Genomic DNA, 72,089 nt, shown 5'->3' on the forward strand with positions numbered 1-72,089 from the left:
CAATAGACTTTGTTTGGCAAACCTTAGGAGAGATAAATGTAGTTGATTGAACATGATTAGAATAATATACCATCCAAATCTATTTTCGGTTGAGGAACCACATATGTTACATTTATGCATTCAAATCTACCAATTGTGATGCTTTAACAGCACCTTCTTGATTATGTAAATAGTTTTCTAATTTTTTTATGCTTTGAGGGATAATTTCTAAAAGTTAGTTTTTTTAAGAGTAAAATGTCCTTTTCTTTTTTTTTTTTTTTGAAATAGAAATTCTAGCCATATAGATATGTGAGTTTGCTTTAGTAATATAGCGATTTAGATATCTTTCGTTAGAATACACTGACAATGATTTTCAATGATTTTCTTATAATCCCATTCATGAATGGACTTCTAATTACTCTTTGGGCTATTTACATAATACTAACATTGAGTTATTCTTGCAATATTGCACATAAGAGGGACAAAGTCAATACGACTCTCTAGTTTGTAAGTTAATTTGTGATAAAAGATAAAAGTATTGTGATAAGTATATAGGTCTGTATTTGGGGCTTACAATGTTTTTGCAAATGCTGGGTAATCCCTTTACTAATCAAATTCGATGATCAATTACTAATTGATTTTCTAGATAAAGTCACCGTATCCTTTAGTTAAGCATTAAGAGATGAGGCAAACCTATAAATGGAGAAGACCTTAGAATAGTTGGTGAGGTGGGTAAGGAGCTTTTCCTAATTTTTCCTTAGTAAGATTTTTATTCCTCTCTTTTCTCAAAATAAACTTTTTAGCTTTGGTAGCCTCGCTATTTGAAACATTTGCAAGTGAAGTTCCATGAAGACTGCGTTAGAATATGCTTATTCGAGATAAGGCAAGTGAAAATCCCGAGCAACTTCCAGTGCAAAAGCATTCAACTTTTGCCAACGAAGCATTGCACTTCTACACGGATTGAGGGCTCACAATTGGTCACACCATTATCCTTTTTTTGTCATGAGAACATAATACTAGAAATATGCATATGAAATATTTCACTTATTATGGCAATTATACACCTTCAATGCAACGCATGTAGAATTTAAACATTAGTTTATGTTGTAATGAATATGTAAATAAGAGTTACATTATGGCTAATCTTTGCCATAGAGCATCTCAAGCAAACAGGCCTAATAATTGTTAAGGCACTTTTTATCTATTCAATGAGATTGAAACAAATGCACCGTTCAAGTTATTCTTTGTCAAAAGTCGCTAGTCAGGCACTTCAGCAAAAAACAAGAGAGGTGTAATTGTTCACGCCCCGTTCTTGATAAGATGGAAGCAAATGCATCATTCAAAGTTATTCTTGGCCAAAATTCATTCATCATTTTTAAAAGGCTCCATGAAAGTGAGCTCAACGTTCTTGGTCGTGTGTAAGTTTAAAAGTACTTCATATGTCAAGATACTATTGATTCTTATTTTCTCTTTCAAAAATAAAAGTTCAAGTAATTTGACATCACAAGCCTGATTATTGAGACCCAAAGGCAAGTATAAGTGTTTTACATGTTTTTCAAATTAAGAATATGTTATATATCCCCCAAAAAATCTAAAAGAAATAAAAAACTTCCTTTCTTGCGTGAAAAATTGCATTGTAATGCGTTCTATTGTTGGGCATTAAGCCTCATGAACGAGATACGGAGGTCATTGTCCACGAGTAAATTTCTAAATCCGGCTGCCTTTTGAAGCTAGTTCGTAGAACGTGAAAATTTTTAAACAAAGAACGCATTCACTATATCCAATGTTTGAAAATTTAGAAAAAAAATTTAGTTTTACTCCTTATTGTTTAGTTTCTGTGCAGTTTTAGATCTTAAAGTTTCGGCAAAAGTAAATCTAGTCGTCAATGTATAGTATATGTATAGTTTTAGTCCCTAAAGTTTTGGCAAGAGCAATCCGATTTTCAATGTCACCAATTTGAACCATTTTGAGGACCATTGATGAATTTTTCTAATGTTAATCAAATCAGTCACGTGCAATCACATATTTGTTGAAAAACTTCTTAAAAGAGAATCAAAATAATGAGTAATCTTTAACAATAAGAATAACTTGCATGCTTACACATTAGTAACTAATTACTCAAGAAAAGAGAAAGAAAATTTGTTAATCTATTCTAAAAATTAGGAATCACATTTTTTTTTTTACTTGGAAGCTCTAGAGATAGTTAGTGAAAATGAATTCTAGATCGAAGAACTTGGTATATTGAAGTTTTAGTTTAAAATTTTTCCATTTTTTTACTGGTTAAATAGTTAACAAATGAGTTATTAGTTGTTGTTTAAACTTAGCTACTATTTTGCTTCTTTATTTTAAATTTTAATTTAATAGGCACATGATTAGACATGACTAAATTTTGTTAGTAATTGAGATAAAATTCTTCAAATGTCCTAAATCAGCTTTAAATTGAAGATAAAGGGGACCGGATTTACTCTTGCTATAACTTTATGGACTAAAATTGCACATGTACTAAATATTGAGGATCAAGATTGCTTTTGTTAAAACTTTAAGGACTAAAACTGCATATGGACTAAAGATTAAGAATTAAAACCACATTTTTTTTCCAAAAATGGAAAATTTATACCTACAAAAAACATGAAAAGTGGCATTCAGCAAATGCAGCTTTTCAATAATTAGGATTCGTTTAATGGCTAAAAGAGGCCTCTTAGAGTTTTACTCGCTATCAAATTTAGGATTTGAATCCTGACCTAATAATTGCGAGTAGGAAAGGTGTGGAAATGGGTGGGAGAATTAAAAAAAAAAAACTGCAACTTTTGAAGTTGTAAATGTTGCATTTGATGAATACGATTTTTACCATTTGGGAAGAAGTTTGAAAAACTTTTTAGGATTTTTTTTTCTTTTAAGTAGCCCTCTTTGGGGATTTACTCCATCATCCACTAGATAGTTCTGTGTACAAAAGTAGCCAACTAGCAAAGTAGGTATTACATTCACAATAATGGAGAACTTTTTGGTCTCTGGTTTCTAACGAGATGATGTAACACCTCCAGCGCTGTCATTTGTAAAACCAAGAAAATGAGGAGTATATTTTGAAATGTCTAATTCCCATGGATTAGTAATTAAGACTTGATAATGCTTTCAGTTTTCTTTACTAATGAATTGCTATTTAACTTTTTCTAGTAAATGATTGCGATTAAAGTTTCTTGTCCGTCTCTGGTGGAATATGATCGCGACTAAAGTGGTGGAACAACAATGATGAAGGAAGCTCAGGTGAAAATGCCAAGCAACTTCCATTGCAAAAGCATCCAAATTTCCCACTGAATTGAAGCACTGCGCTGCACTGCACTGATCGAGGGATCCCTGACGTCTTTCAAGTGTTCTACCGAAACAACTAATGGCCGCCTTCATTGACCAAACTTTAGAATTGTCGTGGCCGACAAAATTTAGTCTAGGCTTTCATGCAGCTATCCTTCATCAAATCATGCAACATATATTTATTTGTAAACCAAAACTTGTAACAAATATTTGGAATTTTTTTTTTGAAAAATATTGTGACATTTTTTTAATCTGATATATGTAAGATAAAATAATAATTAAAAAATATATTAATAATGTAAATAAATAAATTTTAACAAATAATTTACAGTCACAAACAAATCCATTACAATCAGATGACAGATTACTATGAACAGAGACTGCTCATAGACACGTTAGATAACTATGAACAGAGAGTCTTTTAGAAGTTTGCATCCGGAGAGCAAAAAATTCCTTTGCTAACTTAAATATATGCATATACCACTACATGTACTGAGAAATAAGTACGACATTGGCAATAATTCATACAGTAATTCAGATATTTTCAGTAACAGCCCCAGCATTGAATCATAAAAAGATGAAGGCCCCAGCAACAACAATAATGATTAAGAAAGCTCAGGCGAAAATGCCAAGCATCCAATTTCCTACTGAATTTTGAAGCCCAGCACTAGACTTATTGAGGACTCCTTATTTGTTACATAATTATCATTATTTATTTCTTGTACCAAACCATAGTAGTCGAAGTTGACTTGGACCACAGGGTTGTTAATGTGAGCATAAATATCTCATGTGATTAGGGTGTAATTTGGAATAAAAACTAGAAGGGAAGGGAAAAAAATGAAGAAAATATCAGCATAGTAGAGGGATTTTTTTCCCTCTTAGGGGGTTAAGTGTTACAAAATAGAAATTAGTGGATAAATTGTAATTAACCCGTATTATTAATTAAATAAATCTTATATACACTGACAGTGTATACACTCTCACCGTTAGATTCATGACATGTGTGCAAAAATTAACTTTCAAATTTAAATTTTATATAGTTATCATTCATCTAATGCTGATAATGTATACATTTTGTCAGTAGGAAAGATTAATTCTTATTAATTTATTATGTGATCTTAACTTCGAAGTTGAAACTAACAATATGGACCATTCATGAGCCATTAATTAAGAACATCTTTAGCTTAAACTCTGACAGCCACTAAGTTTTTAAATTCCAAACTTATACCCCTGAAGCAAATGTTTTGAGTTTATCTCTAAAAGGACTAACAGATTAGATGAATGACCATTTTCCTTTTTCCCATGTCTTTGCCATCACACTTTATTGTCCCTATAGGCCGGAACGGACTAGTGAATATGCCAAGCATTCAGATCTTTTCAGATTAAAGGGCTCCGGCATTTACTCGATAAAGATGAAGGCCCCAGCAACAAAGAATGATTAAAAAAACTCAGGTGAAAATGCCAAGCAACTTCCAATGCAGAAGCATCCAATTCCAAGCTCGCCGACAAAGCATTGCAGTTCTACACGACCGGAGGACTCATTTGGTCACATCATGAACTCTTTTTTTTTCTCCTTGTAAATAGAACATAATACCAGAAGTTGAGATGGAGCCTAGGGTTGCTAAGGTATATGCAATATGAAATATCTCCTTGATTATGGTAATTGTACACCTTCAATGCAATGACTGTACAATTTAAACACGAGTTTGTGTTGTAATGAATATGCCAAAAAAAAAAGGGTTACATTATGGTTAAAATTTTTGCCATAAATTGTCTCAAGCAATTACGCCCAATAATTGTTAAGGCACTTTTTTTATCTATTCAATGAGATTGACAGAAATGCACCGTTTAAGATATTCTCTGTCAAAATTCATTGGCCAAACATTTTAGCAAAAACAAGAAATTTGGATGTGTTGAGGCTTTTTTTTTTTTTTTTGATAACATTGAAGCAAATGCATCATTGTTATTCTTTGCCAAATTTCGTCCACCAATTTTTTTTTTCTCTATTAAAAGATAGTGTGACAATGGCACATCAATCTCGCAACGGATCTTCTGTACCACACCCTGTCTCACACCCTTGTGAGGTTAGGAGTAAAGCATCCCAAGGTTGGCGCATCTCTAATAGCGTGGAGAAACATTGGAACCCCAATTTCGTGGTCATTCTTCGGAGCCCTTTCTTCAGATTGGCAAGCAATATCCTTGGTGGCGTAAAACAAGTGGTTGAACTTTAGGGCTTGTTTGGCAAGCAAGTTTTTGGTCAAATTTGTCTGCTATAAATTTTTTTAACAACTTTAAGCTACAGTAATCTCAAAAAATTTCTCAAAATTTTTAAACTATACACTTCAAAATATCCAAAAATTTACACACTTCAAAAATTTTTTCTACAACTTCTACAGTAAGTTACAGTAAAGTTTTAGACAAACACATAAAAAACTTTACTTGACAAACGGGGTCTTAATTTTCAAAACCAATACAACATGAACCACACAAGTACACTGTGTACTTTTACTATTGACATGAGTATCAAGGTTGGTTATTGTAACATTTGATATATGTATATATGTGCGTGTATATATAAAGTTGCATTTAATAAAACTGAAGTTTGAAAACTGGAAACTGAAATTTGAAATTTGAAATCTAAAGTTTGAATCTATTAAATTAAACACATTTAAGTGTATATCACATTCAGTGATAAGTGAATAACTTATCACTTATTTTTGGGAGCAAGTTTTGCTAGGAAATTTAGCACCATTTAAATAATTCAGATATTTAATTTTTGATTATCAAAAGCGTTTGAATATATTAAAATCTAAATTCATTAAATTTAAGTGCCAAATTAGATTATTAAACAAGGCTTAAGTATGTGTGTGTAATGCTACATAAACGAGGAAACTTTTGATCAAGTGGTTAATGTTGAAAAGTCAAAAATTAGAGATTCAGGGTTCAATTCTCCTCTTTGCTTGCTCCACTTCTTAAATCTCCTTTTTCCTTACTACGCTTCTTAAATCCTAGAAAGCCTTGCTTTGGTCGTTAATGTTGAAACTTATTAAATCTTCTCTTTCCTTACCTTACTCCACTTCTTAAATCCTATGAAGTTTTGGCATAGCAGTTAAGTTTGATAAATAATTTAGGGAAAATTGCAGAAACCTCTCCTAAAATTTTTGACGGTAGCACTCATCTTCCCTCTGGTTTAAGAAATTGCATTGACCACCCTTGAAATTAAGGAATCTATTGCATATTCGGTCCAACCTAGAAAGAGTCCCATTAAAAATTGTTTCACTAAGTTGGAATTATTTTGCTAAACTAGCTGGATTCGGTCATTATTGTAGAAGCAGATGAAACGTTACTGGCTCACTCTTGTTTCGACTTTTGCAAGAGCATATAGCTTTGATTGTTACGTTCTTTTGACATGGACAATTTCTGCAAATTCCATTGCCTTTTGCTGCCATTGTTTTCCTCTTTTGTTGTTTATGCTCTGTGCTTCTTCCCTTTATCTTTGGTTCATCTAGTAATTTTTTAAAACACTCTTCTTTCCATCACTAATTGCGCTCAGAGTTTTTTGCTCACTGTCAAAAACTTTAGTGAAATGTCAATATCAACATTGTAAACAGAGTGCCTCGTAGGCTATCTCGGAACATACAAGTAGCAGTAGTTTCTGAACTGAGTGGAAAATTGTTCCGTTAAAGAGTGAAAAGTCTAAACAAGAATCAATAAGATTCTGAAACCTAGAGTGCACTCAAAGGGACAAGGTGTAAAACCCAAACAACACAGCATATGTTTAAATTTGATAATCTCTCTATCTATCCATCTATTATATCTATATCTGTATCTATATCTATCTATCTATCTATATCTATGCTCTATATAAAAGTACAATGAGTCTTGGTATTTTGGAGTGTGGGTGTAAGCATTGTCATCATCTTATTTTGTGTTATTTGAATTATGCCCTTCTTAATTTGTGGTAAAAGTTTCATATAATCTTCAGTATGGGTTAAAGTTTCATTATGAATTTCTAATGATCAAAATGCATTGTATCATATGTACTGGTTGGTTAATTATTACAATCACTATATTGCATCATACCATAGTGATTTAGAAAGAAAAATCTCCTTAAAGTTATAAATAGTGAAATGGTTTGAGAAATATTTGTCAAATGAATTATATGAGTTGTACACATCCAATTTAAAAGGGGAAGAACTTTTTATGTTGCACACAAAGGACTTTCAATATACAAAAAATTAGACACCTTCATATAACTGAAATAACATTATTAAACTGAAAAAAAAAAAAGAAATCTGAAATAGCCCATACAATCCATCATTATTATTAATAGCAACCCTTCATAATAAGAAAAACTGAAAAAAAAAATGAAAATTATTCATAAAATGACATAAAGCGAATAGAAGTGAATCAAAAAGCTAAAAATACAACTCAAATAATACCACAAATAACTTTCAAATCACTTAAAATTCTAATTCAGGTGAGTCAAATCTGAGGGAAGACAAAAATTTGTTATTGATGGCAATAGAGTAGTGCTTCGTTTATATTGTTTCGAGCAAATCGAGTTAATCCAGCAAGCCATCTGTCCAAGGAAAAGGAGAAGAAGAAAAGGTTACCATATATAATACTCTAATTTGTTAACTGCAGTTCCTATCTTATGTCTAGAAACTAATAATTGTACTCGAAGAAAAGGTAGTCTGCAGTGTTGGTTGGTCTGATACTTTTAGCTCTTTGTGGAAATATAAATAGTATTCAAGTTACACTGGAGAATTCAAAAGGAACCAAATCAAAATACTAATTACTAAACACACAAAAGAAGCACTCTTTTGACTCTTTAAAACTTTAGTTTCTAAACTACCTACACTTAAAAACATTGACAATTTCCCAATTAACACGGATCGTACCGAATAAATTGCTTTGCTTTTCTACTTTAATCCAACAAACTTATCTTAGTCTATCAAGTCTAGTGATTTTGTTTCTCAATTAGTCTAATGTAACCAAGAAGTTGCTTGATGAAATGATGAAGACCTGATCCCTTCACACATATTTTTTATTCTTTTTACCTTCCCAACCCCAAAGTCCTAATCCCTTCTCTCTTTTTTTTTTTTTTTGTTACTTGTCCTAATAATTTGCGTAATAAAGATTTTTTGTATTTTAAACGACAGGTTAACAATAAGAAAAAAAAAAGCATATTAAGGAGATCCATCTTCAGGAACTAGCCACCAGGCATCCAATTAATTGACCCACAGAGATGAAAAAGAATAAATTGATTAATTACACTTTTACATATTTTCCAGACCAGGCAACATCTAAAACATGTATTCCTTTCATTTTTTTTTTTTTACAATTTATTACTTGCTTTTGTTTTTTCAGTTCTGACGAAGATTTCATAAACAAATATAAAGTGCATTACTTGGTTGCCTTTTTGTTTCAGGTAATTTACTAATTAGTGACTATATTTTTCTTAATAATTAGCAAATATCAATTAATTATATTCTAATTAATTTCATCCACTGCAAATATGTTTAGCAAGATGACTTTTGATTTAAACAAGTTTTTATTTATTTTACTGATAGTACCACTGAAAATTACTACTAAATAGGATTTCCTTTAGTGCAGTTTCAAAGTCAATTCGTCCAAATTTTGAGAAGAAGCGCTGCCCTGTCTTTAATTACTTTAATTTCAGTTTCATCAAATCACTTTTTCCGTTTTCAATTTGAACAAATAGAAGAAACTGGTTTAAAAAAAGGTACGTGACCACATGAATAATTGCCTAAAAAATTGATGTGAAGAAGTCATAGACCATTTTCACTTCTTTATTTCTTTTCTTAATTATTGTTTATTGATGGAATCAAGAAGTGATTTCTGGTGTAAATAATAACAAATTGAAAAATAAGAAATAAAAAGAGAAGCAAATGATGCATTTTCGAGGAACATGTGAAGAATTCCTCACTTTTTTTTTCTTTTTTTGGCCTTGGGAAAATGATCAAGGAGACAACCACTTTCATTTCTTTATTTCTTAATTACTCGAGAAGATGCCTCAAGCAAAGAAGAAGCAATATTTATTTATTTTTGAATGGCAAATGGACTCCAGCATTAATCCAAGAAAGTTAAGAGTGAAAATTTTGAAAAAAAAAAAAGAACCAAATGAAAAATGTTAAACACATGAAAATCACTCTGATGACTATTTGGAATTTTTGCTTTTTGAAACTACCAAGCAGGCAAGCACTGAAAACATTGACAATTCAGTATTTTCTTTTCTTTCTCTTTAAATTAATTATGTTAACTTTTTCTTCTCCATTCCAACGATATCATCTTACACCATTAGACTTGTTGAACCGAATTTTATGATTCTAATACTATCAACATGCAAGGTTGTAGGATTGAAAGGATAAAGTAATCACTCAATATACATATACATATACAAATATAAATACATATACTTACATATATATATATATACACATGTGAGTGTGTGAGTGTGTGTGTGTGCGTGTGTGTGTTTGTGTTCGTGGGAGATAATTAACAAATCAATAGAGCAATCTTATTGCAAATATATTAGCAAGTTGATTAATTAAATTAATCTAGATAGATAAAATAGAGTAATCTGATTAGTCAGACTTTTATTTATTTTACTAATCGACATCTAAAACAGTTCATACTTAGTACATTCTGTATAGTACTAGAAAACATAACTTCTTAAATAAATAAAGGCCGCCAGCATCACAAGCCATTGACCAAAGCTCGTAACATGGCCTCATCTTAATATACTACTAGTAAATAGAATTTCTTAAAGAAGAAATCACAAGCCATTGACCAAGCCAAGAATGATGGCCTCATCTTAGTGTAGCCTTAAAACTTTCTCTCCTTCTTTAATATTACCCCTTGTTTGGTACATGGAAATGCACAGAATAGAAAGGGTTTCGACCAGAATATGTATCCACCAGGATGATAGGAGATTCAAAAAAATTCTTGAACAATTGTTCAAAAGTCAAAGAATAAAGTCTTAAAACATTTGTTTCCTAGTATAAAAGAAAAATTAATTATTATACAAATTACATTCAAATATTAATTGAGCTATAAATAGCTTAAGATATGGGGATGCATTAGACTTGTGACGATAAATTTGACATCCTACTATTTAGGCATTCTAGGATGAAGATGAAACGAGCGTTCCTTTGATTTTTTTGAGGAATGGAATTCTAGAAAAAGAGAGAATGAGCATTCTAAGAAAAATGAGCTTTCCCACTTAAATGAATTATATCAAACAATATCAAACACTGGAATGAAATGGACAAATTGGGAAGGCATTTCTTTCTAGGTGTTTTTGTGAGGTACATTTATGAGGAAGAAGATAATGAGCTTCTACATCCTATGTCGGATCACAAATACATGACAATTTAATGGTGTAAACTAGTGAAGAAGAATCTTAGCACTGCCCATAATTTTTTTCATCGTTCCTCAAGAACGTAAAAAAGATGTCCTACCAGCCAGATAACACTTTCTTATGATCCAATCAACTCATTTGGTTGAGCAAAGAAACTGAGGTTTCAATTCTAAAATGAAAAAGATATTACGTAGATCAGCCAACTCTTTTAGATTTATTTTAAATGAACAAAAGGGCTCCAAAAATTTAAAAATGACTCGAATCAAAGGACACATAGAATGCTTTCTTTTTTTTAATCGAATTCATCAATATCTTTCCTTATATTTAAATTAATTTTGTTAAGTTTTCTTCTCCACTAATCCGACAAGTTATCTTCAGTCTACTAAATTTAAATAATTCCATTTCTCAATTTGATTCATAATTACATAAGCAATCAAGAAGCTGGTTGATGAAAGGAAGAAGTCCTCATTGATAGGTTGCAATTTTATTATTTATTTTATTATTTATTTTCCCTATTACCTAACCTAATGTGGATTAATTGCTAGATTCTACTCACTTTTGATATTTTGCATTTATTTCAGGGAGTAGAACGAAAATATAATAACAGGTGCTAATTTGGCAAGAAAAGAGTTTAGATGATAGAGTTTGTCCTAGGGGCATTTTGGGAACACAAAAAAGACGTGAGCCCTTTGTAATTTGGGCTGAAGTCTTCCTTTCTCCTGTGGGCCGCCGCACATCTGAGGAAGGCAGAGGATAAAAACCAAACAAATAGCAGAGAAAGAGGACGGCTGGCTTCCTGAGCTTTTCGTCCTGTAGGTTGTAGCTTAGCTTTTCACTTTGACTTTTTCATGGCCGTTTTTGAGTAGTGGCTCCCTGCGGATGGCAGGGACCATTAGAATGAAACAATCACTTTTGTAGTTTAGCTTTTCATTTGATGATTCAAACGAATTGGGTCCACTAAATCGGAGACCATGGCCGCAGCTTTTGCGTCAGTTTTGTATGGGTTTTTCTCATCAACAATGAGCTAAACTCTTTTATCTAGTCAAGGGACAACGGATGCTTTGGGTCATCTAAAATTGTGAGATCGATTTAATTTTATCTTTTTCGTTTATTTATTGGTATTCGCATATTTCTTGATTACTATGCTTATGATTATTTAATTAATTAATTGTCTTGGATCCAGATAATTAGTTGATTGGGTAGTCTATTGTCAATTAGGGCATTAAATCCGTAATTGTTTAATTGCTCTAAAATGGTGACAACTGGCATGATTAGGTTTGTGTCAGGGGAATACGCGGGCTAATCTAAAATAACCCTGGTAGTGCGTTATTTGGTTAGAATAGGGCTCCTCTAATACGTAAGGTAATTGGGGAATTAAATTCTACGGGCGGACCTAGGATTATTTCTCAATTAGAGCAGTGATTAACGGGCGTACCTTGATCACCGACACAGTAAGGAGGGGTTGACTGCAATCGCTTGTTTGGTAGTTATAACCTATTTATTGATGAATAATTGGAATTGGCTTTGCATTGATGATCAATTAGGTGAACCATTGCTGAAGTTTTTCCTTGGCTAGATCCTTAATTATCACTCGTTTGATTTTAGTAATTTGTTATTTAATTTTTAGTAGTTTCTTAGATTTTATTTGAATTTATTTGATTGTCACTTCTTGCATAAAAACACCCCCTTGTCACTGTGAATTTGAAAAGAAACAATTACTCTCAATCCCTGTGGATTCGACCCTACTCACCACTATCTACAGAAATTACTTTTAGTTTGAGCAGGTGTTTATTATTGCACAGGCTGACAACCTGTCAATTTTTGGCGCCGTTGCCGGGGACTGGTGCCAGATTAATTTGTTTCTTTTTGAATTTATCTTGTTTTCATTTTTTTTAAAATTTATTTTTCTCTTATTATTTTTTTTTTATGGCTGCTAACATTCCATATTTTGATGATAGACTGGATTTTGTTCCTGAATGGGGTTATGAGACTCATGTTTTTCCTAATGATCAATGGGCTGTTGCAAATTGTGGAACTTATTTTGACTCAGATTATTCAACTGACACATACCCCGCATTTCAAGATAATCTAAGCGCTCCAATTGATACTTTTGGAGATTTTTCACCCCAATATCAAACGCAGTATGACCCTTATTCAAACGGGTATGATCAAGGATGGTGGGATAATTTCAATTTTGATTATGCGACCGGGCTAATGGATTTTCAACAGCAAGAGTCTCAGCAATCATCCTCCGTGTCAGGTATGTCTCTTGAAGAAATGATGGGATTACTAATTGCTAATACAAATCGATTTCATCAGGAGACACAAGCGAGCCTAAATCAATTTCATCAGAAGACACAAGCGAGCCTTCGCGACCTGGCGGATCAAATGCGTCAATTGACATCCAGGATAGAGCGATTAGCTCCTCAAATGGAAGAATTGCCCGCACAAACCAATATCAATCTTGAGGAAGATGAGAGTGCAATTGTCCGGCCAAATGACATGGAACTGCAAGAGTTTCAAGAAAACGGATTTAAAGATGCAGTTGAAAAGGAAGCTGAAGTGCAAGAAATGAGACTCCAAGATCAACTCGTTCAAGTGAATGAATCCAGTGAACAATCTCCAAATGCGGTGACATCTTCTCCACTCCTTAATCAATATTTTCCTGACTCCTATTCTTCAACTCCTGTTACTGAAATTGATTTTATTATACCAGAAAATTTAAAATTGCATGACAGGTTGTCGATGCCTGTGCAATAATAAATACCTGCTCAAACTAAAAGTAATTTCTGTAGATAGTGGTGAGCAGGGTCGAATCCACAGGGACTGGGAGTAATTGTTTCTTTTCAAATTCACAGTGACAATGGGGTGTTTTTATGCAGAAGGTGACAATAAAAGAAGTTCAAATAAAATCTAAGAAACTACTAAAAATTAATTAACAAATTACTAAAATCAAATGAATGATAATTAAGGATCTAGCCAAGGAATAACTTCAGCAATGGTTCACCTAATTGATCATCGATAAGCAAAGGCAATCCCAATTATTTACTAATAAATAGGTTATAACTGCCAAACAAGCGATGACAGTCAACCCCTCCTTACTGTGTCGATGATTAAGGTACGCCCGTTAATCACTGCTCTAATTGAGAAATAATCCTAGGTACGCCCGTAGAATTTAATTCCCCAATTGCCTTACGTATTAGAGGGGCCCTATTCTAATCAAATAACGCACTACCAGGGTTATTTTAGATTAGCCCGCGTATCCCCCTAACACGAATCTAATCGTGCCAGTTGTCACTATTTTGAGGTAATTAAACAATTACGGATTTAATACCCCAATTGACAATAGATTACCAAATCAATTAATTATCCGGATCCAAGACAACCAATTAATTAAATAACCATAAGCCTAGCATTCAGGGAGTATGCGGATACCAATAAAGAAAAGGGAAAGATTAAATTAAATCGATCTCACAAATTTTAGGTGAATCAGAGCCTTCGTTGCTCCTTGGCTAGAAGTGGGAAATTAGCTCATAATTGATGAACTAAATCCGCGGGAAATTGGAAAGGAAACAGCGGCCATTGTCCGTTGAAATTTTGGGAGTTGCAATACGTCGAACAGTAAGAATGCAATTGAAAGTCTCCCGCAGCAAGTGAATCTATTTAGTGTTCCAAGCATTCGTGTAGCAAAATCACTCCAGCGGTACACGGAGGAAAAGTCAGACTTTCTGCTCCTGACATGCGTGGAGCCAAGCGCAAGTGAAAGAAACTACAGCCAGAATAAAGTGCCAGGCTAATGCTCCTCACAATCTTCCTACGTAAGAAGAAAACTAGCTAACAAGTACTCAAAAGAAAAAAAGTCAACAATTCCGGCCAACTACAAGATGAAAAAGAACTAAAGGGAAAAATATAAAATCCCGTCCTCTACTTCTCTCCATTTTTTTTCTCTTTTATTTGCGGCCGGCCCTCCGAAGCAGAAACCAACCCTGCAGTCGGCATTCCTTTGCGAAAATTACCAAAATGGACTTGGTGCCTTCTGTTCCAAAAGTGCCCCTGGGACAAGCTCTCCCCTCTGAATTCTTTTCCTGCTCAATTTCCACATGTTGTCCTATTTCCGTTCTACTCCCTGAAATAAGTGCAAAATACTAAAAATGAGTAGAATCCAGCAATTAATTCACATCCAGTCAGGTGATAGGAGGAATTAATACTAAAATAAATGAATAAATTGCAACCTATCAATTCCCCCCACACCTAAACCATGCTTGTCCTCAAGCATGAGAAAAGTAAACGAAAACCAAAAATTTTATAGTGGCTATTGCTCTATCCACAAATTGCCAAGATACCAAGAGAACCATATATCGAACTCTAGTGATTAAAATCCAAAAAACATCCCCCCAGTTAGCCTCTAAACCGCGAATTTCTTCAATTTCCAAATTAACTACTCTAAGAAAGAGGAATGGCACTCAACATTTATCAGCTAATGGTCCGAATATTCACACAAGTCTCCATATCTAGTCCATAAACCGCAAGCTTCCCTAATTTCTTCAATCCTTCCAAATTAACTACTCTAAGAAAGAGGAATGGCACTCAACATTTATCAGCTAATGGTCCGAATATTCACACAAGTCTCCATATCTAGTCCATAAACCGGCAAGCTTCCCTATTATTTAGTCTCTCTTCTTTTTTTTTTTTTTTTTCTTTTTTTTTTTTTTTTTTTTTTTTTTTTTTTTGCAATTGAATCAGTAATAATTAACACAAAAAGACTTAGTCGTTAGCCGTCGGGCCTTTTGACGCGAACTCCAACATTTTTAGATGGAGGAGCCCGGTTACTTAGCTCCTACCGCTATACGACCACGTACTCATATAAAATACCACCTTTTGACGCGAGAATCGACACTTTTAGGTGCAGATCCCCGGTTACTCAGTAGTGACTAATAGCGGAGTACAGTCCAGATTATTCACAGCCAAACAAAGCCAAAAACACGAAATACCAACACTAGCAACTAAGCATAGGGGCAGCTCGCCTCATTATTGCCAAACATGGAGAACTGGAGTCAATATTGGACCAGTTCACCTTAAAATGCCAACAGTCATTCCCAACGCCTAGAAAAGTTAACAAAGAAATCAAAAGAGCCAAGCAATCCGATATTCACCAAGGAGATATCTTGGATCCAACCACATCAACCCGATACATACTTATTTTAAAAACTTGGCAAAAGTAGAATTAGAGTCAATGAGCCAACATCCAATCAATTTTTTTCTCTTTTCTTTTTCTGTTTTTTTTTTCAGGAGAGATAAGCACCAAGAAGAAAGAAAGAAAATGAGCAACTAGAAATAAAACTAAAAACTAAAGAAAACTAAAAACACTAGCACCCCATTAGACCCCCCCACACCTATAGGACACATTGTCCTCAATGTGACAAATAACCAACAAAAGTGGGTGAGAGGACAGCAACACTTCCCTGAAATCCGGTCAAAGAGGTGGGCGAGGTGGAGCTGGAGGAGGAAAGCCCGTATGATGCAGAAATTGCGCCAAATTCTGTGCTATGCCAGCTACATTGAGGTCGACGTTGAGCATTCGAGCCTCCAAATTCTGAACCCGCTCCCGGAGTTGTTGCCATTCAGTTGACCCATATGGTGGAGGTGGCGCAGAAGATGACGGCCCAGCGGTGTCCTCGGCCGACCCAGGGAATGAAGAGGCCCTGCCCGGGTTGAAGGCTGTGCACCCGGAGCTCGAACTGGGCCCGGAGGGGTAAACTGGTGGAAACCATTGGGCAGGCGCTCGACGACTCCCATTTTCTCTAAGCAGTCCACGTCCAGGTGTTCCATCTCAAATGCCAAGTGGAGGTCGTGATCATCCAGGTAAGAACTCCCAACTGGGTCGCCAAGTGGGTGATGTAGGACCCAAGGATCAGCGGTTTGTTCTTCTTGGTCAAAACCGTCTTGAATTGAGCCGCCAACCAACACCCCAAGTTAACCTTGATGTTGTTCTTCATACTCCAGAGGAAGAAGAACTCAGGGCGAGAGAGTATGCCGGAGCTGTCCTTGCGCCCCGAGTAGCTGTAGGCTAAGAATCGCTGAACATAGCGGGCACTAGGGTCCTTAAGAAAGGAGCTCCTAGACCGGGAAGGATCGTAGCGGTGCTGATCGACGGACATGTCTTCCCACACATCATGGTATTGGGAGAGAAATGGTTCTATGTAATCACAGGCACTCTCCGCATACTCCCTAGTTTCAGCATACTCTCTCGTGATAAATCCAAATGCCAGATTGAAATGGGTAATGGAAAAGTTGAACTCCCTACCCATTAGACGGAAATGAATGACATTTGGTGTTTCAACGGTGTATCTCGTAGGCAACTCGAACTCAAAGGTGGAGTAAAACTCCCGAATCAGCTCAACAAAAGCAGGGCAGGAGATATCAAGATACGGGCACCACCCAATGGCGGTAAACATCTGATTGACCTCCTCACGTATACACAGGGCAGTCATAGTGATTTTGTGACAAGACTTGCAGGGTATAATACGCCTCTCACAGACCTTAGCGTATCTCTGCCGATCGGCGGGTCTGGTAAATGTTAAGTGCCCCCCAAAGTGAGCAGGGGTATCTACCTGAGCACCCCTACCCCTACCCAAACGGGTTCGAACACTAGAAGAGGAGGGTAGGTTGGTAGGTGAGTTGACAGGAATAGAGGCTTGTGGAGGGGGTTGAGACTGAGAGGCCCTAGACCTAGAGGAGGATTTTGGTCTCACCATGATTTGGAGCAATCAACTTAATCAACAAAAGTCCCAGCAAATATAACAACTTGCCAGTGCCAACAATAAATAAAGAAATGCCAACAAACCAAGGGCCCAGCAATTGCTACCCGGCAATATCAGAAGTAACTGAAGCAAAAACCCCCCCAAAGAAACCTCAACAATTCCTCCAGCAATGCAAGCAAAATAGACCTCCCACGTTAACAATCGACTACAGTATGTCAGCTCAACCCAAAATTTTAACAAGTGGCTCCAGATGGCCAATTAAACGCACAATTGCACCCAACCCAAAAGAATTAGCAATTCCAAGCAAATATAATCCAACCAGTACCACTGGTGGAAAATCACCCAAACATGCGGGGAACCAAATAGCACCGGCAAATACTGAGAAATTGGGCAAATGTCAAATACCTCCACTAGGACTACTCCAGGCGGCAAACAGAGAGGCGGAGGTGAAGCTGGTGGTGACTGGCGGTGTCCGTGTGCAGCGCACGGCTGCCTGACTGCGGTGGGCAGCGGCGGCGTGAGCAGAGAGGCTACGGGCTCGTTCGTGGGTTGCGGGTCGCAGCCAAGGAGGAACGGCGGCGCGCGGAGGCGCGCGTGAGGAGCTCGCTGCGGCGGGCAGCGGCGCGCGGCTGTGGTGGAAGTGGAGGTGGACGGTGGAGATCTAGTGGTGGATGGCGGAGGTCGCGGGCGAGATGGGCGGCGATGGAGAGAGAGATCTGCTGACTGGCGGCGGCGCGCGGACAGAGGCGCGGCGGGCGGCGATGGCGCGCGGCTTCGGCTGGTCGAGCGTGCGCAGAGAGCAGGGGAGCAGCAGAACAGCGGAGAAGAAAGAAAAGAGAAAGAAAGAAGAAGAAAGAAAGAAAAAGAAAGGAAAGAAAAGAAAAGAAGGAAAAGAAAGTTTTTTTTTTTTATTTTTTTATATTAATAAATGAAATTGCTACGGTTAAGAGGAAAAATTTTCTTGCTCTTGGTTTTTTTTTTTTCTTTTTTCTCGTTGTTGTTTTGTTATTATTTGAATAAATGAAATAATGATAATAATTTTTCTATATATATATATATTTTTTTTGAATCCTTACCTTTCCCGCGAACGTGACGCGGGCACGTCAAGAGGGCAGGAGAGCTCCCAGAAGTTTCAGAAATTCCTGATCGTGAGCGTCCTGCACATCACCACGCGGGCACGTCATGAGGGCAGGAGAGCTCCCAGAAGTTTCAGAAATTCCTGATCGTGAGCGTCCTGCACATCACCACGCCGGCACGTCATGAGGGCAGGAGAGCCCCCAGAAGTTTGAAGTTTCTGATTCCTGCCCGTCATCACGCGGGCGCGTCATAACTGAAGGTCACCTACAAATCAGCAAAAACGAAAACTAACACCCAAAATCAATCAAATTCAGGGAAAGCAGATTTAAACTATGCTACGAAACCAACAAACAATTAAAAGAAATAATGGGGTTGCCTCCCAATGAGCGCCTATCTTTAATGTCTTTGGCTAGACATGGTAAAGTGTCACTGATTAGGACACGGTGGCTCGTCTAGCCTAGTTGTCTCCACCTCTCTACCTGAAAATCCTTCGTAATAATATTTGAGACGGTGTCCATTCACCACAAATTTGTTGTCTGTCTTAGCACTTTGGATTTCAACTGCACCATATGGAAAAACATGAGTCACAATAAAAGGTCCAATCCAACGGGAACGTAGCTTACTTGGGAATAACTTGAGCCTGGATTGGTACAGGAGAACCTTCTGACCAACTTCAAATGTTTTTCTTGAAATTTGTTGGTCATGAAATGCCCGGCTTTTCTCTTTATAAATCAAGGCGTTTTCGTATGCTTCGTTCCGGATCTCCTCCAATTCTTGCAAATCCAACTTCCGTTGAGCACCGGCCTCCTCTAAATTCATATTGCATTGCTTTATCGCCCAAAAAGCCTTATGCTCGAATTCCACTGGAAGATGACACGACTTCCCAAATACCAACCGGTACGGTGACATCCCTATAGGAGTCTTGTACGCCGTCCTATAGGCCCAAAGTGCATCTTCCAACCTTTGGCTCCAGTCTTTCCTATCAGGGCGCACCATTTTCTCTAAAATGGACTTAATCTCCCGATTTGTCACCTCCGCCTGACCATTGGTCTGAGGGTGGTATGACGTTGAGACCCTGTGGAGTACACCATACTTGCGAAACAACGCAGCTATGGTTCTGTTGCAAAAGTGCGTTCCCCTATCACTGACAATAGCTCTAGGCATTCCAAACCGCACAAAGATATTAGACCTGATAAAATCTGCAACTACTCTCGAATCATTAGTTCGAGTGGCCTTAGCCTCCACCCATTTAGACACATAATCAACCGCCAGCAAAATATATAAAAAACCAAATGAAGTAGGAAAAGGCCCCATGAAATCTATACCCCAGACATCAAAAATTTCAACAAAAATCAACGGGACCTGGGGCATTTGATCTCTACGGGCTATATTACCTACCCTTTGACAGCGATCACATGACTTACAAAACACATAGGCATCCTTAAATAATGAAGGCCAATAAAATCCACTTTCCAAAACCTTATGAGCAGTTCTCTTAGGTCCAAAATGACCTCCACAGGCAAAAGCATGACAAAAAGCTAAAATTGATTGAAATTCCACTTCACTTACACATCTCCTCATTATTTGGTCTGCACACCTTTTCCATAGGTACGGGTCGTCCCAGATGAAGTACTTGGCGTCACTCTTCAATTTATCCTTCTTCGATTTTGGCCAACCTGCAGGAAAATCACCCGTTACTAGATAATTGACTAAATCAGCATACCAAGGCAATTGAGAATTTAAGGAAAATAAATGCTCTTCAGGGAATGCATCTTTCAATGGTTCCTTATCCTCCCCAATTGGTATGCGACTTAAATGGTCTGCTACTAGATTTTCTGAGCCTTTCTTGTCCCTTATCTCCAGGTCAAATTCCTGTAGTAGCAATATCCACCTGATGAGTCTCGGCTTTGCATCTTTCTTGGTCATTAGGTACCTTAATGCTGCATGGTCAGAAAATACAATTACTTTAGCACCTAGCAAATATGACCTAAATTTTTCCAAAGCAAAAATAACTGCAAGAAGCTCCTTCTCAGTGGTGGAATAATTCAACTGGGCTCCATTCAAGGCCCGGGATGCGTAATAGATGACATGAGCTGCCTTCCCTACTCTTTGCCCCAATACAGCCCCAATAGCATGATCACTGGCATCGCACATGATCTCAAATGGCAAATTCCAATCGGGGGGTTGGATGATTGGGGGTGAAGTCAGCAATTCCTTCAGCTTGTTAAAGGCCTTCTCACATTTGTCATTGAATTCGAAGGTCACATCCTTTTGTAGAAGTTGGAACAACGGGGCTCCAATTTTTGAAAAATCCTTGATGAACCTTCGATAAAAACTTGCATGTCCAAGAAAAGAACGCACCTCCCGCACACTCGCGGGGTAAGGTAATGCAGAAATAATGTCTATTTTAGCCTTGTCAACTTCTATGCCCTTAGACGATACAATATGACCTAGGACTATTCCGTGCTCAACCATAAAATGACATTTTTCCCAATTTAGCACAAGATTAGTCTCTATACACCTTATCAGGATCAATTTCAGGTTATCTAAACACGTATCAAAACTATCACCATACACACTGAAATCATCCATGAAAACTTCAATAATTTTCTCCACGTATTCAGAAAAAATACTCACCATACACCTTTGGAAAGTCGCAGGTGCATTGCACAACCCAAATGGCATTCGTCTGTAGGCAAAGGTCCCGAACGGGCACGTGAAAGTTGTCTTCTCTTGATCCTCCGGGGCAATTGCTATCCGAAAGTATCCTGAAAATCCATCCAAAAAGCAATAATAAGCTCTACCAGCTAAACGTTCAACCATTTGGTCAATGAAAGGGAGAGGGAAGTGGTCCTTTTTAGTGACGGCGTTCAGCCTACGGTAGTCTATACACTGCCTCCATCCAGTGGGTTTGCGCACTGGCACGAGCTCACCCGTTTGGTTGGCTTCTACCGTTACTCCTGCCTTCTTCGGGACTACCTGAACCGGACTCACCCAAGGGCTATCAGATATTGCAAAGATGATCCCCACATCTAGCAGTTTTAGAATCTCTTTCTTTACAACTTCCATCATGAGGGGGTTGAGCCTTCTTTGAGCTTGCCTAACAGGTTTGGCATCGTCTTCTAGCCTAATCCGGTGCATACAGATGGCCGGGCTTATCCCCTTAATGTCTGCGATTGTCCAGCCTATCGCCTCTTTATGCTCCCGAAGGACCCGGATCAATTTCTCTTCCTGAATTTTTGACAGTGCCGACGAGATAATCACCGGGAGTGTCTCATTATCACCCAAATATGCATATCTCAGGTGCTCTGGTAGAGGTTTCAACTCCAGTACAGGTGCCTGCACCACAGATGGCAATACCCTCTGATGAGGCTCGGGAGTAAAAATAGGTAAGACTTCATACCTTTTCCTGGTGGTCTGCAATGAGTGTAATGCACCTATTGTGCATTTTAAATCCTCACTCCACTCCACCTGAGGAGTTGTCTCCAACTCGAGGTGCTTGGTTAAAGCCACCTCCAACTCATCCCTGCCATCAGTTTCAAACACTTCCTGCACTACAGGATCAATAGCACTCACAGAGAAAACTGAGCTAAAGTTGGAGTTCGAGGGGTATTTCATAGTATCAAAAATATTAAAATGCACAATTTCCCCATCAAACTCCATGGACAAGGTACCCTTATTAACATCAATTTTCGTCTGTGCAGTGCTCATAAAAGGTCTACCCAATAACAAAGGTGAGGGATCAGGGGAGTGATCATCATCCATATCCAGTACATAAAAATCAGCTGGAAACACCAAATCATTAACTTTTACCAATACATCTTCAACCAACCCATCAGGATATGCATTAGTTCGGTCAGCTAATTGAATGATAATTCCAGTTTCTTTTAATGGACCTAATTTTAGAGAAGCATAGATAGACTTAGGCATGACATTAATTGATGCTCCCAGATCCAACATGGCCCTTCTGATCACAGTATTACCTATCCTACAGGGAATAGTAAACATACCTGGGTCCCCGCACTTCGGTGGGAGCTTTCTCTGCAGGACCGCTGACACATTCTCCCCAACAATAACCCGTTCATCCCCTCTCAATCGCCTTTGGTTGACACACAAGTCCCTTAGGAACTTGGCATATTTTGGTACTTGTTTGATGGCGTCTAAGAGGGGGATATTTATCTCAACCTTGCGAAAAACCTCCAAGATTTCCCTCTCCTTATCCTGCTTCTTTGATTTTTCCAACCTGCTAGGAAAAGGAGGCGGGTTAGTCCTAACTGTAATTGTTGGGTCAGGAAGTACCTGTGGATCTGCACCATTGCTGTCCTCCCTTTCGAGCTCACTTTCGATCTTCTCTTCATCCTTGTCCTTGGGGATCACAGGCTCAGGCCCTTGAACTTCCTTGCCACTCCTCAAGGTCATGGCGCTCACATTCTTCGGGTTCAACTCAGGTTGAGATGGCAATTTACCTTGATTTTGGGCATCCAAGCGGTTGATTGTTGTGGCCAGTTGACTTATCTGATTCCTTATGTCCTGCATTTCGGAATCCGTCCTTTGCTGATGTTGCATAATGGTTGCCTCCGTCCTTTGCTGATTTTGCATAATAGTTGCCTCTGTCCTTTGCTGATTTTGTGCCATGGTTGTCATCATTTGTTTCATCATCTCCTCCATAGATGAACCGGATTGAGGGGGCGGAGGTGGTCGGGGTTGGTATTGCTGCTGGTACCCTGGTGGCTTATTTGGCACAAAGCTAGACTGCCTGTTCGGTGTAAAGTTGGGTTGCCTATTCCCTCCATAACTGAGGTTGGGATGATCTCTCCACCCGGGGTTGTAGGTGCTTGAGTAAGGGTCGTACTGCTTCCTTGGCGCGGGCGCGTGGTCAGCCATGTTCACCTGTTCTGCAGTTTCTTCCTGAATCATTGGGCACATGTCTGCAGAGTGGCCTATACCGGTGCAAATCCCGCATACCCTGGCTTGTGATGCATTTCTCACAGCCTGTTGCCTAACAAAAGCAGTCAACTCATTTAGCTGCTGCTGCACAGAGGGTGTCTCTATCTCATTCACCCTACGTATTGGAACATCCTCTCTTGTACTGAATTGCTGTGAGTTCTCTGCCATCCCCTCTATTAACTCCCGTGCTTCCTGAGGGGTTTTGTTCACCAGTGCCCCTCCACTTGCAGCATCAATGATGCTCCTGTCTCTAAAAATGAGTCCCTCATAAAAATATTGTATGATCAACTGCTCACTTATTTGGTGTTGGGGGCACCTGCGCAACAAGTTCTTATACCGTTCCCAATACTCGTAAAGTGACTCCCCTGGATGCTGTTTGATCCCACAAATTTCTTTCCTTAGACTTGCAGCCCTGGATGCAGGAAAATATTTATCCAAAAATTTTTTCATCAATTGGCCCCACGTGGTGATGCTACCTGGTGACAGGTAGTACAGCCAGTCCTTCGCAGAATCTTTCAAGGAGAAGGGGAATGCCCTCATTTTTATCTGCTCTTCTGTGATTCCCGGGGGTTTCATACTGTTGCAAACGACATCAAACTCCTGCAGATGCTTATACGGCTCTTCACCTGGTAAACCATGAAAAGAGGGTAAAAGCTGAATCAGACCAGATTTTAGTTCAAATGGAATGTTGTCATTTAAAGCGGGGAAAGTAATGCACAAAGGCTGCTGAGTTAAATCAGGAGCAGCCAACTCCCTTAATGTTTGTGCATTAGCCATGGTTCCTTCCTCCTGGTCAGAGTCACTTGAAGTGTCACCAAACGAATCTGTTGGTTCAACTTCTGACTCGGGTCTTTGAGATGTAGCCCTGGAGTGCTCTTCTCTGAGTTGTCTGGTTTCCTTTCTCGTTCTACGCGCGATCTTCTCTATCTCGTGGTCAAAAATCAAATCACCTGTACGAGAAGATCGAGGCATACACTAGAAGAAGACCAGAAAATTAGGACAAAATTGAATTTAAAAAGAAACAAATAATAACGCCAGTCCCCGGCAACGGCGCCAAAAATTGACAGGTTGTCGATGCCTGTGCAATAATAAATACCTGCTCAAACTAAAAGTAATTTCTGTAGATAGTGGTGAGCAGGGTCGAATCCACAGGGACTGGGAGTAATTGTTTCTTTTCAAATTCACAGTGACAATGGGGTGTTTTTATGCAGAAGGTGACAATAAAAGAAGTTCAAATAAAATCTAAGAAACTACTAAAAATTAATTAACAAATTACTAAAATCAAATGAATGATAATTAAGGATCTAGCCAAGGAATAACTTCAGCAATGGTTCACCTAATTGATCATCGATAAGCAAAGGCAATCCCAATTATTTACTAATAAATAGGTTATAACTGCCAAACAAGCGATGACAGTCAACCCCTCCTTACTGTGTCGATGATTAAGGTACGCCCGTTAATCACTGCTCTAATTGAGAAATAATCCTAGGTACGCCCGTAGAATTTAATTCCCCAATTGCCTTACGTATTAGAGGGGCCCTATTCTAATCAAATAACGCACTACCAGGGTTATTTTAGATTAGCCCGCGTATCCCCCTAACACGAATCTAATCGTGCCAGTTGTCACTATTTTGAGGTAATTAAACAATTACGGATTTAATACCCCAATTGACAATAGATTACCAAATCAATTAATTATCCGGATCCAAGACAACCAATTAATTAAATAACCATAAGCCTAGCATTCAGGGAATATGCGGATACCAATAAAGAAAAGGGAAAGATTAAATTAAATCGATCTCACAAATTTTAGGTGAATCAGAGCCTTCGTTGCTCCTTGGCTAGAAGTGGGAAATTAGCTCATAATTGATGAACTAAATCCGCGGGAAATTGGAAAGGAAACAGCGGCCATTGTCCGTTGAAATTTTGGGAGTTGCAATACGTCGAACAGTAAGAATGCAATTGAAAGTCTCCCGCAGCAAGTGAATCTATTTAGTGTTCCAAGCATTCGTGTAGCAAAATCACTCCAGCGGTACACGGAGGAAAAGTCAGACTTTCTGCTCCTGACATGCGTGGAGCCAAGCGCAAGTGAAAGAAACTACAGCCAGAATAAAGTGCCAGGCTAATGCTCCTCACAATCTTCCTACGTAAGAAGAAAACTAGCTAACAAGTACTCAAAAGAAAAAAAGTCAACAATTCCGGCCAACTACAAGATGAAAAAGAACTAAAGGGAAAAATATAAAATCCCGTCCTCTACTTCTCTCCATTTTTTTTCTCTTTTATTTGCGGCCGGCCCTCCGAAGCAGAAACCAACCCTGCAGTCGGCATTCCTTTGCGAAAATTACCAAAATGGACTTGGTGCCTTCTGTTCCAAAAGTGCCCCTGGGACAAGCTCTCCCCTCTGAATTCTTTTCCTGCTCAATTTCCACATGTTGTCCTATTTCCGTTCTACTCTCTGAAATAAGTGCAAAATACTAAAAATGAGTAGAATCCAGCAATTAATTCACATCCAGTCAGGTGATAGGAGGAATTAATACTAAAATAAATGAATAAATTGCAACCTATCATTGGGTTTATAATATATTGGAATATTAAATCAAAACTCAAAAACTATAGAAAAATAAATTTCATAAAACTCAATATATATAGGGGGCAATTTACATATATACAAGTATGTGTTGAAGAAAAAGAATAATACCAATAATAATATATTAATCACATACCATAATAATAAGGCTATCAAATTTCATTCTACTCAATTGATAACAATAATAACACTTCCTATTTATAGACTAGATGAGTTGGTAAACAAATCTTACAATCACAAGAAATTTTCTAATAAAATACTAATTTCTAATTAATAAAATTGCCATAACTGAACTCAAATAGAATTACTAAAAGTTTAACTTGACTAATACATTGTTAAATGTAATATAGAAATTTCTATATTTGAGTCTTAATTTAATATGTCAACATTGCCTCAACACTTTTCTTGTTGTAATAATTAGTATATTTGGATAGATTGTTTTTGTCGCATAATTTGATATCAATTTATTAACAACTAATTTCGTGATTTTAATAATCACAACTCAACTGACAAAATTCTTCTCCGATCTCTATCACAATACCGCAATTAATTTAATAATTTTCAAACCAATCTTCATTAACTAGATACTTCAGGACCAACATTGTGGTCTAACTCAATCAACTACCTTCTTCACAGCAATTTTTATGCTCTAACTTTGAGTACGAAAAAATATCCAAGATAAACTTCATAGTCGAGATAACTCTTCAATGTTCACAAGTACCTTAGGATCAATTTCTTGGATGTAGAGTTCTAATACCAAATGTAGAACTCAAAAAATTTCACCAAAATATATAAGAGATAAATTTCATAAAACTAATTTATATGAAGAAGTAATTTACACACAAAAAATATGTGCGGGGAAGAGGAATAATATCAAAATTATATAATTAATCACATATAATAACAATACCCTCAATTTTGCACTGTTTTCTCATGCATATTAACAATACCCTCAACTTTTCACTATTCTTTCAATTTTGCATTGCTTTCTCACACATATTAACAATACCCTCGACTTTTCACTATTCCGTCACACATATTTTTATTTGTGATTAATTATATATTGTTAATATTGTTCCTCATCTCCACACATATTTTTATGTATGTAAATTGCTTCCCCATATACATTAGTTTTATGAAATTTACTCCTACTAGTTTTCAGCCTCACGCCATGCGTGAGGGTGCCCAGGGTAGGCTTGGAATTTACAGAATAGAGGAATAGTCTAATTGTACATATTTCATCAGCTCACGCACCATTCCTAATACATTAATCAGAAGAAAGCTTGAAAACAGAGGAGTTCTTAAGAGCTTTTTGACAAAAGATCTATAACAATAGAGAGCTATTGTGTAAGTGGAGTTCGTATGTCACCTAAGGAGACAGCGGTACTGTCCTCATCATTAACCTTAAAGTTGGGACCTAAAATCCAATTGTACGAAGGCAAATAGGCATAAGGGGCAGTAAAATATAAGATGTGGATTATTGAAATTTTACTCAAGACATAGACAAGTACCTAGATGATTCCTACAAGAAGCCTTCAAGTCAAATATAGCTCCAAGGTTACTTCAGCTGGCAACTTCTTACAACATGCTGAAGCGTAGTCAGCTCCACTTGCAAATGGACCAGTGTACATTGGTACACTGATTTTTGGGACCATTCATCAGAAAAGCACATAAAAAGATTTGTCTCCCAAGGTGCAATTCATTTCTACCCCTAGCTTCAGAAATTTGCCTTGTGATCACTACTTTTTATCTGGTGAAAGGCTTGTTGGTAACCTGCTGACTGAAATAAGGACGTCAAGCTAATAGCTATGACCATTCTTGACAGTGATAATTAATGGGTATAAATGAAGATATTAAACGTAAATCATGTTTAAAGATGCATCATACCACAGAAACAATCTTGCAATCTCAGAAGTTATCAGGCTTCCCATTTTCACAATCTCTAAATAGTATCAAATAGAACAGCAAAAAGCAAGCTCTGAATTAACAATTCAATTGCTCAGAAACTACATTTGCAGCACCTATCATAACTTAAAACTGAAAACAATCCAACCTATAGGAGGAATAGCACTTCATCATTCTTGAAAGATCTCAGATTAGAAAAACTGCACTTAAAGAGGTGTCTTGGGCTAGCAACGCATGGGAAGGTGTTCAGAAGAAAGGGCTGTGATGCTTCACGAATCTGTTTAATCAGCGAATACTTGTAATGGTTGGAAGTGAATTTAAAAATCAGAAATAAAACTAATGGAGAAAACAGATAATGACAGTAAGACACTGATAAAACTTGGATATTTATTTACATCCCTTAGAATCCATAAGGTGTCAAAAACCACATTAATATCAACATTGCATTAAATGCAAAAAAAAAAAAAAAGTATCAAGAACTTTCATCTCCTCTATGACATGCTTGTTTTCTTTGTTATCATCAAAACTCTCCCACTGAGATTACCATTTTAATGAACTATCATTCAAACAATAACGACATTGAGTTATCCTTTCGGACACATTACACATGCTGGAGAAGATCCACTGTGTTAGAGTTAAACACTATCTGATTCCCACTTCTGTTTTCCTGATGCTTCCTATCGTGGGAATTTACCGATCATAAAGTGGTCAAAGAATGGAGAGGAAATAACATGGCAAAAACTTCATCATCAAACGACTCTACTTGATTAACCAATCAAAGGTTGGGAGCAGTACCTCTCTATAATATGTAGCATGTCCTTAATAATTTCCACCACATGCTGCAACTTTGAGTTTTCTTCATTTTCCTTGATTTCCAGTGTTAAATCGTGAAAATTTTAGAAATGAAAGAATTCTGGTACAGTCTATCCAATTCTGGTACAGTATATCCAAGAAAGAAGGTCTGCAAGATCTTGGCAATGAAAGTTTGACAAAATCTCTGCACCACTGGAGAACTAAGCAGATAAACTGAAGAGTGGATACTTACACACATGGCCCAAAACCGACCACTGAATTTTTAAAATCGAAACGGAAACAGCATGTGCGAGACATGCAACTGAAAATTTTGATTAATTTGGCAATTACTACTCATGTGTATAAGAAACAATTCTAACAGAATATATGTGAGCCAAGAAAAACCAATGTTCAAGGCAAGACACGTTTAGAAGGGTTAACATAGTATAACAAAATTCTTTTTATGTTTTAGACAGATAATGTCTTTTACACTGTTCATGAGCAACTTGATCCATCACCAAAGTAGAAGACTTTTCAATCAAGGAGCGCATGGATTGCAATATAAATGGACTTCAGGAATTAACGCTTGGAAGACATTCACCAAATCTGCTAGGTAGGGAAAATGTAGTCAAAATTGGAGACATGAATAATATTTTTTTATAATGAGATACAGAGTAAAAAAAGCTTGATGGACTGTGAAACAATGGATTGCTAAATTCAACAAAAAAAGTTGAAACATGTTTACTTGCCGACCATGGGGCTTCATGTCTGGTTAATAGCATCTTAAAACCGACCTCTATCCTCAAAGAGTAATGCAACGAAAGAAAGCACTTAATCTTAAATTTAATCCTTTAGAAAGCAGAGAAACCATACTGAAAAAATGTCATAGAAGCAAGTAAATTATGAGACAATAGCACCCCAAAACTCACTTTTCATTAGGATATGGAGAGTAAATCTTGTTTACAAACCCAGTTCAAGGAGATTCATATGTATGAACATCTTGCAATTCTGCCATTATCCTCCATACGTCTCCAGCTCCATGATAAGGACCTGCGACAAGAACAAACATTGTTTCAGGAAGTAAAATGACATTATATCAGAAAAAAAAGGAAGAGTGAGCAGAAATAATTGTAAGCAGTCAACTAAAGAACGTTGTCCTCATTGAGAAATATCAATGAACGACTATGTTGCATGGTCCCTCAAATTGGGATGTTACAATAACAAAAAAACGAATAGAAATTTGAATTGCATTGAACATCAAAATAATCTAGACTAAGCTAGCTGATGAATAGTGAACTGAACAATAGCAATCCCATTACTCAAAAAGAGTTCAAATTTTGCTAAAATTAGTATACTTGTGTAGTCAATTCACATATGAATTGCACGGACCAAACCTAGAAATGTAAATCACAACCTAGCTTAAATATACACTGAAATTCGCTATATACATGTGAAAAATAATCACAGTCAAAGAAGAGATTTTTCCCACCAAGTAGATTGCATAGGGATAAATTGAAGAAGACTAAAAAAGAAAAAGCCTGAAACATCCATAGATTGCACATCATTTCTTATAAATTCTAAATTATAGATAGAATATGCAAAAAAAAAAAAAGGTAAAATATGTTTTGAGGGACAAGGAATCCTTTGCCACCCGCAACAACTTAATTTCAACAGAATCTATAAACTACCATCTTATTAAATTGTTTCATGAGTCACCATCTAATTAGCTGCAAAATACTTCAGGGAATAGTAGAAACTAATTGTCATAAACATTAACTTACATCTCTAAATAGCATAATGGTGTTAGTGAAGCCAATACAATAAAAAAATATGAAGTCTCAGACACAAATGCAAACATGAAAATAAAAAAGAGAAAATAATAAAAGTAAACAAAAGAAATCAAGATCAAACCAGCCGTAAAAGTGACCGTATTTCTTTTTTCTTCACCCAAAGCCTCTAGCCACTCGGGCTATAGGTGATTCACCACCATCAACATCAAGCCTCCAACATCACCATTCTATATTTTACCCAATTAAAATCACCCATCTTGGATGCTTTAATTTGCGCTTTGAAGAGAGGTAATTCAAAGATATCTGATGCTTTAATTTCCAGCTCAAATGTAATTTGGGGATGGTAAGTAGATGGCAAACGAATTTCTAAGTTAAATCCCAAATTAAGAATCTGGGGAGGCACGTTTTTATGAAAGGGATAGAAATTGATTGAGATTTGGGAGAACATCTGGGGAGGCAACACAACTAAAGACGGAGAATCAGTGGGGAGAAGAAAAGGGAAATGGTGGCAAACCTCGATAAGCTTTCTCCGTCAGCCGATTGCTGTAGTAGAGAGTAGTGAGAAGTGGGAGGGGAGAGGACAAAGGAAGGTGGCAATTTTGGACAGAGGAATTGTAGCATCCTCCATTGCAGCATACTTTTCACACCGGCATCGATCTATCCACATATATCTCCTCAAAAGACACATATTTTCGCTTGATTGGCATTATACATAAACCAGAATCGAGAATTGATTGATAAAGATATGGCGATGAAGCATCATGTTATCAATCATCCATCCTATTATTTAACAAAGGATACACTGACTGGGATGCAAAGTTCGCTACCATTAAACAGGCGTACAGACTTAACTCAACCAGCAACAAGAGAGAATAACTTTTCAGAAGGAAGCAATGCAAAACAGGAGAACGGAAAGTATACCTATTTCTCACAATTCCAGCACTATTATACGAAAATGCAACTTTAATTCTACCTTCCAACAGCAGCAACAAAAAGTAGTCAGACAAAACAAAGTCCAAGTATTCCACAGCCACACCACGCACCTGCACAATTAAGAGCAAGATCATAACCCAATTAAAACAGACATTATAAAGGCGAAATAAAAACTCTAATCAATATGCATACAACTACTGAAGCCACAATACATTAAAAACACACACAACTAAGCCACCACCGTTGAACCAGAAGAAATCAAAATCAACACAACAAGCAAAAGCAGAACAAATAGAAACCAAAAATTTAAGGAGTCAATTCATTGCAGTCCAATCTCACATGGAACCAAAAAAAAAAAAAACCAATAAATAAGGTTGCTCTACGTCCACGCATTGGAAACAAACTCAGTTCAATTCAACCTGAGAACCTTTATTCGCAAGTGCAAAAGCTAAATGGACTCCTATGGCGAATTGGAGGATCGGTCTGAAGTGAAAGAAAGAAAACCAGGAGAAACTCCTGGGACCTTAATGGGTGCCAAGATGGCAGAACTACAAAAACGGAAGGAGAAACTCACGACGGCTAAGGATAAGGCGGTACAATCGTGGTCAGATTCCAGACCTGTGATTGATGAGCTTGAAAAGCTACAGTCGGAACTTGCAGATGCACAGAGTCGAACAGCCTCATCCAACGTTACTATTTCAGAGCTTGACTCTCAGCTTGAAAGGTTGAGTATCTCTTTCAGGGCTAAGAAGGAGGAAGAACTGAAGATCCGAACAATGATCAACAGGATAAATCAGGTCTTGCAACAGACGCAGGAAGAGATGGAGGAGTTCAAGATGGAAAGAGATGAAAAACACAGAACAGGATTGAAACTAAAGCAAGTTCTACGTCTAAGGTGGCAGACTCTTCGCACTTTGCAACTCACCCTTAGAGCAATACGATTAGAATCAGAAGCTTATGCTGCATCAGCTCTTGAAGCACAACGCTACATCAGCCTTTTCCAGACAGATGACACTATGGTCAAGCTTACTCAAGAAGAGTACCATGCATTAACAAAAAGAGCAAGAGACGATACTTCGTTGGCAGAATGGCGAATTGCAGTCTCTATGGAACAAAAGCGGGCAGCCGAGGAAAGTCAAGAGACAGCTGCTAGAAGATTGCAGAACTTGTATTCAAAGAATGGATCAAGGAAAAGGAAACATCCCGCTAATGGGGTCATTAACCAACATACTGCAGCAGAAGGGGAAGAACAAGAGCAAAATCTCAAGGCAAGATTCCACTCCAGAAATGGACAAAACAGTCTCCCAAAAGTTCAGGTCAACTTACAGGCCAAGTCTAGTCAGAGGCAACCACAACAGAGCTTTAAAATATCAAGAAGTAAAAACAGCTATCTGTCCAAGAAAAAGAAATCATCCACGTTTTGCAGAATAAGAACTTTTGTAGTCAAGATCAAAAGATACTTCAGATGATGTCAGATGCGTACATGTACTTGCGATCTACTTGACACATAACATAGCTTTGAGTTCAAGTCTGTAAATCTATCCCTATTTGGCGTTTGAAATTTCATGCTTGTGTTCAAAATAACTCGAACTCCACAAAAAGACTGCCTGTACAGAAGAAAGAAAATGATTCGCCATGTTATTATTGAGAGCAGAAACAAATGTACTAGTAAATTTCATATCTTGTGCAATTCAGTATCTCCAGAAGAAATGTCAGAGGGGGAAAAGTAGACGCCAGAGCATGTAAAGTCATCTTCTGAAAGATAAAAATAACGATCTTCACGTTGATAAAAGTAACTGCAGGTGTACCTGATTTCAGTTGTTAATCAGTGTATCCTAGCATGTACAGAGGATCTGATAACTGTTGAATACTGCCTGCAAATGAATTTCTAACTCAAAATCTCCATCTATCCATGTCAAGAAGAATATCCAAGAAATCAATTCAAATTACCATTCATCTGCATTTAGCTTATCTGGAACATTCTTGAGTAAGTCTTTTTCTCCCTGTCACGTCTATCAGCAACCTGCAATTGCAGTCAGCATTGAGAAACCGACGCAAAGCATCTAAAAGACTAAAACCACAAAATTTCGACTTTTGCTATAGAACTTAGACATGCAGAACTATAAAACCAAAATCCAATCAATAAAAACCAGCAAACCATCATGATCGTTGAGCGCACACACAAAAAGAATGAAAAACTCCTCCTAAACCAACAACAAAATTTGAGCCCGAGCAATAAACCAGAAAGCTGATTTGAAATGAGGAGAAGGAGGAGGAGTGGAAAGACATTCTGCCCGTATTTGGAGAAATTGAGGCGGAGTTGCACTTGATCCGCTGAGAAATTGACGATGGAATATGGCGAGAGAGTGTGAAGAGAAGGAGAGGGAGGAAAAGGCGCAATCGGATCTTCTGTCCCAAATCCTGTCTCACATCCTGTCCCACTTCTTCTAATCTTGCCAAATGTCCCTTGATAAATCAAACTGTCAAACAACCCAACCTGAACCATGTTAAATTGATTAATCAATTAACCGGACAAAAAACCTTAAATCTGTGCAACCAAAACCGATTAAAATAAAAACTATCTCACAAAATCACAATAATCAATTAAAAAAAGCCCTAAAACTCAATTTAACATCTGTCCTCTTGTCATTATCTTCACCATCTTCACCATTGAAACAGACCCAATTGACCTTCCGTTGTGCAATAGTGTGGCAGTTTTGTAGAGGTGTATAACACATCTCTAGAGGTGTATAACCCATCTTTTTCACCTTCACCTTCATCTCTCGAGCGGAAGTACCCATTACCCAGTACAAATTTAGCCAGAAGCGGAGTGTTTGTGCGGGAAAAATCTTCTTGGTGGGTTTATTCAAAATTGCGCAACGGAAGTGCGCAACATGGAAGTGCTGAAACTGCAGGTTCACCTTTGGATTCCTACACTCTTGCAGACGCAACACGGAAGTGAGGTGCAGGTGCTTCTTCAAAGGCCGCCTCTCCTCTCGTGCGTATTCAATTCAAAACTGCCACACTATTGCACAACGGAAGGTCAATTGGGCCTGTTTCAATGGTGAAGATGATGAAGATGATGATGAGAGAACAGATGTTAAACTGAGTTTTAGGGCTTTTTTAAATTGATTATTGTGATTTTGTGAGATAGTTTTTATTTTAATCAGTTTTGGTTGCAGAGATTTAAGGTTTTCTGTCCGGTTAATCGATTAATCAATTAATCAATTTAACATGGTTCGGGTTTGGTTGTTTGAGAGTTTGGTTTATCAAGGGACACTTAGCAAGATTAGAAGAAGTGGGATAGGGTGTGAGACAGGATTTGGGACAGAAGATCCGTTGCGTATTTATTCGCACATATTCTTATTTATGTTTCAGGACATTTTCTCTGCTGGGAGTGAGGCATCAGCAGCAACCATCGAATGGGCGATTTCTGAAATGATTCGAAACCCACAAATAATGAAAAGAGCACAAGATGAGGTAAGAAATCACTTTGACAACAAAGGAAATGTTGATGAATCACGCCTTCATGAGCTCAAATACTTGCATGCAATCATTAAGGAGACCTTCAGGCTACAACCAAGTGTTCCACTCTTATTGCCAAGAGAATGTGCTGAACAATGCGACATCAATGGTTTTCAAGTGCCAGCGAAGGCAAGAATCATCGTTAATGCATGGGCAATTGGCAGAGATCCCAATTACTGGAGTGAAGCTGAGAAATTTAACCCTTCACGATTTCTTGATTCGAAAATTGATTTTAAAGGGGATGATTATGAATACATCCCATTCGGAGCTGGAAGAAGAATTTGCCCAGGCATATCATTTTCTCAGGCATCTATTGAGCTGACACTTGCACAATTATTATTCCATTTTGATTGGAAGCTCCCTGGTGATCTAAAACAAGAGGAATTAAACATGGCTGCAAGATTTGGCGTGACAATGAGGCGGAAAAATGATCTGCTTTTGATTCCAATTCCTTACAGTCGTTCTTGCTTGAGGATGAACAATTTCAACCTGTAGAAATCGATGCTTCATTGCGCTAATATATGCCATCCCATTCACTTTACTTTCATGATAATCTAGTGTGTGAAACCAATTTCAAGTGTGTAACTTTGCTTGAATTTGCGAAATCTGTTTGCGTATGTGAACTTTGGTGGAGTGATCCGCCATCAGGATAAGAAAAATGCTATTTTCAATATATAAGAAAAAGTACTGGAATAAAAGGTTTATGAACTAATGGAGTTGGCCAAGTAGTCACAAAAATGCTCTTAGAATTCTTTTCGCTATTAAGTTTAGGATTTAAATCCTGAGTTTAACAGTTGGGGGTGGGAATAGTGTGGAAAGGGGTGAGAGGTTAATAAAAATGAAGAAATAGAAGGTTTATGATCTCGTATTCCTTTCAAGATATATGTGCCTTCATAACATATCCCTGCTCAATATATATATACACACATGTACAGCACACACCTGGAAGGGCAGTTTTACGATACCATATTCCTTTTAAGATGTATTCACTATTATAGGTACCCCAATTCAACAGCTAAAGGTTTCTTGTGCAACTTGAACTAGTAGACCTTGACACCATTACGGTTTTTTATCTTTCCGGGGGAATTTATTCTCGAGAAAAACATGGAACAATCGATACAAGCTAGTACAATTGAGTGCCAGTTACTGAATAACGAACTAGAGAGACTCAAACCTTGAAATCCAACAATATCAAAAGTATCCATGTTCTTAACACCATAGTCAAATGTGATAAAGTTATCTTTGTTAAAATCTGATTTGCACTTGCAGCATGAATAACCATAGTTTAAGTCCAGAGTAGCATTAAAGAAAAATCTGATGGCACACGAGTAGCCTTATGCACAGAAGCTCCTATATCTTTAATGGTTGGTGAGATTTACAATTATATTACAGATTTCCCGTGTAAGTGTTCCTTTTTCAGGCTTTAATCACCGTATAATAATTGATTATTAAGCACAAGTGTAATATCACTAAAAGTCATTCACTTGTCATATTAATTAGGAAGATGAACCTAGTCATACTACTAAACACTAGTCATAAGGTTTAATGAATCTTGTCAGTCCATATTCTTTAATTCTCAATGTAAGATTCTAATTACATTTAGTATCATCAATATATGATTACCAACTAAATATCAATCAAGCCCATTCACATGACATTACTAACTAGCAATTAGGGTATTACCTTTTCAATCGAGCCTTGTTTTCTCCAAAACAACACCTATTAAAGTAAGCATTAGATTTATATACTCTACACATAAAACTGAATCATATTTCTTTCTTTGGCAAATTGACAAACACAGAGGTGAGTTTGAGGGAGAGGGTAAGCAAGCTTTCAGAAGAGGAAAAGAGGGAATAGAAGGAACTTCGAAGTCGAATAATAACTCGTGACTGCAACACAAGGCTCTAAGATTTTCATTCTTTTTATTCATCTAGTAAAGTCAATTCAGATTTTAACTCTATGAATTGTAATAGAACTAACAGAACATCAAAACTTGAGAAATTGTTGATTAAATCACTTAATAAGTTCGTGTCATGATCAATCTATTTGAATGTGCCTTGATTAATATGGTAATATCACTAATTCCTTAAGAGATCGTTTTAGGACCGTGAGACCATTTAAGAACGCAACTCATATATGATTGGTCACACCTCATCCATAGTAGTTTTCTTATTACTGTGCACATTTCATTACATGGATTTGGATTTATCATGGATTATGATTACTGGTAGAAGTCCAATTATAAACGGATTCAGAATAAAGTAACAAGACGACTAGTAATCTTTGGAGTAGTCTCTAACCAGTAGCTTCAAATGTTCACGAATGCCCTTTTGGACTACTGTCGATAGAATGAAGCAATTCATTTACATTTAATATAGTTAGTATGAATCAAATTTGGTTCTTAGTTTTAGTGCTTTTTTTAAATAGATTATAAATTATGCGAATCTGAAGCAATCCATAGTCTCTGACCGAAACCTTGTAAACTATTTTAGTGTCATCACATCTAAACTATTCATGTGTAAGGCTGAATTTTCAGCATTCACTGTTCTATTCTTGTTGCTATTATTACAAGTTACAATTGTTCCGAAGTTATTTTATGATCATTACTAGTTATCCTTAGCTTAATGACTGTGGTAGCATCTTAGGAAAAGGTGAACCTGAATGCTTTATTAAAAGTTTCTTTTGAAAACACAAACTCCCATTTGAAAAGAAAAGTTTCTTTTGAAAACACAAACTCCCATTTGAAAAGAAAAGGCTACTAAGACAACAACAACTTGTTATGATTTTCGTTAACGACGTTACTAGTGACAAGCACTTTTGAGAAAAGTATTAATTACTATTAATATAGCAGCCTAGTTTCATAATTATTATGTATTTTTTGGAATTGCCTCATTTAGTATAAAGGTTAAATTTTAAACCTTTTAATGTACTCAAGTTACTATTAGGTTATAGCAACAATTGCAATTGTTTCAAGGTCATTGACATTTTAAGAAGTTTTCCTAAAATAAATGCTATTTTTCAAAAATAAGTGACTTTCTAAAGTTATGAATTTCTTTAAATGCACGGCCTTCCTAAAAGAAAGACTTAACTAAATTAACTAAACTTTTCTTAATGATTGACTTTCCAAGAATATTGACCTAAATTGGGATGCTTTCCAAATTTTGTTAGACTTACAAAAAATAGTAACTTTCTAAGAAAAAACTTTCTAAAATAAGAAAGTTACTTAAAGTGGAAATATTAAATATAGAAACTTTATTCGTTTGGGAATGTTAAGTGTCCTATAGTTAAACATATCTATGGGATGCATTAAAGAAATAAGTGATAAACAATCAATGTATAGATGGAATGCTATTGAGATATGCTTTTAAAACTTAACTTTCTTACCTCAAATTATGTATGAGGCAAATAGGTGATACTTGAATGTTTGAGTGATGTGTATCCTAATTTGCACTCTTATGAGAATAGAACACATGAATTTGGAATGCCTAGTTGTTTTGAAATTCTATTCATATATATTATATGTGTGAATATATTTTTCAAAATGATGATTTTGAACATATAATTGCTTGATCTTGATTGACAAGTAGATATTTTATGTGTTTTTAGTGTGTTTTATTAGTTAGTTTTGGTGTGTTTTAACTACTTTTATAGCTAATTAACTAGGAATCTAGGGAAAGTATGCATTTTGTAGTTTAAAGTGTGAAAATTGCATTTATATGGATTTTAATGGTAAAAACTTCATGTTTTGTAGGTTTAATGATTCAATCATCAAATGGAGTGTATTGAGAAGATAATTGGATGATTGATGATGATTTGAAGTGGTTTAAAGAGAATATGAAGAGCAAAAGAAATTTCACAGCTTTGACACCTTGTGGTATTTCGGCTATATCTTGAGCTACAATGATCAGATTGAGGTGATTCTTAAACCATTTTGAAGATAAGAGATATCTACATTTGGTATGAAGACATCGAAATCCAGTTCAGTCGTTTTAATTGTCAAAAAGTCAGAATATAGAAGCACAAATTCTGTGGTCATAAGCTGGAATAGAGCTCTGACTAGTCTTTGGTATTTTGATCATATCTTGGTCCACATAACTCCAAATTGGATGATTCTTGAGGCATTGGAAAGTAACGCAAAGCACTACAACTTTCATGTTTTGCATAAGAGCTAGTTCGGCCTCCATCATTGAACAAATAGCAGTTGAAGGGGTGTAGAAGTGAAAACGTGACTCAATGAAAACGTGGGTTGCAGTCGCATATTCTCACCTGTTTTCTGCAACTTGCTCATCAACTTGCCTTGCTTTCACACAACTTTTCCAACTCAATTCCAGCTAGCAATTCTGGATGTATCTGACCAAGAAAAGGCTAGAAAGTTGGAGAAACAACTCAAGAGAGTTTCAAGAGTCAATTTTGCCAACTAGAAACAATTCATCTTGAGCTTGAATTCTCTATAAATAGAGGCCTTTGGAGAACATTTTCATAACTTTGGAAGGCTAGAGAAACTCCACCAAAAATGTAGTCTTCACTAGAGTTTCCTTAGTTCATTAGTTAGGATAGTATAGAGTAGTTAGTATAGTGTTTCCTTCTTGTATTTGTAGTTAGATTTGGATGAAGATTGGAGGAGCAAAGATGGAGAGTTTGAAGCTCATGTGACAAGGGTGACATCTATCCTATCACTTTCTCTTTTGTATTTGAATTCATGTTTAACTATAATACAAGTTTGGTGTTTTTTTTTATCATGTTTAGTTAAAGTTTATGCCTAGAGTTATGGATGAACTTGCTATATCTTGTTAAGTGATGTTTATTTGGTTATTTGATGATATTATTTTGAGCAAGTTATTTATCACTTTTGCTTTTCTAATCATGATTAACCGGCCATTAATTGTGATTATCTAAAGGTGTTAAGTTTGCAATGAGAATTGGAATTTATCTAATTCAAGAAAGTGATAAACCTAGGGAGTACACTCACGAGAGTAGAGGTGCACCTATGTGGCTTAAGTGATTTGTTTCATGTAATTTCATAGAAGAAATGAGTTTGTAGTTAATTTCATAACCACGAAAGTAGGTATGGCTTAGCTACAAGTATAGTTGATTCACTACAAGAGTAGGTTTCACATACATTAAGAAATTACGCCATAACTAGCCAAGATAATAACATTCACTTAACCGGTAATTTCATTTGCAAGAGTAGTGAGGAATTCAATACCTCTAGGAGCTTTCTAGAGTTTGGTGGGTGTCAAACCACCAAAAATAAAATTTATATTAGACCTACTACCAAAACTGAATGAGTATAGTGGTGAGTAGGGTCGTCTCCTCAGGGAACAGGTAGGCAAATCACACAGGAAAATGGGGGGAGATTTTAGCAGTAGTACCAACTAATTTAAAAGGAATAAAAACTGAAATTTAAAGTTGAGTAAGATAGCAGGAACCAAATTACACAAATAACAATTAATTAAAACAACCTAGTCAAGGAATTAATCTTGGCACCGAAACACACAACTGATCACAGATACAAGGGACAATTCATATACTCACGAATAAACTGGTTATAGTGGTCAAGCGACGCGCCCAACCACCAATCTTTCCTTAATTTTATGGTAGTCAAGAGACGCTCATAACTACCCTCTTGTGATTAGACAACCCCAGGAATGCTCACAGGATTTAATGTAGCCACAGCATTAGGAATTAGAAAGACCCAATTCTAGATGACAAACACACATGCGGGTTTATTTAGGCTAGATTAATTATCCCCACGATCCAAATTAAACCGCTTGCGAGGCGGTGAAATTGTCTCGTTTGCCACTAATCAAGATACTTAAAGGCGACGCGCCAACATCCTAATTGGCTATCAATTATTTAGACAATCGAATAACAGGCCTAATTATCCAATAAATCTAAACAGTAATAACTCAGGGAAAAATAGAGAATAATCAAATACCCATGAACATATAAATTAAAAATAAAACAATTAAAACGATCTCACAGTTATGGTGCTCCAATCCTTGATTTATTCCTCAACTAGATAAAAGATTCAGCCTTGCCACATAACGACGAAGCAATTCATAGTTTTCATGAAGTTTTTGCTGAACCCAAGACGAAGTGAAAAACAATGCGGCCGCTAAGCGACTAACAATGATAAAGCAAAAGCCGAGAGAAGAAAAGTCCAAGACGAAGATGATCCCTAGTCTGTTGCTGTTTTCTTCTTTTATTCTTGCGCCGCCACCCACGTGCTTTCCCAAGTGGGATTTTTGTTGGAAAAGAATTCCCAAGTTCTTCTTCTTATTTCCCTTATTGAAGTGTTGCCAAAAAGTCCTCTTCCCATTCTATTTCCTAATCCCACGTAAGTTTTAAAGTATGGCTCCAAGGAAAGGCGGTGGCCCCAGGAATAGGACCCGCAATCCGGCTTTTTCATGCAACTCTGCATTGTCTAGCGTGGGCACGCCTTAGAAGCAAGAGTCTTCTGGATTTTGCCTCCCTTTTGTCACTTTCAACACTAATTGCCTGTAATTAACACAAATACTAATTATGAACAGAAATCCAATACTTTGCATACTAAACTGCCAAAATTAAGACCAAACACCCACAAATAAAGTGCATAATTATATTCCTATCAAATTCCCCCACACCAAGACAATGCTTGTCCTCAGGCATTTCAAACTTTAAATACACAACCCAGCGAGCAAACATTTTTGCAACAGTTGGATTCAAAACAATGGCTATTAATCAAAGCAACTATTGCCAATGTATGATTTAGATAACTGTCAAGTACTAATGACAAATTTTACGAGATAACTCTCCAACTAGCTTTTAAAACCAATGATTCTTTCAAATCCCGACTAACTAATCTAAGAATAGAAAATATCCAACCAACATTCTTTAATAACTGGTCTAACTATTAAGCAAAATCTCAACATAAAGACTCATGGATCCGCAGGCAATATAATTATTCACATACTTTCATGCTCGTATACTTTTCCTTTCTTTTTTTTTCTTTTTCATCATTTTCATTTTTTTTTGTTTCTTTTTCCTTTTTTTTTTCTTTTTCTTGAAGGAAGTGCTAAGTCTTGAGCCATTCAAGTCTTTTGACGCGAACTCCGACATCTCTCCAATGAAGGAGCCCGGTTACTCAACTTTAACCGCTTAAAGACCATATACTCATAGTTATCGCTGCTTTTTGACGCGAAAATCGACACTTTAGGTGAAGACCCCCGGTTACTAGTCAATGATAACCAGCGGAGTATAGCCGAATGTTATTCACAAATAAACACCCAAGTAAAATTAAAACCATGCAAGCCTGCTTCATTTCCTTAACATGGAGAACTAAGATTAATAGTTGAACCAGTTCACACAAAAATGTCAGAAAAATATTTACAATGCCTAGAAAAGTTAACCAAAAGAAATTGCAAGAGTCACAAAATCTCAAATATTTACCAGAGAGACATCCTAAAATGTTATCATATCATACTTAACATATTATCATCTAAAACCGTAACAATAGTTAAATTTGAAAATTTAGCCATTGCTTATCAGGGCTAACCATAAAAATCCAAAAGGCATGGTAAAGTTTTTTTTTTTATTTTTTTATTTTTTTGCAAAAGGGAAAGCAGTAAGAAGGAAAAGCTAGACTACTCCCCCCACACCTAAAGTCTACATTGTCCTCAATGTAAGAACGAAAAGTTGAAGTCAAGTGAAGAGAGCAAAAAACTTCCCTGAATGAATAAAAAACTGCAGCAAAACACCATGGTAGGGGAGGTGTCAGGGACTGGCAGCGTGGAGCCTCTGATGGTAGTGTGGTGTAGCGTTGCTTCAGATGGAAGCGGAAGTCTTCAATCCAAGCCTATGTCCCCAGAGTTTACTAGAGTTGCTGTAAGGCGTGACCACGCCTTATAAGGCAGAGTCTTCTGCCCAAGCATTTCTACGATGTTCAACAGCATCACTTATAGGGCGTGGGCATGCCTTGTAAATCCAAGTCTCCTGCCCAACACCAAAAACACTGGCAATGAAACAAAACAACCAAAAATCAACGAAAAATGAAAGAGGACTATAACAAAAAATGGAGGCCTTGGGTTGCCTCCCAAGAAGCGCCTTTCTTTAACGTCTTTGGCTAGACGACTCCTCAGTGAGCAATTAGGCATAGATATGATCTATCAAGTGTACCTCTTCCACAGTACCAATGTCTGAAACATGAACAAACGGTTTTAAACGATGACCATTAACTGTAAAACTCTTATTAGTCTCTAAACTCTGGATTTCAACCACACCATTGGGAAAAACATTGGCTACCACATATGGTCCAATCCAACGAGATTTTAACTTACCTGGCATGAATTTCAACCGTGAATTGAACAAGAGTACCTTTTGTCCTGGAGAAAAGTGTTTCGCACGCAATAGGCGGTCATGAAACTGCTTGGTACGCTCTTTGTACAAACGTGCATTGTCATATGCTTCAAGACGAATTTCCTCCAACTCCTGGAGTTGGAGCTTTCTCTCTTTGCCATCTCTATCCGCATGCAAATTGCATTGCTTGACTGCCCAGAATGCACGATGCTCAATAGCCACAGGTAAATGACACATCTTACCAAACACCAACCTATATGGGGACATTCCAATGGGCGTTTTATACGCCGTTCGATATGCCCACAAAGCATCATCCAATCGCAAGCTCCAATCCTTACGGTTGGGGTTAACCGTTTTCTCCAATATGCTCTTGATCTCTCAATTAGAGACTTCAGCTTGCCCATTGGTCTGAGGATGATATGTTGTACTCACACGATGGTGCACTCCATATTTTCTCATGAGAGCTGCAATGGTGCGATTGCAGAAATGGGTACCTTGATCACTGATGATGGCTCTCGGCACCCCGAACCTACTAAAAATGTGGGATTTGAGAAATCCTACAACAACTTGAGAATCATTAGTCCGGGTAGCCTTTGCTTCTACCCATTTCGATACATAGTCAACTGCTAACAGAATATACAAAAATCCAAAAGAGCTAGGAAAAGGTCCCATAAAGTCCATACCCCAAACATCAAACACTTCACAAAATAACATAGGCACTTGAGGCATTTCATCCCTATGAGACAAACTTCCAAATTTTTGACATTTTTCACAGCTTTTACAAAATGCATAAGCATCACGAAACAATGTTTCCCAATAAAAGCCACAATCAAGGATTTTTCTAGCAGTTCTCTTAGGTCCAAAATGGCCACCACATGCATAATTATGACAATGAGCAAGGATAGAAGGAGTTTCACTTTCAGGTACACATCTACGAATAATTTGATCAGAGCCTATTTTCCACAGATATGGCTCGTCCCAAATATAGTATCGAGAATCATGGACTATCTTATCTCTCTTACTCTTACTCATGCCAATAGGGAATTTATGACTGACCAAAAAGTTCACAATATCTGCATACCAAGGTTCCTTACCTTTGAGATAGAAAAGATGTTCATCAGGAAATACCTCAGATATGGGAACTGCTTCCTCTTCTCTTATCAACCTACTCAAATGGTCAGCTACTGAATTATCCACCCCTTTCCGATCCTTGATCTCCCAGTCAAATTCTTGCAGCAAGAGCACCCAACGAATGAGTCTTGGCTTGGACTCCCTTTTTGACAAGAGATACTTCAAAGCTGCATGATCAGAGTAAACCGTTACTTTTGACCCCAATAGATATGATCTAAATTTCTCAAAAGCGAAAACAATGGCTAGAAGCTCCTTCTCCGTGGTGGTGTAGTTGCATTGAGCTGGTGTCAATGTTTTTGACGCATAGTATATCACGTGACTACACTTCCCACTTCGCTGTCCAAGCACAGCTCCTACGGCATACTGACTGGCGTCACACATGAGCTCAAAGGATAGCTTCCAGTCTGGGGGTTGGATGATGGGTGCCGTGGTCAACATACCCTTGAGTGTGTCAAAGGACAATTTGCAATCATCTCCAAAGTTGAATGGCACCTCCTTTTGAAGCAGGCGAGACAACGGTTGAGCAATTTTTGAAAAATCTTTTATGAAACGCCTGTAAAAACCTGCATGGCCTAGAAAACTACGAATATCCTTGACATTAGTAGGGTAAGGTAGACTAGTGATCAAATCAATTTTAGCCTTATCTACCTCAATACCCCTTGATGAAACAACATGGCCCAAAACTATGCCTTCCTTAACCATGAAATGACATTTTTCATAATTAAGAACCAAGTTTGTTTCAATGCATCTTTTCAAAACCTTTGTTAAATGGTCTAGGCACTGATCAAAAGAATCACCGTATACTGTAAAATCATCCATGAAAATTTCAATGCAATTATCAATCATATCAGAGAAAATACTCATCATGCATCTTTGAAATGTTCCAGGAGCATTACACAAACCAAAAGGCATACGGCGATATGCAAAAGTTCCAAAAGGGCAGGTAAAAGTGGTTTTATGTTGGTCCTCTTGAGCAACAATAATTTGATAATATCCAGAGTAACCATCTAAAAAGCAAAAGAAACACTTACCTGCCAACCTCTCAAGCATTTCATCAATAAATGGGAGTGGAAAGTGGTCTTTCTAGTTGCGGCATTTAACTTCCTAAAGTCAATGCACATTCTCCACCCATTTTGCAATCTCATTGGCACTAACTCATTCTTTTCATTTTTCACCAATGTGATTCCAGTCTTCTTGGGAACAACATGGACTGGACTTACCCACTGGCTGTCAGAAATAGGAAAAATAATTCCTAATTCTAAGAGCTTGAGAATCTCTTTCATCACCACCTCCTTCATTGCGGGATTGAGCTTGCGTTGATGCTCTCTCACGGGTTTTACGTCCGACTCCAAAAGGATGTGATGCATGCAAATGGATGGATTGATGCCTTTGATGTCTGCTAACGTCCATCCAATTGCTGGTTTAAATTCCCGTAAGACCCGTAAGAGCCTCTCTTCTTGCAACGCAGTTAAATCATTGGCAATGATTACAGGCAAAGTCTTGTTATCTCCCAAGTAAGCATATTTCAAATGCTGGGGCAGTTCCTTCAATTCCACATTAGGTGCCTGTTGAACAGAAGGTAGAATCCTTTCATTAGAAGTGGGTAATGGTAGAAAAGAATTTTCAAACCTGCCTGGAAGCGGATGTAGTGAATGTAAGGACATGATAGCTTCTTTGACTTCCTCCTCCTCCATGTCGTCCACTTCCAAATTGGTCTTGCCTTGTTGCAAGACAAAGTCCAACTTGTCCCCCATGAAATTCTGTTCAAAATTCTCTTGCACAATAGTGTTAGTCATGCCAACAAAATTTACAGACTCAGTATCCTCAGGATGCTTCATTGCATCAAAAATATTAAAAGTGACCTTCTCTCCATCAAATTCCACAGATAAAGTCCCTTCATGTACATCTATTTTAGTCCTTGCTGTACTCATGAAGGGTCTACCCAAAAGAATCACTGCTGAATCAGTAGAGTATGCATCATTCATATCAACAATGTAAAAATCCACAGGAAAAATGAATTCATTGACCTTTACTAGAACATCTTCAACTAGGCCCTCAGGGTAGACATTCGACCTGTCAGCTAGTTGAATGATTACCCTAGTTTCTTTGAGGGGTCCTAAATTCAAAACTTTAAAAATTGAGAGAGGCATGACATTTATTGAAGCACCTAAGTCAAGCATGCTTTTTCAATTCTTTGATTGCCAATTATGCATGGTATAGTAAACATACCTGGATCCTTGCATTTCTGGGGCAACTTCCTTTGAAACATCGCTGAGACATTCTCCCCCACCTTCACCTTGTCATCCAGACTCCACTTATTGCGGTTAGTGCATAAGCCCTTCAAAAATTTAGCATATTTGGGCAATTGCCTAATAGCATCCAATAAAGGAATATTGATCTCCACTTTCCTGAAGGTGTCCAAAATCTCTTGCTCAGATTCTTTCTTTTTGGCTCTTGTAAACCTGCCAGGAAAAGGAGGAATGTCAACTTTCTTTGAGACTTCAGAGGATTGTTTCTCATCTTCCTCTTCCCCCTTCCTGGGCACTTCTTCTTCTTTGGCGTGGGCACGCCTAGGAGACTGTACCTCCTTGCCACTCCGTAATTGCATTGCACTGGCATTCTCCTTGGGATTAGGAATTACTTGAGATGGTAACTTTCCTCTATTGCTATTTTCCAGGTTGCTCATGGAAGTTGCCAATTGAGACATCTGTACTTCCAAATTCCTAATGCTAGCACGAGTCTCTTGTTGAAATCTGTGAGACTCCTGTTGAGATCTTTGAGCCTCTTGCTGTAATTGACTCGTGCTTTGGGCCAGTGACTTCACCATATCTTCAAGAGACATGTTTGAATTGGAAGTGGATGGTTGTTGCACTGGTGGCCGTGGTTGGAAATGTTGTTGAAAGCCAAGGGGTTTTGAAGCATAGCTAAAGTTAGGATGATTTCGCCACCCTGGATTGTAAGTGGGTGCAAAAGGATCATTCCTTCGTGGAGGTGGTCCAGAAAAATCTTCCACTATGTTGGCTTGTTCAGGTGAATCCTCCTGGAGAGTTGGGCACATGTCAGTCATGTGTCCGGGAGCAGCACAGATACCACAAGTCTTCACAGATTGTAATTGCCCCCTTGCCATTTGACGTACCAGAGAGGTAAGCTCAGATAGTTTACCCTCTAAGTCAGAGTGATTCACTTCATTGACCCTTCTTATTGCTCCATCAGCTCTCACTCCAAATTGTTAGGAATTTTCAGCCATGGTGGAGATCAATAACGTGGCTTCGTCTGTGGTCTTGTTAACCAGAGCACCGCCACTGGCTGCATCTAACATGCTCCTATCCATGGGTGATAATCCCTCGTAGAAATATTGTATTAAGAGCTGATCAGGGATTTGATGATGTGGGCAGCTTGCACACAGTTGTTTAAAGCGCTCCCAGTACTCATATAGAACTTCCCCATTTGCCTGCCTAACTCCACATATTTCTTTCCTTATATTGGCGGCTCTAGAGGCAGGGAAAAATTTCTCGAGGAATCTTCTCTTCAATTCTTCCCACGTAGTGATGGATCCAGATGGCAGGTAAAATAACCAATCTTTAGCCTTATCTGCCAAAGAGAAAGGGAAGGCTCTCAACTTGATGTGGTCCTCAGTGACTCCTTGAGGTTTCATTGTGGAGCACACCACATGAAATTCCTTCAAGTGTTTATGTGGGTCTTCACCTGCAATACCACAAAAAGTAGGAAGTAAGTGAATAAGACCGGATTTAAGCTCAAATGCCTCTTCCGTGTTAGGAAATGTAATGCATAATGGCTGTTGGTTCACGTTAGGGGTTGCCAACTCCCTCAAAGTCCTTGGAGCTGCCATTGCTACTCGGAGAATATGCACTTCTTTTTCTTCAGATTCACTTGATGAATCACTGGAAATAAACTCTTGCTCAGATTCTGAAGGTGACGTTGAATCTTGTTGCTTACGCAACTTTGCCTCCTTAGTCAACCTTCTTGCAGTCTTCTCGATCTCTGGATCAATTTCTAATTCTCCTGTACGAGAAGATCGAGGCATAAAATAAAAAAAAATAAATAAATAAGTAAAAATAAAAACTAAAACCTGTGCAATAAGTCACTTAAAACACCAGTTCCCCGGCAACGGCGCCAAAATTTGGTGGGTGTCAAACCACCAAAAATAAAATTTATATTAGACCTACTACCAAAACTGAATGAGTATAGTGGTGAGTAGGGTCGTCTCCTCAGGGAACAGGTAGGCAAATCACACAGGAAAATGGGGGGAGATTTTAGCAGTAGTACCAACTAATTTAAAAGGAATCAAAACTGAAATTTAAAGTTGAGTAAGATAGCAGGAACCAAATTACACAAATAACAATTAATTAAAACAACCTAGTCAAGGAATTAATCTTGGCACCGAAACACACAACTGATCACAGATACAAGGGACAATTCATATACTCATGAATAAACTGGTTATAGTGGTCAAGCGACGCGCCCAACCACCAATCTTTCCTTAATTTTATGGTAGTCAAGAGACGCTCATAACTACCCTCTTGTGATTAGACAACCCCAGGAATGCTCACAGGATTTAATGTAGTCACAGCATTAGGAATTAGAAAGACCCAATTCTAGATGACAAACACACATGCTGGTTTATTTAGGCTAGATTAATTATCCCCACGATCCAAATTAAACCGCTTGCGAGGCGGTGAAATTGTCTCGTTTGCCACTAATCAAGATACTTAAAGGCGACGCGCCAACATCCTAATTGGCTATCAATTATTTAGACAATCGAATAACAGGCCTAATTATCCAATAAATCTAAACAGTAATAACTCAGGGAAAAATAGAGAATAATCAAATACCCATGAACATATAAATTAAAAATAAAACAATTAAAATGATCTCACAGTTATGGTGCTCCAATCCTTGATTTATTCCTCAACTAGATAAAAGATTCAGCCTTGCCACATAACGACGAAGCAATTCATAGTTTTCATGAAGTTTTTGCTGAACCCAAGACGAAGTGAAAAACAATGCGGCCGCTAAGCGACTAACAATGATAAAGCAAAAGCCGAGAGAAGAAAAGTCCAAGACGAAGATGATCCCTAGTCTGTTGCTGTTTTCTTCTTTTATTCTTGCGCCGCCACCCACGTGCTTTCCCAAGTGGAATTTTTGTTGGAAAAGAATTCCGAAGTTCTTCTTCTTATTTCCCTTATTGAAGTGTTGCCAAAAAGTCCTCTTCCCATTCTATTTCCTAATCCCACGTAAGTTTAAAAGTATGGCTCCAAGGAAAGGCGGTGGCCCCAGGAATAGGACCCGCAATCCGGTTTTTTCACGCAACTCTGCATTGTCTAGCGTGGGCACGCCTTAGAAGCAAGAGTCTTCTGGATTTTGCCTCCCTTTTGTCACTTTCAACACTAATTTCCTGTAATTAACACAAATACTAATTATGAACAGAAATCCAATACTTTGCATACTAAACTGCCAAAATTAAGACCAAACACCCACAAATAAAGTGCATAATTATATTCCTATCAGTGTTAATTATATTACTTTTACTTCATGCTTATAGTTTAAATAATAAAGGAGTTTGAAAATCACAGGTAATTACAATCTTCCCTGTAGGATCGACCCTTAATACCCTATACTCCCTTACGATTCATATACTTGCGATAATCACGTGTGGGGTATTTACGAATTATAAATGTAAAACTTGATTGTGGATGACCTTATTGTATATGTATACCCCACGCACACCATTGATTAACCCCAATTTCTTAATTAGTTTATGACTTGTAAAAGAAAGGGGGAGTTTCTTGAAATTTCTTCTTTATGTACAATATCCTTTTATACTTATTTGATTTTTGATAATGTCAAAAGGGAAAATATATTGAATGATATTTCTTTGAAGGTTGGTTTGTACTCAACGGGAGTTTATTTGAATTTGTTTCGTCAAAGAAATCATCACTTTGTTTGTCATCATCAAAAAGGGGGAGATTGAAAGCCTACGTTAATCAATCCTTGGTTTAAATGATAATGAAACAAATTCATGATTTAAAATAATGGTTTTATATGAGAAAGTGTCTAGAATAGTTATCAAGTCTAAAAGAATGAGAAAAATATTTGAAGTAAATGAAGCAAAGAACTATTGAAGGTTTTGGATGCTCGCATCAAAGCATCGAACATTCGATAATTACTGAGAAAGTTTCTAATGAAAGTTGTTGGACACTTCACAAGAGTATAGGATGTCTGATAGTCAAAATGATTTATCAAACAGTCATATTGGACGCAAACTTCTTGGATCGACCGTCCAATAAATTTTAAAGGAACATCTCAACATTCTGATCTCTGTCGGACGCAAAAATTCCATCGGTTGTCTGATAAGAACTGAGAGTATACTATCGGATGCACACATTAGAGGATCGGATGTCTGATACTCCTAACAGCTTGTTTTCTAACAGCTAGTTTTTTGACTATTGGAGAAGTTTTTGGAGTAATGTTTCACCATCTATAAATACCTCCAGTATGAGAAGAAGAGAGATTTTTTCCTACACAAAATACAAGTTTTCTAGAGGGATTTTTGGATAGAAAAATACTTTCATTGTTGTATAGGAGTGAAGAAAGTTGGGTTTGTGAGATTTCTTAAGAGAAGAACTAAAACCTTGTGAAAGTGAGTCTTACTTGTATAATAGCTCTTGGTTGGTTAGTTAGTTGGCAATCAATTGTAGCATAGTGAGGATTAATTAGAAGAGTTGTAAAACTCTGTGACTCAACTAAAAAGTGTTCAGGGTGAGCAAAAAGTGATCCTTCTTATGTACAAGGTGGTTTGCAACACCATGAATTGAAAAGGCTATTGGATTGGAGTTAACTTCAAGTTTGGAAGAAACTTGGAAGTTTTGGTTTAGATTTCTATCTCTTTCTTTTCATTTTTGTTACTTAATTGTGCAATCTTTATTGCTCTACATTTGTTTTATAATTGTGAATTTGTGCAATTAGTTGGAGTGCTTTTGTTGGATGAAAACTTGTTTTATTTGCTTAGTTTGTGTGATCAACCTAATTCACCCTCTTTCTTAGGTTGCACTTGGGCCTTGCACCATTTCTTTGTAGCAATCTTCCACGGACTTACTACCTTGGTGAGAGATTGCAGCTTTGGGTATAAATCCCTATGGTAATGACTTAGGATGAAACGCCTTCTCATCAACCCTTGAAGCTCCTCCCACATCTCAACTTGTCATTCACCGTTTCACCTTCTACTAGTTTGAAGTTGGTCCCACCAAACCAACGCGTAGTTCGTAAACTCAATGGTACCAAGCTTCACCTTTTGCTCCTCTGTGTAATTGCTACAATCAAAGATCATCTCAATTCTACGTTCCCATTCTAAATATGCCTCTAGATCTGATTTCCCTTGAAACGGAGGGATTTTAAGTTTAACCCCCTTTATAGCATCATCACCATGGCCAACTACATGCTTTTCTCGCCTTGTATGCCTCGCAACTTCCTCCTCGTCATTGCTGGAAATTTTGGTCTCACCAATTGAAGTCTTATCTCAGCCACCTTTAGATGAAGTTTGTGTGAGTTCCAACTTGTCCATTCACTCATGCAAGGCCTCAATGGTGTTGTTAATTCACCTAGAGAAATCTTTGAATAATCCCTTTATTTTAAGTACAAGGTCAACTTTTGATTCACTTTCATCCATGTTTAGGTAGACCTGCAAGAAAGGTTAGTACAATAAAGAAAATTTACCTCACTTCACTCCCTCACGTGTTTACACTTAATCACTCGTGTATCACTCAAATTTTTATATGTTCTCACCAAAACAGATTGTTAAGGCTCTTACTTGCTCCTCTTGAAGAAATTAGAGTTATTCCTCAAGGCGAATCAACCGATCAATTGGTCCCCAAGATTGCAGCAAGAATTAGGGTTTCAAGACTCTATGAAGTAACAAACAATCAGGACTGAAAATTGGACAAAATGACTCAATATTGGATGATACAAGTACTGGAAATATGCTGGAATTTTTCTAGAATTAATGAGTGAAAGAAATGGCAGAACCCGATTGCACAAGGATGAAGAAACGGACACTAGGCTACAACCTAATGACTCAACAACGAAATTTATATGTGTGAGCTTTGAAATTGGGTAAAAATTCTAGAAATACCCCTTTTTCCTTGTGGCACGAGGATTTAGTTTCCCATTTGGCTGTTTCCAAAACAAATTTAGGACAATGGTGGACAAACAAGCAAGTTGGAAAGTGAATCTGATTGGAACTTGGAAAAACAAAGGGGCAGCTGTTTTAGTTCTTGTCCAACCAAATTTTAAGCTTCCAAAACACAACTATCAAGTATTTTGGAGTGTTTTGGAAAATCAAATCATGGCTACATCTTTTTTTTTCTTTCTTTCATGAACAGCCATGAACTTCAAGAACTAGGGTTCGACAAAACTTGGATTTTGCTCTAGTTGCTTGAACCCAATTGGACTTTTTGATCAAGATTCCAAAAAGACCAAATAACACTTCAAGATATTCAAGAGTTGCTGGACTTTGATCAAGAAATTCAAGAATCTCAAGAAAGATTCAAGAAACACCAATGGACAGCTAAGTTTTTCTCCAAGAATTTGAAGAACTTCAAGAAACAGAATTCAGGGTTTCAAGAAACTTCAGGATTGATTGTTACTCAATCAAGAACTTCTAGAAATGCACAATCTTGATTCAATATTTTAAGAATCAATTGCCAACAGCCCACACACCCCAAGAAACAACACAAAGAGTGAAGAAACCCTAAAGGTAACCTTTGGATTTTTACAAGAACAACTTGGACAGCAGATTTTTTTTTTATTATTGAACTAGATACAAAAACACACAAGAAAGATAGCACACAAATAGGAATTCCTTTTTTTTGAATGAATAGTAACCACAAATGAACAATAACAACGGATGCACAGTAACAAATTTTTTTTGGACTCAAAACTCAAAACCCTAAAAACTCTAGAATAAGAATGACAAAGACACGGACAAGAAACACAAAAAATAACTTTGATACCTTCAACTAGTTCTGATGCCAGTTGATATGTTCTACGCCCTATTTCAGACGTTACACATAGTATAACTAGAATGGATACCAAGATTTGGGTAGTAGAAAATCAAAATGTACAGGGACAGCTCAAGAACGTTAAGATTGGTGGATGATGCCACAATCAAGGTAACTACTTAATTGATAAATCAAAGAGCACCTTGGAAACTACTCTAACATGTTCAAAAGAAGCTTTGAGAAGCCAAAAGAATTGTTTCACTCAAGAAACTATTGCTGAAAAAATTCACCAATTCATTCCATTAATCTTTTAAAAGTCAGCTATTTATAGCCAAGTTGCAATCTAAACGGGCCAGGACTTAAACCACCTAACTAACTAACTAAGAAGCTAATTAAGACCCAACTTAACATTAAGCTGGCCGGTTTTAATACTCCTTATAAAGGGCCCAAACGACTCCAATTATTAAACAACAAGAAGGGTTCCAACTTACATGCAAGCTAGCCCAATTTATTCTCAACACAAACAGCTAACTAGCTAAGAAAACTAACTGAAAGAAATGACACCAAATTAGCAAAGAAATGGCACCAAATTAGCAACTAGATTTGCTCCTTGATCTTCACAAACTAGGGTTTATGGCGGATCCATCACCAACGTCTTGATTTGAAAGCTTGGCTTGCAAAACTGTGAGCTTGAAAACCCTAGAGACACGAACACATGATCCATACTCGAACTCTAGCAATGTGATCAACACTTAGATAGCTTTCTTGCTCACATCACTTTCTTACCTCAAATTGTGTATGAGGCAAATAGGTGATATTTGAATGCTTGATTGATCTGTATCCTAGTTTGTACTCTTGTGAGAATAAAACACATGGATTTGGAATATCTAATTGTTTTGAAGTTCTCTTCATATATGTCCTATGTGTGAATATGTTTTTCAAAATGATGAATTTGAATATATAATTGTTTGATCTTGATAACCCTCAATATTTTTTAATTGGCTCATGACTTGTAAAAGAAAGGGGGAGTTTCTTGAAATTTCTTCTTCATTGACATTGTCCCTTTATGCTTATTTGTTTTTCGATAATGTCAAACAGGGAAGAAATTTAAATGATATTTCTTTGTATAATGGGCTTGTATTTAGGGGGAGCTTATTTGAGTTTATTTCAGTAAAGAAATCATCATTTTGTTTGTCATCATCAAAAAGGGGAAGATTGAAAATTTAGGTTGATCAATCCTTGATTTTGATGATAATGAAATAAAATGATAATTTGGACTAATGATTTTATCTGAGAAATGTGTGAGAGCAGGTTCTTAATCCTTTGGAATAAGAAGGAAAGCAAGTCAAGAACAAATAGAAGATATCGATACTTGTCAAATGCAAGGATTGGACGCATCTCATCTATCGGCCATCCGATAAATTGAGAGCAAAGATTGGAACATTCTGACCTCTTTTCGGATACATTTGTTGGACGCAAAAGATTTGGATTAAGTGTCGAACGCATGGTTCGAACATAGAGAGTTCCTGTCAGATGTCTAATAGCTCCAAGTATAAATAGTAGAAATCATGAGAAAACACTTTTAGGGCACATATACACATCAAATAAGAGAAATGAATGAACACCACAATTTAAAGGATACAGGTGGCTCTCAGGAGCCAAATCCCAGTTGCAATACTTGATCCAGCCTCGTTGACCCTCCGTCAATGTTTAATGAAACACTCATGTCCGTAGACCCCACTTACGCCAAAATCCCGTTCACCAAGCATACCCCTTACCGGGCCCGAACGCCAAACAGGAACAGGAATGGTAATACTCGAGTATACCGGAAATTCAGAGTCTCCAATACCCAAAGATTTCCCAAGAACAGGCACCCATGGATTGTCAATTTCCTCGACCAAGTCCTTGCTGGCTCGATTCAATTGACTCCCTATGAGGTTGAGCTCAGGTTTAACAGGAAGGTCGTTGGATACACTTCCAAACGACATCATAACAGGCTCAGATAATAAGTTCAAATTGATATAGGAACTAGTAGACAAGCAAGAGAAACGAGTGTGATAAAGTACACCCTCGTCTCATACAAAATAAACAGTCGGTAAAGACATTCAAATAGCAATTTGCAAGTACAGATAACCAATTTAGCAATAATTCAGGGGAGTGGTACACTCACCAGTTAAAGCAAGGATACTTCAAAAGTTTCAACCAAAGTATGGCTCAAATCACCAAGAAACCCTAGAATAACCAAGGTAAACAATTATGGTTCCCACAGCAACAAATCCAGTAAATACAATGCACAAATGAGGCTCAACTACAAGTCGTAGATCTCACCAAATACTTACTAATGCAAGGGGACAAAACATGATTTTGGGACGAAAAGATAACATGAATACCTAGGGCTCGAACAACCCCAAAAGCCCTTCTTATATATATCCCAAACCAAACCAAACTCGAAGAAATCCAACATTCCCAAAATTTGGACAGCATTTCCCCTACATTTCCTTACTTTTCCATCCTACAATCAACACCAATTCATCTCAAATCAACCAGATACAAATCATAGACTATAAAACACACCTTTCGGCACAACAACCACAATTGAAGCTACACTTATCGGATTGAAACAAATCTTATGGCGTTTCAAAGCCAAGACATATACCTACATTTCTTATGAAGACCTCCAAAGCCAAATAATGCATTTTCATGGTCAAAAATCGAAATTTCAGTGAGGACAGAAAACTGTCCGTGAAACAAGGCTTGTGGGCAGTCAAGGGTATTTCGGTCATTTCACAAGCTACAGTGCTCGGATTGAGCTGAAATTTTACAGGCAGCTATAAAACATCATTTCCTACAACTTTTATGTTTTAAGCTAAGCCCAATTCGGCCTCCATCATGGCCGAATGAAACTGGTCAGAACATGGTAGATTACTACCAAATGAAAACCCTAAGCTGGAATTTATGCAAACCAACCAGAAATTTCTTTAGGCTAAGTAAACTAGCACCTAAACACATGATTTTCCATACATCAAAACTAGTAAATCATGACCAACCATTACACTTCACATGTGAGCAGAAATTACACCATAAAACTGAAATTTAACATAACTCTAGCTCAAACCATGAAATCTTCCATAAAACATCTATAACAACTATAAGCCACTAATTAACAATTAATTGAAATAAAGAGGAAGTTCTTGGCAAAATACCTTAAAATCCAAAGAAAAATGATAGCTTAGTGCTTCCCTTTTCAAAACAACTCCATCAACCTCCTTAATCCTTTCTAGCAAGAAGTTTCTATGGAGTAATTTGAGATACTAATGGTTGGAACTCAAGATTTGGGCTTAGATTTGAAGAACAAGATGATAGTTTTTCTCTCTTCTTATGACAGCCCCACCTTCCCCTAAGGCGAACCAAAGGGTTTGGCGGACCGCCTGCCCAACTCTCGCTGGGACTCAGTCACCTCAAGTAAAACTGAAATAAATCCACAAGAACAAGCATAATAACAATCCAAAACGTAAAGCAAAATTTATATACATTTCTATCTCAAAAGGGAGTACAACCTCAAATATACAAAGGTTCTCAATTTTTCATACATCCAACCCGTGCCAAACGCTAGGGCGAGAACCAGTACAAAAATTCAAAGAACTAGACTAGGCTGGTCTATACAGAGCTCTCGTCCTTGCTCGCCTTCCCCTGTTAAGGAAAACAAAACTAAAGGAATGAGCTATAAGCGCTCAGCGAGGTTCCGAATACATAATCAAACGATAAGCCCATTGAAAGCGATAATCAAACAATAAGTCAAGAAACATTTACAATATGAAGCGATAATAACACATTCATTAAAAGGATACGTGCTCACAAGGAGCCATTCATTCATTCATTCATTCATTCTCCTTTCATTTCCTTATTCCTCCAATCATTTGAAAATGCATTTTTTTGTAAGTAAAAACCCTTCATTTACAATACCGATCGTTCATTCATTTCATTCACCCCCTTCCAGACATTGGCCGGACTCCACCAGACTACAAGGTAATACTCGAGTATACCAAACATTCACCCAGGGTCACCAAATCGCCCGACCGAGTCCACTTCTGGCGCGAGTCGACAGGTAACGAAGGGCAGGGCCCAGTTCAGTCAAAAGGCTTACATTCATGCACAAGTAACGTTTCAATTATTAAATCATTGAAAATTTCACATTCATTTAGGTCGAGTGCGATAAAGTACACACTCGCCTAGAAAACTCGTTTTGGCAATCATTGAGAGTACTTAACACATTATCAAACGAGAACAACAAGCCATGAAGTCAAGGAAAATATAACAAACAAGGAATACTCACCTATGTACGCAAAATAACGTCCAAAAAATCCCTCCGGATAATAACCTCAGTCACCGAAGAAACCTAAGATTAAGCAAGAGAGAATATTACAGTTCATCTAGCAAAACAATTAGGTGAAATCAAAGAAAATCTGACTAACGACGCGAAGAATGTATAAAGATGACTTTAAAAGTGAAAAGAGGGCATTTGGACCTGAGGATGGGAATAACTAAGGGTTTCACAAATCAAACACAAAACTAAACTAAAAGGGTTATAGAAAATTCCAACGGAAAACACTTGGACCAAAGACAAATCAGAATCCAGCTAGATAGATTAAAGAAATATTTTTCTAAATCATTTATGTAGCTCGAAATCAACATATATTCAAGTAGATATTATATAACAAATGTCTTGATGAAAATCATGCGAAAAGGAGGACAAAATACCTTAATTTCACATTAAAAACCTCACTTGAGAGTAGTTTTCTCGTGGCCGAGAAAACCCTAATTCATACCTCTTTATTTTGGCAAAAAATAAGTAAACATTTGAAGTGTCAAACTGAAGAGGTATTATGTTTTAAAATGGTAAAACGGTCGTGATATTCACCAAGCGGAAATATATAAGTTCAAATAGAAATGTACTCCTCGAACACCCTTCGAGAGAACCGAAGTAGTTTTCAACGAAGTACGTCCAACTTGACACGAAAATCACCTTTCCAAATCCACTTTAACTCACTCAAATTACAAGAAAATAAACGGGCAACATTTCCCCCTAAATTCTTCACTTTCACCCTACAATCAACAACCAATTCTCATAGCAATTAACCACAATCACACATACGAGTCATAAACAATAAAACACATCCGATTAGGACCACAATCCCCCTTCAATCAAAGCCAATTAGGGACTTAAGAACCAACCATAAGAAAGCCCCAAATTAAACCCTAAAACCGGAATTTCTGCACAACTACTGAAATTTTCACAATTAACCACAATTAATATGCACAAGCTTCATTTTATACCACATCAAGCTATCATTCCATGATCAACTAACACTAATCTTATAAAATCAGAAAATTCCCCAATAAATCAGAAATTGATCCAACTTTACTTAAAATCATGAAATCCTCTACAACATAGCATAACTAACCTCTACCAACCACCAATTTACCATTATCAAAGCAATAGATACTTTATTATCCCACTTACCTCAAACTCAAGAAAGCTAGCAACTTAGAGCTTCCCTTTCAAAAATAACTCCACCAAGACCTTCAATCCTTCTTAGTTAGCACTTGTACGGAGTAGTTTGTAATTCCACCGGTTAAAACTCAAGATTTGAGGAAAAAATTGAAACTAGAAAATGAAGAGCTTTCTTGGTTTTTCTCTCAAGACAGCCGGTCAAGAAAGGAGCAAAAATGAAGATATTTCAGCCAACAACAAGATAAGAATGAAGAAAAAGCAGCCAGTCAAAGTTGACTGCCGGAGGTGACGTCACAATCCGGCCGGATTCCAGGCCGGATTCTAGGCAGTGGCGGATCAAAGTTTTTATTCAAATCCCTCAAGCAATCCGGCCAACAATCCAGCCAAGAACTGGCCGGATTTGCGGCCGGATTTGGTACAAAACATTTTCAGCAGAAATTTTTCTTTCCAAGTTCACATGCCGCGTTCGTCCGTACTTCCAACAAAGATATATATATAATCTCGCACCAATACACATAATATACACAACCACACGCTCACATTTATAATGAAAACCTTCCTTAGAAAACTTGGTTAGCAAATTTTCATTTTAAAAGGGAAGTGAGAACAAACAAGAAAAATGCGGAGAATGTGTGAAAATTTTAGGGTTCTCACACTTCTCTCCTCTCTATATTCGGCCAAGGCACAAGGAAAATGAAGATGATTTTGGTCAAGATTTGATATTTAGTAAAGGTAAAGAAATTTGGTCAAAATTTCCATCCAATGGTTTCATGACACTTGGCCTTTCTTAAGTTTATTCTTATCCCTTTGTCTACCAAGTTTAACCTAGATAACTAATCTCTAATCATCCCCTAGTATCTTGTAAAATAATATCCCTCAATATGAAACTTAACCTAGTCGTCAAAATTTTATCGCACTTAACGCACTAGCGGGTCCCACGTCTACAACGCACTTCAAACTTATCACGAACTAATTTATACTATGAAAATGGTGTAAAACCTATACTCACTTATAAAAATCTCTGGAAAATCACTATCATAGGGGTTAAATGAAGAAAATGCATGCGATAAAATAAAATAAAATAAAGAAAATTTACGGGTCCTCACACTAATGGGATCTCTAAGCAGATTATTCCAATGTATTTGTACTTTACAAATTATCTACACATTAACCTAGGTATCTATATACCATGGTTGATGAGAACAACCACTACTTACATTAAGTAGAGACTAATTGTGTACTAGTCTTTCCGTACTAATGATGTCCTATCTCATTAGTATTATGACTAGGGAAATTTAAGAATATTACTATAAATGTGATTGATATCCCATAATCATCAACACTTGTGACCACCATCACATTAGTTAGTATTCTAAGGACTTTATCAGTTATATCTAGCATTTAACAGATAAAGAAGAAGTTATTAAAATACAAAACATAATAAGGAATGTATTAAACAAAATCATTATTTTAGGGCATACATTCCAACACAAGGTTCTTCCATTCAAGCGCGCTATTTGCTTCCCTAGATCCTGAGGCTTGTCTCTTACGGGTTTCGTCACAAGTTGGTGACGTTCGTATCATCTGGTATTAGAGTTTCAGCTCTTGATTCAGGTTAATATCCTTTTTCTTTTCTTGTTTTTCTACCAAAACCCTAGCCGCCTTTTGATTTTAAAAAAAAATAAAAAAATTTATTTATTTTTTATTTTATCGCTTGAGTCTAACCTGCCCCCTAGATTGATCAAGGTTGAAATTTCTTGGTGTGATTAAGTTTTTGGAAACAGGTTTTTCAAGGGTTTAACTCTCATTAAATTTCTTCCAAGTGAAGTCGTAACTTTGTGTTGAGTCGTAAAAAAAAACAAAAAAAAAAAGACTGTTCATCGGGGGAGGGGGGTTCTGTACACGGCACTGTAGCAGTACTATTCATCGGTCGCTATTGTAGCAGTACTGTTCATCCAAAAAAAATTTTTTTTACATACCTTGTGTTTTTTTCTTGTTGTTCTTGGGTCTTGTAGTTGGTTTGGGTGTTTCTTGAAATTTTTGGATTGTATTGGTTTGATTCTTGCAAACAGGTGAGGGTGTGTTGTGAGGAAATTCTTTTCTTTGCTAACCATTTTTGCAGGTCACGTAATCATGCCTAGTGGAGTTGCATCTCACTCATATAATCAAGAATGCTTGGAGAACGAGCCACTCAGGAGGAGGGGTTCCAAGCGAACTATTTCCAAGTACTCTAACTCCATGCAGTCTAGTTCACAACATGAGTTTTGTTCACTTCGGGAGGAGATGCAACGTTACCGTGCTTTGTGTGTATACGAACAATATAAGCGTACTTGTGATGAGTATGAGAAGGAGCAAAGAAGTTTCTGTCAAGCATCTAAGTCGAGGTCATCCTCAAGCAAACGAGATTCATCTAAGGAATGTCGTGACAATCAAGCCATGAAGCCTAAAAGTTCTCAGATTGAGTCGAAGCCTCATGAACCAAAGGGTGATTTCCGAAGTTGGACTAAAAACTGGGTTGATTCTATGAAGGAGGAAATTAGCCAATTGCTGAATTCATACTCTGAGCAACTTAATCATGTGTCAACCGATGGTAATAAAGGAGATGTTCCTTCTAGGCCACCATTGATTGAAGAAGTATCTATGAATGCTAGCAATGAACTTGAGTTTGAAAACCTTGAAGTTCCATCTACACAAGTTGGTATCAGAGCTAGGTTAAAAGAGGTATCACGTTATATCCCTTTTATTTTTTTTGAGTCAGTTTTTATCTCATAAATTCATAACTAGGTCATTAGGGTTTTGTTTTGTGTCGTGAGAAATCTCTTTGTCAAGTTCGAAGTTGCTTTGTTGGTTCTAGCGGCTGTTCGAATTTTCCAGTTTAATTCGCATAAATTCCTAGCAATTTTCATCCTTGAATTTGTTGGGTTTTGTGTTAGAATTGTTAGAGTAAAAGAAAGGAGTTTCGTACCTCGAGTTGTTGTGGTTAGTTGCTGGAATTTCTTTTGGAAGTTGCCAAAACTGTTGTGCTATTATTCCTTGAATTTTTGTGTTATTTCTTGCCAAACTTGGACTTCAAAACGTATTTTGGGAAGTTCTTGAGCTTCTTGAACAAAATTCTTGAAGTTCTTGGATCACCAAAACCTGATTTGGAAGTTCTTGAAACATTGATTCAAGAACTAGGCTTTCTTGAAACTTGAAGAAACTTTCAATCTCTTCTTGACCAATCTTGGACTTTGATCTTGAATTCAAAATATTTGGACCTGAATTTTGTTTCTTGAAAAACCAAAGCTTGAGTGAAACAAAAAAAAAGAAGAAAGCAATTCGGTAAAAGTAAAAGAAAAAAAAAAACTAGGTTTCCAAATCTTGAACGAGTCCAACCTTGGAACAAATTCTTCGTGAGTTAGATTTGGCCAGGAAACCCATCAAAACCAAATCCAAAACACACCCAACCACCCTCAAATTACCTCAACTGACCTAACCATCTCCCTAAAACATCTCCTCAGTTTCGTAAACTCGCCATAAACTATCTTGACCCATCCCAACCAACTTAGCCTTGTTTCTTGAATCGGTTGAACACCAAATTGTGACCCGATTTAGCTGAAATTTAAGGACTGAGATTCACACCTTTTGAACACTCCAAAATCACCAAATACCCTATAAATATTGCCAGAAATTCAGCGCGAAAACAGCTCCAGAAAATTCCAGAAAAAAGGGCAATTCGGGTAGAAGTCTTTCTAGGATTTCAAATTTCAGCTTTTTGAGTTTTGTGTAATCTCTTGTGTCGATTATTTTTTGTATTATTCCTTACATCATTTGAGTCATAAACAACATTTAAAGTGAGTCATAAACCTGCTCTTGTTCCAGTTTTGTCCCTTGCCACATTCTCTTTCAATTCGTGATTGAAAAGTTGATCTTGAAGCTACTTGGAGAAAATTCTGAGTTCTTCAAGGGGAGCAAACAAAGGCCATTGAGAGTTAATTGTGAGCTCCTTAGAGTGAATAGTATTGAGTGAAACACGAGTGTTGAGCGTAAACACGTAAGGGAGCATGAAAGGAAATATATACTTGTTTCTTTGCTAACTCTCTTGCAGGTTACCTTAGCATGGAATCTCACGCCTTTGACAATAAACTCAACATGGAGGCCTTGATGAGTGAGTTCAAAAGGATGTTGAATCAATCCCTTGAACCAATACATGAACGCATGGACCAACTTGAGAACCATCAACTAAGGAGTGATTCGATCCATGGAGGGAGCATTAAGGAGGAGTCCGAACCTTCCCATGAGCTCGAAACATATGACAGGCGGACTAAGCTTGCTCAAAGAGACCAAAGGAGAAATGATGATGCACTCAAGGGAATCAAAATTAAAATTCCCTCCTTCCAAGGAAGATCCGATCCGGATGCTTACCTAGAGTGGGAAAAACGTATAGAGATGCTGTTTGAATGCCAAGATTACAAGGAGGACCAAAAGGTGAAACTCGCAACTCTCGAATTCACAGACTATGCTATCATTTTGTGGGACCAAGTTAGGATTAGCCGGAGGAGATGTGGAGAGCCACCTGTGGAGACATGGAATGAACCTCGTCGATTAATGAGAGAGAGGTTCATCCCCAGTCACTACCACCGAGACCTTTATCAAAAGTTACAAAACTTGAGCCAAGGTTCTCGAAGTGTGGATGACTACTTCAAGGAGATGGAGATAGCTATATTACGCGCGGATGTTGTAGAGGATAGAGAAGCAACAATGGCTAGGTTCCTAAGTGGCTTGAGACCGAGATTGCAGAAATTGTTGAGTTGCAACACTATGTGGAGATCACTGACATGGTGGATAAAGCCTCAAAAGTGGAGCGCCACCTCAAAAGGAGGGGTAATACACGGTCAACCAATGCTACACCTAACTCAAGCTGGAGAAATTATCTGCCTAAGAAGGAAGAAAAGGCTTTGAGTGGAGCTTCGGTTGGAGCTTCAAAATTTCTTGCTGAGGCCGAGGAAACCAAGAGAGACACTAAGGCAGCAAGTGACACTTCTAAAGCATGCAACCGTGATACTAAGTGCTTTAAGTGTCAAGGGTTTGGTCACATAGCATCTCAATGTCCAAACCGACGAACCAAGATCATGCTTGATAGTGGTGAAGTGGTGACGGATGATGAGAGTCACTACGATGAGGAGCCACCTTTGGTTGAAGATGAAGCCGATTCTGGTGAAGAGTTTCCAACCAATGAACAACTGGGATTGGTAGTTTGAAGGGTGCTAGCGACCCAAACCAAGGAGGAAGAGGGTCAACAAAGGGAGAACATCTTTTACACGCGTTGTCACATAAACGACAAAGTGTGTAGCCTTATAATCGACCCCGAGAGTTGTACGAATGTGGCAAGTACAACACTTTTGAAAAAAGCGTCACTCCCGACACTTTGGCATCCACACCTTTATAGACTCCAATGGTTGAATGACAGTGGAGATGTCCGTGTCACTAAGTGTAGACACCAAAATTTTGATTTTATTTATTTTTATTTTTATTTAACCAAAGTTCGCAAAATGATAGTTAGCTGTTTTTATTGAATTAGGTTCATCATTTTTTTAAAACATTTTTTGCATTAATTTCCGAAAAAAGAAAATTTTCACAACTAAAAATTTTAATTTTTTTTAATCTTTTGAAATTCAATTTTTTCAAAATAAAATGAAAATTTGCCAGGCAAGTCTCAAAAAGGAATTTAACATTTTTGTTTACTCTAAATTTTTGCCTTGAAAAGTAAAAAGAAACAAGAAACAAGAAAATAGGTGGAATGCATGCAACATAGTTAAGTGGATTGAGTGAATATTAGCCATGTGTTTTTGTCTTTTTGTATACCACAACACTTGCAAGAGATTAGGTGGCAAGGACAGCTGTGGAGTTTGGAAGAAAGAAAGGAAGAAAGAAAGGAAAAAAGGAAGGAAGAAAGAAAGGAGGAAAGGAAGGAAAAAGAAAGAAAAAAACCAAGAGAGAGAAGGAGAGGGACGAGAGGCTTGACAAAAAAGAGAGAACAAGGGGGAAGCGGCGGAAGAAGGAAAAAACAGCAAAAAGGGAGAGAAAATCGAGAGAGAAGGAAGAAAGAAAAGTGCAGAAAATTCGAGAAAAAGGCTGGTGAATCAGCTATGTTCAGAGGGGCTTGGATCCTTTGTTATAGATCGGATTTGAGTGATGTTTCTTGCTGCATTTTGGTGAGATAGAGGGGAATAACTTTCATTTTGAAGAGTCTCATTGAAAACCATCAGAAACCCTTCAAATCACAGCCTAAACTTCCCTACTCGAAATTCTGTTCTGCAGAATTTGAGCCAGGGTTGGCTGAACAGCCCTGTTCGTCACCCTATTTCGACAAATATTGACCTCCTTTTGAGGAGATTATTTTCTCTGGAACATCCAAAGTGGCAGAGGAAAAACTTTTGTCTTGACACCGTCCCAAGAAAACATCTCTAAATGCCTTGAATTCGAGTTCAAACCTCCTCGTTCCACAACTCTTAGCACGACTGTAGCAACCTGGCTTTTGTTCTTGGACGAAATTGACACGTTTCTTGGGAATTTACACTGCTGTTCTATAAGCCTCAGAGGTAACCTTCACTCCCTTTTCTCTCTTTGCTACAACTCATTTGGAAGTAAAATTTCAGAAATTTTTCTCTCTTTGGTTCATGATGCATGATCTTGTGCTTGTGCTTGGAACTAGAAATCTTGTGTTAATAGTTGAGGTTGCATAGCCTCATATGTTTAGATCCGAAATTTGGGATTTATTTTGGTATGGTTTCTGGGCATGATCAACTTCCAGGTTTGCAACAAAGCTTCGAACAGCTTTGCATGGAAAATTTTGAATTTACATTTTGGCCCCCCAAATTCTGCCTAATTTCATTGTGGCCCCAAAACTTCTGCAATTGAACCATTTCTGCCCTTATTAAGTTTGAATCCTCTTTTTCACATCTTAAATACTTTTTTTAAGCAGATTATTTCTGGGATTTAGAGTATAATCAATCTTTAATAAATTTTAGCAAATTTTTATTTTGATGGGTTTAGTAAAAATAGTTGAAGGGTTGGATTGAGGTTTGTTTGGTTGGAATTTGGTATAAAAATCTGGTCCATTTTGCTTGGGTTTTGGCTTATTTTTTTTATGGGTTTGAACATGTGCTTGGCAGATTAAAGTCCATTTATTGGGTTGGATTGTTTTGTTGAAAAATGAAGGCTAGCCCGCCCATTTTCTTGGGTTTGTGATCGGGCTTAGGGAGCCTTCGGCCCAAAGAGAAAAAAAATGGCCCAATGGCCTGTTAGCTTAGGAAAACAAGATTGAAATATTGCATTTAAGTCCTTGGACTTCTGAATATTTTTACTATGGCCATAAAAATGTTAGTTTTCATTCAACTAGGTCCTTAATTTAATTGCAAATAGGTCTCTAAACTTTATTTTTCTTTCATTTTGACCCCGAATTTTGTAATGAATATAATTTGTCCCCCAAAACTTTCTTAATTTTTGCAATTAGGTCCCTAGTAGTTTTGATTTCTTAAATATAAGTTACTTTCCTTCTTTAATTATTAGTTATATTTCATTAAAGTGCTTTAATTGGTAGATTGCATGATTATTTCCATTTCTTTACATTTAAATTGGTGCTTTAATTGTTTTGTTGATTTCGGAGCATAAATAGGGCAAATTTCACCCCATTTAGTCACAATTACAAGGGAGGTAACTTCTTTTATTATTTTTAAATCCCCTTATGTGCTCCAATGTGTCTTATGTGTAATTGCATGTTTTGACTGTTTTTCCTTTTAATTAGTCAATTCTTATTCATTTTAAGTTTCATTTGTTTTATTTTATTTAGATGATTATTTGAGAGGCATTGAAATGCCAAGTTGTAATAGATAGGTGTTCAAAACATGTATTTAGCTAGCCTATGTAATAGATAGGTTTTAATTTTTTAAAAATATATTTAGTTAGATGAATATAATAGTTAGATTATTATTTTTTTTTAGAATTCCCCCCTTAGATTGTAGTTAGGGTCCCGAATGTAATAGTTAGACTCTTATTTGCATTTATTTGCTTGGGTGCTTGCATGCTTGTGTGCTTATGTATTTACTCGCTTTCATTAGGATTTTGCATCTAGAAATTATGATTATGTGTTATGTGCTCTATGTGCATTATGTGTTTATTTGTTTTAATTATGCTTTACATGATTTATTTAATTATATTAAATGCATGACGTCACCACACTAGTCCAACGCTAGTTGTGGCCTTCCTCCCCGATTTCTCATTAGTCCAATGCTAGTGAGAACTTATAGACATGAGTTAGTTCAATGCTAGACTCTTAGGGACCGTCCACGCGCTAGATCATGTTTGTGTGACAATCACTACATTTCATACATATTTTCTACTTTTTAGGATCCCTATCATTTGGCATGATATTTCCTCTATATGTACATCCCTTATCCTTATGCGCAAAACATAACATTTAGACTTGCATTCCATTTAAGAAATTGAGAAATAGGTTAGATCATTTGGTTGATTAGATTAGGAGAGTACCCTTCAAATATGGGAAATGGACGAGTATGACTTATTAGGCTTAACACGCTCGTATTTTCTCTATAAAAAGAAAAATTGAAGTCACGAATCTTAGTTCTCCATACCCATTATATTGCATTCTCTCCCCTTTAGGTCACGTATATTTATATATTATAATTCTTCTTTTCTTTGAGTCTCATCTTTGCATATTTGTGACCTCTTCTGAGAACATTTTGGACATCACAATTAAAGTGATTTGCACCAATTAAACTTTGAAGAGATATTTTGACTTTCTCGATATCTTTTAGGTCAAGATTTGTATCCATGTAGAAAGATCCAAATGTGATAAGTTTATAGGTTAAATTAAGAAAATTTTCGATTAAATCTCGCAACTAGCTTTGGCTAGATTGAAAGGGTGCCTTAGATTTGATTCTATCAAATCTTTGCCTTCCTTTTCTTCAACCGTGACTCCCGAACTCTTTTCACTTGTTTTCAAAGACCTGAAATCGTCTAAAAAAGGGTTTCATTTATTTATTTATATACATTTTTAAGTGACTTGGTACACCTTAACTTAATACCAAGTGGTGACTCCTATTTTGCCCCAAAAACCCTTTTTAAACTATTATTTTAGGGCAAAATCGTCGCACTTTTTAAGTCCCATTTTAGACCTTTTTCTTTATTTATTCTCTAAAAATTAAAAACTCATTTTTACTCAAAATTAATCAAAAATTCATTTTTATAACTCGTAATTTTATTTTTCTAAAAAATGGGGCGCAATAGCTGGCGACTCCACTGGGGAGACTTTTAGAGAGTCCGAACATTTGATTTAGTCGATCCTTTCCTTTTTATAACCTTTCTACATATCACATTGGGATGTGTTTAGGTTGCATTTTTCTTTTCTTTTTTCCTTTTTAGGATTTTTGCATTTCACACACGCAATTGCCTCTCGCTTTCCGTGTACGTGATGAATAATTTGTTTACTTACATTTATGTTATCGCACTTTTGCATTTGGGGGTGGAGGAATGTCACCCTAAAGCCTTCACGTGTATTTGATGATAATCCCTACCCTCAAAGGAGCACTTCATACGTGCATACGCTATTTATTTATAACCCCTCATTTTATTTTCTTTTTAGTGGTTGTCACACCACTCCTCCCTATTAGGATTAGGATCGATCCACTTGGACATGTGGCCGTGGCACAACGTGCACATAGCAATGTCCGAGGGATCACTCAACCACCGATTAAAGGTCTTGGGATTGATGACCCTTCACCTTTTGGTCTGAAGGTTTGGGAGTCTGAAACCTTAATCGAGTCTAGATGCATTAGTGAATCCAACCTCATGCATCCATATAAAAAATTACCTAAGATAGAGTCAACTTTACCCGAATAGGAGCACTAGACACGAGGGGAGGGATTCTATCCCTCTTTCTTTACTTTACTTTTTTGTATCATTTTCTTGCTCCAACTTGTTATGTGTTATTTATTGTACTAATCTCTCTCTGTTTTCTCTTCTTGTGCATGCACCAACTTTAGAAAATAAGAGTTCTGGCATGATACTCTTTTAAGAACCCATCTAATTAGATAGGTTATTGCACGTCTAAATTACAAGTTATTGCATTTTAATGCTGTCGCGCCCCACTTTTTGAATGGCGTGTGTTGTGGTGTGGATGTGAGTGTATGTGAGAGTGAGTAGTGTATTTGATATACATGTGAACGTGTGCGAAATGAAAAGTAAAAGGCCATGGGACTTAAGAATGCGATGATTTGGCCAAACAAAGTTCGAAAAAGGGTTTTTTAATGAAAATGGAGTCGCCACTTGGTATAGAGTTAGGGTGTACCAAGTCACCCAAAAAATGATTTTTTGTTTTTGAATGAAAAAAGTAAATAAACCCTTTTAAAGAACTTTTGGGTCTACGTAACCAAAAAGAGGGATCGGGGGTCACATTTGACGAAGGGAAAGGCAAGGATAAAAATCCAAGGCACCCCTTCGACCTAGCCAAGGCTAGTTGCGTGATTTAGCCCCACCTTTCCTAATTTTTTCTACCCAAGGTATGTATCGCATGTTGGATATGACTATATGAATGCAACCTAGACCTAGGGGGACATGGGGGAAATTTCTCTTCAAAGGTTGAGTGGTGCCAATCACATTAATTGTGAAGTCCAATAATGATCCTTTGGAGAGGTCACACATAATCCTAAATGACGTAAAAATGAGTGGAATGCATGTCATGTGAAAATGTGAGTTTGTGTGAAGTGAGAAAAGTGATAAAACAATAGGATGTACGTGGAGGTGTGCAAATGTATTTACAAGGTAAGGTGAGTAAAGAATGATAATGTGAAAATAACATAAAGTGCATGTGTGCAAGTGAAGGGATGTAAAGGTGCACGTGTGCAAATGGGAGGAAAAATGAAAGTGTAATGAAAGTGCAAATGTGAGTTTGTGTGAAGTGAGAAAAGTGATAAAACAATAGGATGTACGTGGAGGTGTGCAAATGTATTTACAAGGTAAGGTGAGTAAAGAATGATAATGTGAAAATAACATAAAGTGCATGTGTGCAAGTGAAGGGATGTAAAGGTGCACGTGTGCAAATGGGAGGAAAAATGAAAGTGTAATGAGGATATAAAATGATAGGATGGATTTAAAGTGCATGATCCTAGGGAATGCATGCATGTTGGGCACGGGGAGACCTAAATCGTGACTCAATTTTCCCTTTGATAGAGGGAATACAAGTGTGCTAAGGCTTAGAAAAAGCCACACTCGTCTATATCCCATATTTAAGGGGACTCTCAGGCAAATGTACACTATACCTAGCATGAGATGCAAGAACCTAAAGTGAGAGGGAAGGGACTAGAGGAGCATGCTAAATGATAAAAACTAAGAAAAATGCATGAAAATGTAGTGAGCAGGCAAGTATGCACTAACAAAAAGGGACGGCCTATTGGGTCTAGCTTTGGACTAGCCCTTTCTATGAATTCCTACTAGCATTGGACTAGTGGAAACGGAACAAAGAACCACAACTAGCGTTGGACTAGTGTGGTGACGGGAAAGGGGGCCACAACTAGCATTGGACTAGTGTGGTGACGTCCATTCATCCATCACATTCATTCATGATTATAAAAAGCGAGTAGACATGCGAATCACTTATAAACACGTAGCACATAACACTTAGCATGCTCGACTAGATGCAAGAGCCTAATAAAGCAATTAACACATAACACATAGGCATGCAAACAAACTAATGAATCTATTACATTTACTAATTAAAACAAAAGGGGAAGGGAAAAATGGACCAAATTGCTCGCCAAGCCCTATCTATTACAAGCCAAGAGGTGTACACATACCCCATAACGAATAACTTAAATAAAAGTAAAAAGTGAATGAAATAAACGCAAGGAATTAAGGAAGGCAAGGAAAGCGAAATAGACATGCATATTCACATAACACATAGGAGCACGTAGGGTCAAATGAAGTGCAAATGAGGGATAGAGTGTACCTCCCTTGAATTGACGCCCTAATGAGGTGAACTTACTAATTTACCCTCCAAAATAATAAAAAGGTCAAGGTACCACTGAAATTATCAAATAATCACATGAAACAACCATTAAACACAACAAAATGGAAATTAAGCACGAAAACGGAAATTAAATATGGAATAGACCATGCATGTGCAGGCAAAACTCGGTCTCGAGTAAAAAGATCTCAAGAATCTAAAAAATGGAGTGCCAAATCGAATGGCCTAAAGGGATTCAAAAGTAAACAAGGGTCAAAGAGTGGTTCAACTTGCATCTTTAAAACCCGAAAGCAACCACTAATCAAACACAATCAAGGCCAAATGAATCAAACACAATCAAGGCCAAATGAATCATTCCAGAGCTTCAAAGGTCCCAAAAACAATAAAAAGCCAAATAACGACTCAACTTGCACCCACCTTAGGATCTAATTGGAAGGGAGAGGGAAAATGAGGGGGCAAAGCATCTCAAATTGATCATTAATTACATGAATTTGACCCATTGAGAACAATTAAGCAATTACACAACTAATGATTCATAAAACTAGGATTAAATTGAAGAAGAAAAGAAAGATTGAGGGATCACTTTGATGGGTTTTGCAATATACTTGGGCCAAATCAGCATTATGGAAGATTTGAGAGGTAAAATGCAAATGCTTCTTTTGGTTTTTCATGCATGCATACGTAGAAGCTTAGAATTCTGCAACTAAAAAAAACAAAGGCTGCTCCATTTTATTTCCAAAGCTTCGGCAATATCCAGCAACAACTACATCCAACCAAGTTCATCAAACCAGAAATTATCGACCCAAATCAAAACATGAAATTTTGTTTGCAAGATTAAGATGGCAAATCTGAGTTGATGACCGCCCAAGATAAAGAAAAACAACAAGACAGAGTGCCGCAAGAATTTCTGCAAAGCTAGGAAGCTTTCGACAATCGATAATGAATCAGGATTTTTAACCAAGCATCGAAGGCTTTAGATTAAACAACAACTTCCTAAAACCGCAAGCCCAAACAAGAAAAAAACTTAAGAAAGCTATCATGCAAATCTGGAAAACCAGAAGCTTTGCTGCAATTTTCAGCC

General features: G+C 37.2%; 4 protein-coding genes across 4 annotated transcripts; 2 read left to right on the forward strand and 2 right to left on the reverse strand.

Annotated features, from left to right (window-relative positions):
- Positions 1 to 18,936: 18,936 nt before the first annotated feature.
- On the reverse strand, positions 18,937 to 27,975 carry LOC113752030. Its single transcript, XM_027296172.1, has 8 exons — positions 27,932 to 27,975; positions 27,607 to 27,682; positions 25,803 to 25,931; positions 23,401 to 24,432; positions 22,824 to 23,241; positions 22,568 to 22,670; positions 20,071 to 21,637; positions 18,937 to 19,560 (listed from the first exon to the last, which is right to left on the reverse strand). Exons 1-8 carry the CDS (start codon positions 27,973 to 27,975, stop codon positions 18,937 to 18,939), a joined length of 3,993 nt encoding a protein of 1,330 aa, XP_027151973.1.
- A 3,941-nt stretch (positions 27,976 to 31,916) lies between these two features.
- Positions 31,917 to 32,933, forward strand: LOC113752031. Its single transcript, XM_027296173.1, has one exon. The coding sequence runs from the start codon at positions 31,917 to 31,919 to the stop codon at positions 32,931 to 32,933; it is 1,017 nt and encodes a 338-aa protein (XP_027151974.1).
- Positions 32,934 to 34,358: 1,425 nt separating this feature from the next.
- LOC113752032 (tabersonine 16-hydroxylase 2-like) lies at positions 34,359 to 35,484 on the forward strand. The gene is made up of 2 exons (XM_027296175.1): positions 34,359 to 34,433; positions 34,843 to 35,484. The coding sequence occupies exons 1-2, from the start codon at positions 34,359 to 34,361 to the stop codon at positions 35,482 to 35,484; spliced, it is 717 nt and encodes a 238-aa protein (XP_027151976.1).
- A 7,389-nt stretch (positions 35,485 to 42,873) lies between these two features.
- LOC113752033 lies at positions 42,874 to 43,563 on the reverse strand. The gene is made up of 3 exons (XM_027296176.1): positions 43,345 to 43,563; positions 43,147 to 43,233; positions 42,874 to 42,963 (listed from the first exon to the last, which is right to left on the reverse strand). Exons 1-3 carry the CDS (start codon positions 43,561 to 43,563, stop codon positions 42,874 to 42,876), a joined length of 396 nt encoding a protein of 131 aa, XP_027151977.1.
- Between the last annotated feature and the right edge of the window lie 28,526 nt (positions 43,564 to 72,089).

The sequence above is a fragment of the Coffea eugenioides genome, chromosome 11 (genome assembly GCF_003713205.1).
Source record: "Coffea eugenioides isolate CCC68of chromosome 11, Ceug_1.0, whole genome shotgun sequence".
NCBI classification, from domain to species: domain Eukaryota; kingdom Viridiplantae; phylum Streptophyta; class Magnoliopsida; order Gentianales; family Rubiaceae; genus Coffea; species Coffea eugenioides.

Bases quoted from the DNA above. Each gene is read 5' to 3' on its own strand.
- LOC113752031 (XM_027296173.1), top strand. From the start codon at position 31,917: ATGGACTCCTATGGCGAATTGGAGGATCGGTCTGAAGTGAAAGAAAGA.
- LOC113752030 (XM_027296172.1), bottom strand. From the start codon at position 27,975: ATGGGAAGCCTGATAACTTCTGAGATTGCAAGATTGTTTCTGTG. The intron at 27,683-27,931 runs GTATGATGCATC...CCCAAAAATCAG, and splicing joins ATTGCAAGATTGTTTCTGTG to TGTACCAATGTACACTGGTC. The intron at 19,561-20,070 runs GTGGAATTTCAA...TACCACCCTCAG, and splicing joins TGAGGAGATGTGTAAGTGAA to ACCAATGGTCAGGCGGAGGT.
- LOC113752032 (XM_027296175.1), top strand. From the start codon at position 34,359: ATGGAAGTGCTGAAACTGCAGGTTCACCTTTGGATTCCTACACTCTTG. The intron at 34,434-34,842 runs GTGCTTCTTCAA...TTTATGTTTCAG, and splicing joins AACACGGAAGTGAGGTGCAG to GACATTTTCTCTGCTGGGAG.
- LOC113752033 (XM_027296176.1), bottom strand. From the start codon at position 43,563: ATGTGTCATTTACCTGTGGCTATTGAGCATCGTGCATTCTGGGCAGTC. The intron at 43,234-43,344 runs GTACTCTTGTTC...GTTGAAATCCAG, and splicing joins ACTTTTCTCCAGGACAAAAG to AGTTTAGAGACTAATAAGAG. The intron at 42,964-43,146 runs GTACACTTGATA...GGTGTTGGGCAG, and splicing joins ACATTGGTACTGTGGAAGAG to GAGACTTGGATTTACAAGGC.